At 40.7% G+C, this 63,617-nt stretch overlaps 3 protein-coding genes across 3 annotated transcripts; 1 reads left to right on the forward strand and 2 right to left on the reverse strand.

Moving 5' to 3' along the window:
* Nucleotides 1-8,989: 8,989 nt before the first annotated feature.
* On the reverse strand, nt 8,990-35,564 carry ngfra (nerve growth factor receptor a (TNFR superfamily, member 16)). The gene is made up of 6 exons (XM_026326147.1): nt 35,194-35,564; nt 32,448-32,610; nt 25,691-26,053; nt 18,685-18,925; nt 17,570-17,790; nt 8,990-12,607 (listed from the first exon to the last, which is right to left on the reverse strand). The coding sequence occupies exons 1-6, from the start codon at nt 35,230-35,232 to the stop codon at nt 12,555-12,557; spliced, it is 1,080 nt and encodes a 359-aa protein (XP_026181932.1). The 5' UTR covers nt 35,233-35,564; the 3' UTR covers nt 8,990-12,554.
* A 14,044-nt stretch (nt 35,565-49,608) lies between these two features.
* LOC113141164 (GTPase IMAP family member 8) lies at nt 49,609-55,673 on the reverse strand. The gene is given in 5 exon segments (XM_074933682.1): nt 49,609-50,906; nt 51,726-52,364; nt 52,507-53,206; nt 54,272-54,951; nt 55,592-55,673. Coding segments are annotated over 5 exon segments (2,748 nt in total). The 5' UTR covers nt 55,617-55,673; the 3' UTR covers nt 49,609-50,202.
* Nucleotides 55,674-57,950: 2,277 nt separating this feature from the next.
* Nucleotides 57,951-59,694, forward strand: LOC113141033 (migration and invasion enhancer 1-like). The gene is made up of 4 exons (XM_026325213.1): nt 57,951-58,090; nt 58,318-58,415; nt 58,567-58,643; nt 58,742-59,694. Exons 1-4 carry the CDS (start codon nt 58,062-58,064, stop codon nt 58,823-58,825), a joined length of 288 nt encoding a protein of 95 aa, XP_026180998.1. The 5' UTR covers nt 57,951-58,061; the 3' UTR covers nt 58,826-59,694.
* Nucleotides 59,695-63,617: the final 3,923 nt, after the last annotated feature.

A 63,617-nucleotide genomic window follows, 5' to 3' on the forward strand; every position in this document is an offset into this window, starting at 1 on the left:
TTTTAACTTCAGGAGGTCTGAAGGGAAACAGAGACCTAGCAGAGCTGTTCAGGGATCCAGTGACGCTTTAGGAAAACACTGTGTAAAAATGGATGGGAACACTAACTTCTCCAGACAGATGTGTTGATAAGCCCTCAAAAGGAAATGCTTCAGTGTGACGCCGTGAGAGGCAAGAGAAAATGGGACAGATGGGACTGGGAAAACAAGAGCAAACACAAGAAGTAGGAGATTCAAAAACAGTTCTGCTGAGTTTTAGTAGCAGCTTGGTCATATTCTCTTTCAGACTATCCCTTCATCCGTCCCTCTAAATTAGCTGCTGTCAGACCCCCTTGCACTGTTGTGCTGATTGATGACCTCACCTGGGACTTAACATGACACACTTTATGTCAACTTTTCAGGCCACTGCGCTCACTCCCTGTATTGTCTTCTGTACTCACTACCTCAAAGTATTCATTATTTTTCCCGCCAAACACTGCTTATTGTTACCTGATCTCCCAAAATGTCAAACCTATTCCACTCAGCATGTGGTGAACAGACAAAGGCACTTTTTTTTTTTTTTTTTGGACAAGTAACAGGTTATAAATACTGTCAAATGCATGGCTCTATTACCAAGGAGGCCTGTGTTTGACTGGTTCATTGAGGGAAAGGCTGGGGCTGTACACTCCCGTTGCTATTCAGCACACCCACATCCTCGTGGTGTTGGTGAAGCTGCTCTGATTGATGACTGCACGTTTACTCCGGTGCTCTGGGCTTCATTTGCAGTACGTGGGTGTCCTCTGAGTGAAACCTCTCATTTCCTGCAAAGACTCAAGGGTGAGGAGCACTGTGGTGTTTTTACTTAAAAATTTCCACCAAGTCATGAGTCAGTTTTTATCTAACTGTATTATCCACTTTCTCTCTGTAATGGATCCTGCAGCCTCTCTTTGCTTTAATCACCACTTTATCTCATTAAGAAGAGTCAGCAATCAGGCATTGGTCAGCAGAGGATTTTAGAGGGAAAATAAAGCTTTTTTTTATGGCAATATATTGGCGTTCCAAGTGCGTTGAGAAATCCAGCATTGTTTCAGCATGGGTTTTCAGAACAATAAAATGGTCTGTGGTTGGTGTGTGGTTTTTCACAGGAGTAGTAATTACCCATTAGATGTGTCAGATCTATTAGATGCACTTCGAATGGTCAGCTAAAATGCATGCCTGGGATATTTGTTTTCTTAAAAGTCTGCTTGTAATGACAGGTAATAAGCTTTCATAGACCTGACCTGATGAGAAAATGTAGCAGTAACCCCAAATCACTTAACTGTCTTCACCACAACAGCCTACTCCTCAAGTAGTTGCTTATTACGCATTATACTTGCAATAGTATGTATGGCATATGTGTCCCTGTCAAAACAAAAAACAATTCAAATTCAAATTAATTATTCTATTCTATCTATTTTTTTGGATTTTTTTGGCTTTGGATTTTCATCCCTGTGTTTATTGTAGATGATTTAAATATTAGTGCATGAAACATTGTTCTAACACAAAAGAGAAAACATGACCAGAAATTGAGGTGACAGACAGTGACAGTTAATGAGACTTTCTATTTCTAATTCATTTAACTTGTCAGTTAAGATGTTCACTCACTCTTGCACTAGTTCATTATTATTCAACAGGTGCATATGATGATATGGTTTACAGACTTTCATGTCTATTTTCCCTAATGTCAGTGATACGTGCCTGCTGGATCTGGCTCTCTTACTGCCAGGCCACACAGCAGAAGCTGTTTCAGTCAGACAGCTGTGATAATCGGTGAAGTAACAAGCAGAAAGCAGGATTTCTGTCAACACAGTAAAAGTCACTAAACTACCTACTGTTTTGATATGTTCCTTACATGTCTGCATGGGTTTCTTCCAACAGGCCATAGACATGCAGAGGGGGTGAACTGGAAACACTAACTAGCTTGTGACAGAAAATATATTCATTATTATGTTAGATGGATAGATGAAGCTTGAGGATAGATCGATATGAAAAGAAAGATATGTCCAGAGTCAAGTGGGCACTGTGATTGGATATAAACCTGAGGGTCATGACAAGGAACCCTAGAGCTTATTGAAGCATCTCATGGCTTCACATTTCACTCTGTGGTTTCTTTACCATAAAACAGAAGACATAGAAAGGAAGCAGTTAGGAGTTAGCACTGGTGGGATGCTATAATTTCATTAACCAGTAGGCACAAGAGATTGAAGGAGGCGAGCTCAGTGTTCTTGATCTAAAATTACGTCAGGCTTATTAATTCCTTTGATTGTTCAATACTGTTTATTAATAGAAAGTTGGCCTTGGCAAATCTGTTGTTTTTTTTCCCCATTATTTGTCATTTTAAAATGCAAAGCCATTTATCCTTGGTTTTTCAGGTGTTAAAAATTGGCTGAGGGAGGCAAATTGCTGCCTTTATAAATTATAACTTCTCCCAAACAGAGCTTCTTCAGAGAGAAATGACTATAGATTCCTGCACCGTGAGAGTGCAGCCATTCTTTATTGTCTTAGTGTAATCTCTGCCCTAACACATGCAGGAGACAATGCTTTATCATAAAACGTATTTCCAGGTCCTGTCGCTGTGCTGAAGTGGTACACAGCAAGTTGTCTGCTTACTTTAAATACTGCTCAGTGCAGATGCAGCAAGATGAGCTGTGGGCACCCAGCATCTCAAGAACAGAGGAGAAAGCTCCTCGGCAGACCAGCTCCTCTCTGGCTGCCATCTATCTTTCCTATCTTTGAAAACATCCCCTGCTTGATCTTTCTTATCGTGAACTCTTGAATATTTACATTTCTGTATTCATCAGAAACACTCCAGTTGCTAATGTGCCCACACATCATCTTCACACACCTCTAGAGACTACACACAGGGAATCCTACCTTTCCTTTTTTTATGCATACAGTGGATATTTCAGTATTCAGGTGGCATAGAGCTCAAATCATCTGCAACTGCATCCTAAAGCACAAAAAAAAAAAATGCATCACTGATTGTATTGTTGTTGACAGAAATAGAGTCCATTACAAGGTGAGAATGGCAAAGTAATGAGAAAAACATGATCGCTACATTTGCTTCAGTTGAGAGTCAGGTTCTGTTTGTTCCCTAGTCAGTGTTTGTTTTGTTAAGACGACTCCTGAAAGCGATCAGCGTTTGAGTTCATGTAACTGATATCAACAATGTTCTGTAAAGGCGGGTTCAGTGTAACGATGTAAGATCACTTTACTTTGCCCCTTCTTCTACATATCATTGAAAATGTCAAAAGACTGGTGTGATGCTTCTGATCAGCCTCAGTGCCCCGAGGTAGTTTACTCGTCACCGGCATCAACCGTGCTGCAGAGTATGGTTAAGAAAAGCATCCGTACGCTGAGGAAAGGCTTAATTAGTCCATGCAAATGCTTAAACACATGTTTGTATGTGCATGTGTGTGATCTGTTTATCTGTTTGTCATACCAGGATGAAAAGCCAAGATGATTAGAAGTCATGCCTTGTTTTGTAAGCAAACAGTGGTGAAGGTATGCCTTACAGAAATTAACAGTCTGTGTTTTTACTAATCATTTCCATCTGCTTTTTGCTTTAAATAATTTCTTATATATCCACTGAGTTTCAGGAAAGCTACAGTTTAGAAAACAGTACTTCATGCAGAGAGTTTTCACCCCCAGTGACTGATTAACAGTTTCCTTTATAGGAAAATACAAAGACTGAGGCATATCTGTGACTCTGATCAAGATTTTGTAACTGTTAACACGCAGCAGCATTTCAGAGAGAGGGGCTACGAGCCTTGGGTCTTGGAGCAGGTTCACAATAGAACCCTTTCACTGGGGTGAAAAGAGTTAACTGTCAGAAAAATAAGACAAGAACATGCAGAAAAGCCTAATTTTGTGACATGTTACAGTAGAGGTTCTTTAAACGAAACATGAGGCTATTAAAATATAGACCAAACTAAAAGAAGACTGAGGAACAGGGTAGCTGAGCACTGCTAGCCATCATGTGCTTTGAGAGTTATAGGAATAGAGTCCAGCTGTGGAAATCAGAGCGATAACAGAATCAAACACCGTAAGCAGCGTGAGGCGTACTGGATCTAAAACCTCAAATCCACAAGTGATCCAGGTCTAAATGAAGAACCCAACTACTCCTGTTTTCTAATATGGCTGAAGCTGTAGGTACATAGAAGGTGTAGTTTATTAATTATTGAGAATATTTAATTACTGTGAATTCCTCCATGGACAATATTGTATATTTGTTCTTTTAGAAATAAATTATAAATAATACTTTAGATTCTGTACCAAAACATTTAATGCTTCCTTTATCTCAACTACCCCTAGTGGTCTGATTTATGTGCTGGGTTCACTACAACACATTTGTGGGAAATCACCAGTAATTTTCTTGAGTTCATTTTGAGTTCAAACAAAGTAGAACTCATGTGTGTGATTAGTCAGTAATGTATAAAGCAAAAATGTGGCTTCTGGTTGGTTTCAGTTCAAAAATGTTGCAGTAGCATTTGTGTTCAGGTCTCAGTTGTAGTCCACTGTGGAAATCTGTGCTGGCATGATTTTGCTTTCAACTGTATAATTGTTCACAGCCCCATTTCAGAAGAGGCCAAAAATAATAGTAGTAAGTAATAAAATAGATTCTCTCGTATGTAAATTTGTTAAATTTGTCATTCAAAGTGATTATTGTCAACCTTGTCGACTAAACGTTGTGTTTATAGTGTATGAATTTCCCATCGCGATGGCAAAGGTAATTAGCATCTGGACTATGTTCACAGTGTTTTCATTTGCAGGGAGTGCTACATTTTTGTACTTCACAAAAGTCATGTGGAGGTGATTGGCCTGGATGGAGAGCGTACAAATCCCATGACTGACTCAGAAGCTCGGGCATTTGTTAAGCAACAATTGCACTTTGACGAAGGTCTGACAAAGATGGAAGTTCCTCTAAAATGTCAGTGCATTTAGTTGGTGCCTAGTGCTTCAAGGACTCTGTGAACTTAAACCTAAACCTAACCGACCTTTAACCACTGTGGGCACAATTGTATGGATGATTTTTTTTACTGGTTATAAATGCCAGAGTTTAAAAAATGTGCATAAAAACATTTAGTGTCTTGCAGCAATTTGAGTTCTATTGGATCTTTCAGATTTCAGAATAGAGAGAAACAGAAATAGGTGCTGTATTGTGTGGATTGTGCTACATGAAGGATTTGAGAACTCTAAATGGATATGGCCATATGTTTTGACATGTCTCTTCTTTTTCTTTCTGCTCTGAGTTAACTTTGGAATCCATTGTAAATGCTGAATAAATCCAAGCTGACGAGGGCTGCTATCATTCGGAACAGCCTTTCAAGTCCACCGCCTGTCGCTATTTAATACCACAATATAAATTTTCATCGTGGTATTCCTTAAACATCCAACTTTATTTCATTTCCAATATTCTAACTGCATATTTCAAAATCATGTTATAATGTTTGTCTTATCTGAAGGCACATGGTGACAACTAGGAGGAGGGAGAAATAGTCACATCTCCTGAGACAGGAAGTACCAGGATTTATGGCAAATGTGGCTCTAGTTTTTAAAACATAAAACACTACATGTCGCACCTCTGACTCCGAGTTTTTCAGTACAACCAGAAAAATTTGGAGTGAAATAAAAAATACTGAAGCACTAACACACACAGAGATGTTTTGGACTGCATCTTCGGTCAGTTGGTTTACATCTGCACACAATGTGAGCTGATGTCCTGAAGGAGGATATTTTTGGAGAATGGCGTCTTTCCACACTGAGGAGGAAGGAACGAGGCTGTGAAGGTCTTTTAACAGGCTCCAAAAGTTTGAACTCTTGGTGATTATGTCAAAACACCTGAAAAAGAAATATGCAAGACACAGAGGAGTAAAACTATGTGCAAACACAAAGCTACAGAGCAAACTGGAAACATGGGCCATTTTCTACCAAGATCTCTTTATCATGTTATACAGTTTGTTTTTCTGCTTTATCTGTGTTTTCATACGAGTCTCTGCAGGGTGAGAAGTCAGTGTGGGAGAGCTGGCTGCAGGTCCAGATGCCAGCTCTGGATCATGTGTAGCGCACATGAGGAAGCCATCCGGCACAGCAGCAGTTAAATCAACCAGTCCACCCCCAGCCTCTCCCTTCTGCCTGTATTCCACTTACAATAAGAAGACCACTCTGTCCTAACTCAGGTTTATATAATAAAGTCAGAGGAATTGCAGAAGAACAAGAGTCAAAAAAGAGAAAAGTGAAACTGTAAAGGTGAAGAAATAGACTGGAGAGTGCTGGTGGCCAGCTGTAGGAGCCCCATCCTCTAACACATCGCTGTGGTGGATAACCAGCCCACTAAGTCAAACACACCCCTCCACAAAACCTCATCAGTCAGACTTGTTTTACTTTATCACGTTCCACTTGTTTCTCTGGGACTTCTGAGGAACATCGGCTGGAAACAAAGAGAAAAAGAAGACAGGGTGTTTTGTCTCTGTCTCGAAACACGACCCTCAAGGTATCACATAGTACCACATAGATCTTCAGCTCGGCACAAACGCATAAATCAAATTCATGTGTGTACAGAGCCTTGCTAGTACCTGCACCTTTGGTAAAGGTAAACTTCTAGTCAGCTTCACAGTATGAAGTTTATAAATGAAAGATTATCCACCAGGTAGAGGAATTCTTTATTTCCTAAATAAATGTATATTTCATTGCTGGCAGAGTTGGGCCTAAATTATTCCTGTTTGCTTACCCTTCTATTTTTAGATTCACAAAAAAAAAAAAAGAAAAAACATCAAATATGCCTCTGTTCGGCACTGATGCAGCAGCTTGGTGGATTTTCATGCACGGATCTGGTTTGCTTATTTCCTGCTCTGTTATGCAGTAACATGGACATAGCAGACTAATGAAACATTAGAGTGAGACTCTGGGATTCAGCGTGCCCACATCTATAACTTGACTGTCACCTCGTATCAAGGAAAAGATGGATTATTTTAGGTCAGGTGTTCTCACTTCAACCTCAGAGAAAGTAGGAACGTTGTTATAATGTATGCACCCTTCACTTTATGCCCAGAATAATTCATTGGCTTCAGTGTTGTAGAGAACATCGTTACACCACAAACAAGGCAGAATGTGTTAGATAAAATGTGTCATTTCAGTGGTAAAACAAACAAGAGAGTCTGTGTAATATTACATGTAGGTTATTTCTAGGCATTTATATATCTAGTGGAGAGTACTGGGTACATCTGTATACATTATTGCATCATAGACTAAAAATTATTTTTTAGAAAGGGATGGTTCTGAAGTAGTTTTGTTGGTAACTGGTGATCTGTAGGTCACATAACTGACCAATGGACCGGATCGAAAAAAACAACCCTGATGAGATGAGGTGTGAAAAGTATTGTCCGGACCCTAAATCCAACAGTTTTCTGACCCTAAAAGGGTTTTGCAGTGTTAGCAACATTATTATGCTTTCCCCTCTGTACAGTCAGAAAAGCTCAGGTAGATATAAACAGTGATTTTAAGCTTTTGAGAAACCAACATAGTAAATGATATAGATTTTTTAATCTGAGCTGATTTTGGCTGTGATGCTCTGTGAAGTCACTTTTCACAGCCATCATTCAAGCCTGTAGAAGGCCTTTAAAAAACAAGAGTTTTCGGGGGGAATAGTTCTTTAAAAACGGCCTTTTGTTTTTCGCAATAAATGCTGTCTTTGGGTCATAAAGTAATTGGTGCATTTTGCAAATTTGAGTGCAGTTGCTCATGAAATTTCACAACCCTTGTGATAATAGTTTGGCAAGAGACTGACTAAAGCCAATAATTTATTGATTTTAAAGTACTGATGAAAGTGTCTATAAACAAAGGAGTGCCAAAACAGCAGGGCAGGCATGAATCTTCTTAGAGCTGAGGGTGATTGTGTTTCTTTAGGAATCTGGTCACATATGAGTGATAATGGCATTGTTTCATCTCCCAGAGCACATTTTAATGTCTTTGCTTTTTGTGTAAGAGGCATGTGTTTCCTTTTATCTCTTTAAGACGTCTTTTTTCTGCCATTTCAGCTGACTCGCAGTCTTGATTAATTTTGACAGAGAAATCATAGTTTGATTAGTATCTCCACATAAGTACTCCCTGTTGTAGAAAATGAAATTCTGCAGTCTGTCACCCCGTCCCAGTCTGGTTAGTTGCATTCAGACCCTCCTATAGATAACTGTCAAGGAGGAAAAAAAGCTGCATTGAGGTATTACACACTGCTGATTTTGTTTTGCTTTCCCAGAAGCACGTGTCTACACAAAAAGTAAAAGTTGATGTACTGTTGTTAGAACTGTGGTGTTTTTCCCCGAAAAGTGCAGAAACTATGGAAATGTATGTATTTGGTGACTTTGCTCCAATTAGACATAAGTCTTCCACTTAAGTCTTCGACTTATGTTTCTGTGCAGGATTCATCTCTGACACATAGCAGGAAGAAAACCCCAGTGGACTCGAGAATGTCTCACTGGAGATAAGACTGCAGGGAATTACACTCAGGTCCAATGGAACTTCACATATGGTCCTGTTTTTGACTGTGGTTTGGCTGCATGTCCACCAAACCATACTTTCTGGTTTCAGCCTTTTATTTTCATTTGCTTGAGGTCATGCTTTTGAGTGCTTTTGACCCATGTTTGAGAGAATAAAAAAAAGGGGGAGGGGGACTTAAACTGTGTTCCTTAAGCGTAACATGTAACTTACTGTGGACGTTTCTTTTGAGGTCTATAGAGTCTACTCTCCTGGAATTCTAATACATTTAAAAATGTTTTTGGGAAATGGTATCAATCTTATGATCTAACTTTACTACCACAAAGGGAATAAGCATGTTTCCCAGAACTACTGTTTGAAGTCACTTATCAGATTCCCCAGTGCATGTGAACATAGCAACAGTCTGTGAGTTTAGCCGCAGAGACCAGCTGGACGCGTAATGCAGTGACATCTCAGTTTATTGTACTATAGATGTTCATTTTATTTGCACACATTTGTTTTTTGTACATTTTATAGTGTATTTTTGTATCTTGTAGCAACTCTAAGAAATTCACATTTACACAATGCATTTTAACATTAGTAGGTAAGTACAGGTGACATTCAACTTTGTCAGGAGGAGCTCCTGATCTGTGTGTAGTGAGATTGTAGTAATAATATCACAGAGAATCACAGTGAACCTCCCCATAGATTTCATGTGACATGTTCACAATTACCTGTCCCGTTTCCTGTGAAATGGAGGTACGGGTTGGAATTACCGTACACGCAAAACATCTGCACAATAGGGCCGATTTGTACTAATACCATTTAGAGTCTGAGGTGATGTACTGGATATGCTTTCATAATGCTTCATGTATAGCTTGTTGACTTATAGTACGAGGTCATTGGCAACATATTTGTCTTGTAATTCTCTCATTACCGGTGCCAGGTTTATACAGTTTGTTTGCGTCTCCAAGGTTCAACTATAGCTTTGACTTGTATTTACTAAAACCCTTCATTGGTTCTCAAAATATCAGAGAAAAAAACATAAAATAAGTGAAAAGATGCAAGAAAAAAAAAAAACAGAAAAAATAAAGACCTGACACTGTATACAGGCACTTGAACTATGGTACACTCTTTGAGTGCATTCATATTACGTCTAATAAGTGCTACAAAATAACATATCAGTTAGAAAAAAATACTGAGTCATAATATAAGTAAACACGATTGTGTGAAGACAAAAACAGTTTACAACAATAAAATGAGGGAAAACTCCAAACTTATCCTTGAAAGTGTCTTGCATATTTTTGTTATATTTTTCTGCAAGGGGGTAAGGGGTACATTGTTGTGTGTCTCATTTTCACAACCTGATGAAGAGAGAGAAGAAGCTGGTAGATCTGTGTGTTGCTCAGGGGCTGATTGGGCCCCAAGGGGAGATGAAGTCAGGGAGTTTCTCTTTAGATCAACACTCAGGTCACTCATACTGTAGCAGCGTCTGCTTTAATGCCACCGCCACAGCTAGGGTCCGGATGAATCATACCGGCTCTCTCAGTAGAAGAGTGAATCATACACTGTCGCTCTGCTTGCGTGGTCACATGTCCACACCACAAGCCCGCATCAACTGAGGAGCTGTGAGCCAAATGCAGTAGAGTTTTGTTTGTTTCCATTCATAACACCACAGCGATACCGAATGAATCACAAAGCACAAAGACCAGAAAGTTTAACTTTCTTGAGCTGTTTGTGACCATGTGAGTGACAAATGCAGCAGGAGTATGACTCACTTTCTTTGTCTTCCTTTCTCTGACTGACATTTCTTAATTATCTATTGCTCACTACACTCTACAGGCTCTGATCACGGGCAAACACATCCTATTTTTCAAAGCTTGTACAGTTATTTACATTCTTGCTGATGGTTAAATAAGAAGATTGATAGTATTAGTCCAGGGATTATGGAGGTTCTAGTTGTTACCTCTGGACCAGAGGTCCGCCACTTTCCTACTGTTTTCAGTCTTGATGTTATATTAACCTTCTGCTCTCCAGACTTTTCAGCAACAAAGCAAATAAGTGCATTTCCCATGGTATTAAGCTATTAAAATCTAGAGGTTTCTTAAACCGTGTTTCTACTATAATTATTAACCTATGTCTTTCTACTTATTTTTATTACATAACAGCTGTTTTATATCTGTACCTGTCTACCTACCTACTCTAACATACATCTATAGAATCATCTAGAGACTGTTTACAGAAATAATCCTCAGATCTCAAGACAATCACTAGTCACTACAAGAGGGACCCTGAGAAAGTACGTGCCCCTGTGTGAATGAACGCCAAAGCAGTGCAGTCGAGCTCAGCTACACAATACTTTTACAAGCTGTGTCAACTGCTTTTACACTGACTGCAAGCAGTGAGTGGGGGCAGCATGACCTGTTTGATAAAAGGTGCCCCTCAGTCTTAGAAGTGAGCTCGGACTAAGTGCTGTTATATCACCATAGTGATGGAGTAAATGTCAGTGGCCTCGGACTCGGATAAAGGATCTGTAATGTCACGTTGAAGCTTCAAAAAGGGGCTATGTGGCCCCTCTGTTGCCCGCAGCATTAATCTGAAAGAGAGGTGTCTGAGCTCAGTGGAGCAGAGGGTAAATTAAGCTGAAACCCTGAGGTAATTACTACCTGCCTGTCAGGATACCTGTCTAATGGGCCCCGTGTTGATGTGACAATGCATTAGTGCCTCAACACTGTTTATCAGGTTCTATAATGCAGACAGAGCTGTATGCAATGGGGAAATGGTGGAGATGGGGGTGATGGGAATGATAAAATCAGACTTTGTTTCTACTCGGTCAGTTATGACAGAGGGATTCCTTGTTACACTATTATTTTGTTTTTTAAATCGTCACTTTAGGGGGCAGCTCTCTATGCTGGCTCACTGATGATGTCATGACTCTTTTTTGGCAACTTTGCTTCGCCTGAGACATGTCAGCTCATCGCAGTGAGTCAGCAGAGCTCGACAGATCAGAGATGTCTCTCTCATGTTGCACATCCAGGCTCCACGAAGGAGCGAGGTGGCACCGTGCTGAATCAGCCATGAAACTCAAGCCACAGACTGAAAGTAATGCACCACAAATGGGAGACAAACATTTGGGTGTGTTACATTAGAAGCATGAAATTACTGAAACACAATCCCCGGAGGTGCTGCGAAGGAGTCACCAAAGGGATAGAGACTGTGGAGTGCAGGAAGAATCACCTCGCTGAGGAAAAACGGTTGACCGCTGAATGGGCTCCACGGAAACTAACCTTTCTTCCCAAACATCCATGGAGTCAGTGGCGTCGGTCGGTGCAGTCAATCTCAAATGACGAACCAAAAAAATTTTGCAAGTCAACATGCCATGAAGCACATTGGTTAAATGATAAAAGAACAAAAAACTTCCAAAGAAGCTGGAGTGACCCAGCTCCCCCACTGCTTTTTGCATCGCAGATGTCGGTGGGGGTCTAATAGAGTGAATCCTGGGGACAGATACAGGATTATCTGAGAGTGGGCCACCACAGAGAGAGATGTGAGGGGAAAAGGCTGCTGTGTGGTATGTCTGATGAGAAGAGAAGATAGATAATGGAGTACGTTGCTGCCTATTTACCTTTTAGGCACATATGTTTAATGGTTAGTGATCATGTAACTAGAGCGAACATGACTTAGGAAGGAGCAGAGGATAAACTGGCAGTGAGAATTATGTGGTTTGTCAATGATACTGGAATAATCAATTAAAAGAAGATGCACTGGCAGATGTGCGATTATGTACCTGCAGTGACATTGGTACAGAGGGTGGTTGATATTGCCATAGAGGTTTTTGTCCAGGCACACCGATTGATAGAGTTAGACTCTATATTCAGGGATAAGGAGTCACACTGTGGCCCAAAGTTGCTGGGAGTCTCATGCAAATCAAGTCTTTGCCTGTAGCCACTTCAAGATATGAGTCAGAGTTTTACATTCTCTGTGTGCCACCCCCTCCCCACTGCTGTTTGGTCCACAGTTCAGGTCCTCACGCTCCTCTCCCTGTCGTCAGCTCTGACATCTTCTCTTCCTCAGACTTCAGGCGTAGGCGAGTCAGGCTGGGGGCTGCCATCCACTCTCACCACTGCAGGAAGAAAGTAAAAAGAAATATGTTAGGCTCTGGCAGAAGACACACAGGTGATTTGTGGTGTTGTTTGAATCAGTGCTGGTTCATTTTTGAACAGGAACCTTTTTCTTCCTCACATGTATCATATTCTGTCTTGTACCGACGCAGTCTCCTTGTGTTTCCCACCGAGCAGTTCATCATTAGTAAGAGAGAGATCCTCTGATTGAGGCCACCTTGATTAGCTTCTTGTTCATTCATAAATGTTTTTCATTTCCCTCAAGACAAACATTATTTCCTCTCCACCAAAATACCCATATCTTGTAAATCCTAAATGGAAAACTCACATTTTACCCTGCAGGGGGCCCTGTGGTGTCACTCACTCAAAGAAACCTGTTAGAGTCATTAGCCTGATGAGGATGGAGGACAAATGCTCTCTTTTCCCACAAACCTCTTAACCTGTTGTCAATTGAAGGAAGCCATGGTAACACTTTGGGTATGCAGAGGCGTTACTGAGAGGACCCTGAATCCTCTCCTCTTCTGGTAGATGTTTTCTCGTCATTACTAATGCATCCCTTTGCCAGGGAAGTGGGTTTATTGTAAAGCTGCAGAAGAGGAGAATCCTTTTGCCGAACACGGGACCCTCCCTTAGTTCTCGTTGCTTTTACTCTTCCTACAAACCCGTGTTTTTCTACCTATTTTACTATGATAAGATACTGTTTGATACTGTTGTCAGCATCCGCCTCTCTGCTTCCTGTTTCTGTCCACCCTCATTCTGTCCAGTGACGGCCACAGCCCGTAGCACTCATCTCTCTTCCTTCCAGTTTAAACAAACACTCTACAGGAATCATCAATGACACAGAGCAGAGACATTAATGCTGGCCAGCACACAGCCATCTGTAACAGGCGTACGCACGGTGGCTCGTACCTGTACGTTTAGCTCAATACAGCTGTTTCTGATGTAGCATTAAAGCTCAGTTTGGAGTTTGATAAGAAAAGCCACATGGCTTATCTTGTGTTTTACTGTGGCCAAGCTCATGTGAAGAATACAAGCTGTTAGCTCGACCAGTCTATATCTAGTAATCCAACAAACCAAGAAACAAGATCTTTGATGTGCTCTTCATATATCAAGTAGGTTTTATTACACTTCAAAGTCTACATCTAGCCAAGTACAGATCAAATAATTGGAAGATTTCTTGTTCTGCTGCTTTAGGAGCAGACCCAGGAGAGGTGTTGGGCTGGGAAGCAATTTTGACATAGTGGCCAAACAGCCAAAACTCCCACATTGATCACGTAATGTACCCATGCCCAAAAAGCATTTTTCTCATACACAAAAATTTGAAATGAAGGGGGTTTAAGATAGGCAATACTTTTTCTGAGCAGCACAAACCCATGAAATATCAAAATTAGATCCATTCAATCCAGTGATATCTGAAGCTGTAACATTAAATTATTGTAGTTCTCCTAATAGTGTTCACTGAAAGGCAACAAGAAGTCAGCCAGCTCAGCTACAGGAAGTCTGTGGACAGTCTTATCTTAGCCAGCCCTTTGGTAATTTACAGCTGTCTCTGATTTTTGTAACATTTTGATATATAATTTCTTTTTGGAAGAGAAAATTATATATTATATATATAATGTAAACTTTCAGTTGCCTGAAGTTAGATATGTTTTTATTGGACTGCATATGCTGTCTGAGTGGGCTTAGGTGTCCTTACAAGATAGCAAACTCAATTAATAAAGAGAACTGGGAATGAACTGAGACAGTGCGGTCTACAATCATTTATTTTGATTTTCTTAATATAAATTACAAATTGGATAATGGGTCTGTCTTTTGACTGTATGTCTCTGTCGATCAGGTTTTTTCCCCAAAAAATCTCTGTGTGACCTAAATATAAAAAACTAAAATATCTGATTTCCCCTGGAATCTAGTTTACATCCTGTATTGTTTTCATGCTTCATCTTGGTCAAATCCTTACAGTCATGCGAATACTTCCACTCTTGGAAGTTAACCCTTTCCATTGTGGGATGGCAGCCAGTTATGATTCACTGAGTTATTCCCTATTACTGTAAATGCATTACTACTGAGATGTTCTGTCGGTGTTACTTATTTTGTGGGCTGCATGCCTGCTGCTGCACAATGTTCAAGTTTTAACAGTTTGTAGCCCTTTTTTGTTAACAAATCATCAAGATTTTTGCAGCGTCCCTGACACTTAAATTATTTTTGCCAGACACTGAGACTGACTCCACTTTGTACAGCCTGTGAGGTTAAAGATAGGGCAGGGATGCACAGTGGGGTGATGTGAGTGAAGTCTTGTTTAAATTTTAAACACATTCAATGTGCATGATTCAGAGGGGGAAGCAGGCAGCGAAAGAGGTGGTGGTGGTTGTGGTGGTGGTGGAGAAGGGGGGCAAGGGGGGTGCTGCAGAGATAGATGGGTCTTTTTAATGGAGATGAGCAGACAGAAATGAGGCCAAGCGCCCCCTCATGTAGGAGCACTCACCCCTCACCAGTGACTCCTGCACGGAATACCCTCTCTGAATGCTGTCAGTCAAAACAGCAGACACTTTCATTGCTCGATTTCTCTTTTTGAGGGCGTATTGGACTTGTCTTGACGGGTGGTGTTCCCCTTATTTTAGTCAGCAGTAAAATATGGTTCATGGAAACAGGAAACACCCGGTGATTATCATGGATGTGCTGTGCCAATGCTAACCCCTTTCGCATGTTGTAACTGACCCAGCTGGTTATGGAAGAACAGACAACCCCAAGCTTAATAGCATTTGCTGACTTTATAATGGCTTCCGACTCCACAGATGCTGCTGATGCCAATTAGCACAAGCTAAATACTGATGCTGGTTCAGATTTTGAAAGGCAATGAGATCAGGCCTGGACCTCGTCTCATAACACCTGCTAATGAGTCAGTTAAAGAGGTGACAGGGTTAACGGGGCAGTCATCTTCTTAGTGAACCAATTTCAAATTGGCCTTCTAAAAGAAATTCCTTCTATTCTCCGGCATGGAGCAGGCTCTGCATTTGTTGACTGGAAGAATGGAAAGAAGGACTCAAACAAAACAAAAAAGAAAATAAGCTTTTCCCAAGCCTCATTAGAATGTGACGGGTATCCTAGAGAAGACACAGTGGCATGAATTGTTCGAGGGAGGATCTGTCAGCTGTTTGTCTTTTTAGCACATTATTATCCCTGTGTACAAATTTTTTTTAGGCTTTACACAATTAGCCTAGAACGGAAAAAACAAATCCTGAGGGAGAGGGAGATAGAAAGAGAAGCATAAATAAATAACATGATCATGACTGAACTTGAAACTGCTTCAAGTAAAAAGCCTCTCAGTACTCCTATAGATTGAGTGAGAATACTGCTTTTATCTCCTTAATGTAAGTGCTATTTGAGTCTTGAAGGAAAGTAGACAGCTCTGTATTGTATAGAGGTCACATCCTGTTCCTGCATCACTTGCTTTTATTCTCCTTTGGGCTGTTTAAAGGTTATGCTCTTTCTCCACCTGCTCGGTGCAGATTCCCCACCATGCAGCTCGCCTTACTTGCTGCGTTCAGTGTTAAATCTATTGCACATACACCATAAATGCTCGCTATGCTCAGGATTTGCTTTATGAGTAGGACCCAGTGGGCTTGGGGCTGACACCCACAGACAGTGTAGGGAAGTTGGAAAGTACTGAGAGATTAATGCATCAACTCATTTTGGTCCTTTCATGACTTTTTTTTTTTCTTTTTTCTTATTTAAAATAAAGTCAGCTTGTATCCCAAAAATAGAAACATGTGGAGTACTTTAAAGAAGTATAATTGCAGAAACTTTTTAGTTTACTTAGGTCATCAGTGTTCATTTACAGATAACTATAAAAAGCCAAGCACTTCTATGTTTGTCTCTCTCAGAGCACTGCACAGAAAGAAGTAAATTAAGCACATGGTAAATTGCTTTATAATGGATCAGTAAAGTGCATAATGTTGACTGGTTTTATCCCTCCAAGGCAGACGTGAGCTGCTGAGTTCATCTTACAAAACCGCTTAGATTTTGTCTGGGTAGACATGTACCCAAAATACTTCATGACTCACTACAGACAAATATACAATGGAAGAGTGTTTAAGGTATGTAAAGATCAAACAGGTTATGTACCCTTTTTATACATACCTTGCAGATATGTACAGACTAAGATAGACAGTGTCTAACTTCTGTCAACACTGAATATTTTAGCCTTATAGTGGTGATATGGTCTATAATCTAATGTTCAGTACAAACCTTCTATTCATGTTACTGCACAGCCTCATAGTCAAAACACCAACATTCCTGTAGTCTAATACATCATGCATATGATTTGGCTTCACCTACCTACTCCTGGCAGCTAGGTGTTAGTCCTGCTGCTAGGTGATATATTGTTTTGATCTCAATCCCCAGACATTTGCCTCTGCTCTAAGGGAAAAAGTCTTGCACAATGCAGTGAAACCACTACAAGTCCTCGAAAGCTCAGCAGAGTATCTTGATGTAATTGATAATGACTTTCTTTGGCAGCTAAAGTATCACAGTGTGAAAGTGGAATGTGTTGGGTGAGTGAGTGCTTTATGTTAAGTTCAAGTTTCCATGATGAATAAAAAGTGGTGGACTAAAGCCAGTTGTTATAACTACATAGAAGCTTCTGGTCAGACAGAAGGTCTGTTTTAACAGGTCATAGATGCAAATACCTCGGCACGTCTTAGCATTTAGTTGGTGGACATTAGGGCTTAACATTGGGGTTGAAAATCTATTATAATGATTACAATCCTTCTTTCTATATTGTAATAGATCACAATATTGAAGTTGTACATAGTGATTTAAATGCAGTGAAATATACTAAGTATTATGCAACATGTTTAAAAAATGTTCCCAGTTTTCTTGGGATCGCTCATTCGAGCAACAAAATTTTGAAAAAAGATGACACAAATAGAATAATACAATAATACTGGAGTCAGCTTCAAACTCACCTATCTGATCCTGTGTGTGTGAGGGCTGAGCCTGGACTTCAGCCTGGGCCTGCTGCTGCTGCTGCTGTTGCTGCTGCTGGTGCTGCTGCTCCTGCAGACTCTGACTGTCCACTGAGATGCCACTGTCACTGTGCAGCTTCTCTCCCTCCGGCGTCACCATCTGATTGTTGGTAGCAGCACGGTTATTAGCTGCCTGCTTGTTCTGCTTGCAGCTATTCCACCTGTGGAGAAGTGGCATGTCAGAGGGTATGGCACTATTACTGTGAGATCCTACCCCACTTCTACATATTTGAGATTCACAGCAACATGATGCTGGTAGTACCTGTGATGGTAATACCAAAAATAACCACTGTTCTAAATTAGGTCAAGTCTACTTTCCTTGTAAGATATTAGTTATTGTTTTGTGAGAAGATCTTTTCTTATTCCTTATCCATAAAACCAAAAATACAAAACATATTTTGTTATTATTATGGCCTGAGTACACAACAGAACTGTTCCTGTGTTGCTTTTCTTTAGAACATGAATGACTCATGAATCTGTGATTTAAATATTCATGAGATATTGAGTGGTAAAGTACATTTAACACCCCTAAGTGTTATCTTATAAAATACTGGATGTTCAAGAAACTCACATAATTTGAAGTGTGTTTATGCATGCTGAAAAGTGTATGAAGAGTATTAGCCAAATGTGTGCGTGACTGCTGATAAATCTGGCACTCGAATTTCCCCTGGTCGGCACTTTTCAAACAATCAATGCCTCTAATGAGCTTGTTTACTTGCTTCAAATGTGTTTTAGCCCGGGCTTGTATCTGTCTGTCTGAGTGCTTGCATGTGTGCTAACGTGTTTGTGTGTGACCTCTGTAATGCATTAAGTTTTTGGGGTTTATTTAAAAATAGGTCAAAACCTTTTCAACCACACCAGGCCTGAATATTTCACCAGCCACCATGCTGCCATTTACTAGCCTGAGGCAACATCTGTCATTCTCACAGCCATCCACCAGACCCCCATCTCCTTCACTGTCCTAGATTATACTATGGCTGAGGTTCAAAACCCAATCGTGCTAATGTCTTTACCCACTGAGCAGGTTTGTATCACAGCCCTTTAATGCTACTGACCTTTTAAAAACAATATAAGCCACCAGGCCCACTACCACAGCAGCCAGGATGGAGCAGTAGATGGGGATGAGGTTTTCATTGAGACCATGGCCGAGGAAGCGAGGAGAACCAGCGCTAGATGTGGTTGTCTCTCCACCAGGTAGTGGGCCATCGGAGCCATCAGGGAGGAAATAATTGGTGAAGGAGGGTGGAGATTGACCCATATCGGAGGTGGGAGTGATATCTGTTGGGAGGTTAGGATCTGTATGGAAGAAAATGAGTCAAAGCTTTTATGAGAAAAGAAATACACCTTGATATGACAACAATGAAACAGTCTACACCCATTTTAGCAGATCCTTGAGGCTACATGTGTTCACAAAGCTGCATAGGGCTAAATGATAATGTCAGTACGCTAATATTCTCCCAGTAACCAGATGCTGATGTTTAGCACATGCAGTGTTTACCATGTTCATTAAAGTTTACCACAGTAGCTTGACAACATTTGCTAACTAGCACTAAAAACCACAAATGGCAACCTCAAAGAAAAAGTCAGAGGATTGGCAGAGTTATTAGGAAAAATGGGGGTTGTGTTGAGAACAGACACTGGCATCCCTAGAGCCATGGCACAAGCCTGAATAAAAAAAACAATCTTGTGAAGGAAGACACTTTCATATCTTTCTCATATCCAAGTTTGTTGGATTGTAGTTGCCAAGTCCCCAACCAGATGTCTGATAAACTGCACACATGCGGCAGCTGTTTCTGATAGACAGATGGACTAAGGCCAAGTTGATTGTGTGCAGAAAAAAATGTCGACAAAGGGAGCACATATCTGTCAAACACCAGGCCACTACACACCAGGCCCTGAACACCAGGTCTCTTCTTGCCATGTGCCCATCTCTGTGATCTCTGCATATTCCATGACATTAAGGCCAAATGGATCCATGTAGAACAAAGTCTGGGGCCTTAAAGAGGTCATCACATTGAATGTAGCTTTTGCTGAGGGCAGAAAATCAGGAAAGCTCTGTGCTACTGGATGGGTCTGGTTTCCATCATAGCTAAGTCTGGAAAGAAGAGTAATTTTCATAAATTGTCCAATTTCCGTTTTCTTTGTGAGCTCCATTAATGATTCAGTGTGGCTTCTCCTGAAAACACAGTTTACCCATCAAATCTCTCTTCCAGTTCTGTCATATTATGATTCTGTTTTAAGAAGTCCTGAAAGTAACACTGTGGTGATTCTGTCAGAAAGGCTCACAGAGCAGTCTGCAGACTGTTCTCTCCCTCAGGGTGTGATGGAGCAGACCGAGGAGAGGGATAGTCCGGCCAAAACCAAAACTCCTCTGAGCTCGGCAGCCTGGTGGGGACTGAGAATACGCAGGCTGGTTCAGAGATGAGCCTGTAATTCCCAGCAGAACCTCAGGCTGCTACTCATTAGCTTTGTATTGCTGCTCAAAGGAATAACCCTGTGGAGACCCCTGAGGCTTCCTTCAAGGCCAAAGCCTGAGATGTTCTGTCTCAAATACTTCAGGGGTCGTCCTACTTTACTTGTTCAGTTTTTAGGGGGTTAAATCCAGAGTAAGACAGATAAACCTATACAGTGATTATAATGAGTGGACCAGTTCACTAAGTGGTTGCCATTTATTGTAAGTTGATTCAGCATCCACTCTTAATTGCTGTTTCCTGCAAATTAGTCATTAGTTTCAGCTGAAAATTCCCACAACTTCTGTACATGTTAACACTATTCTTTCTATTTAGATTTATATTTAGCTATGCATATAGGTTTTTTCTTTTTGGATGTATCTGTGTGAGATTTCTGTTCCCATTCCAACTCACTGGAGGCAAATAGAATTTCATTTGTGGCACTCACAGCTTTGAAAAATGAAATTTTAATAATTGAACACCATCATGTGTTTCCAGAAACTATGTTCTGGTTACTGTGGATAATCCACAGACCTCACTGCCAACAGTTTCTATTTAAACTTCTTCAAACTGAAGAAATAGTCCCTATGACAACTGTGGGTTATAGTAATGGGGACATTGTTTTTTTGCAAAGACATTCTGTTGTTGAATTATTTAAATATCATTTTCCTTGCCAGTTCCTTTCACCTCCAGGCGCCTGGAGAATAAATGCCAGATATTTCGAAACCCAGATAAATAAATCCAGGTTTTCTAAAAACCTTAATCTATTTCAAAGGTGTCCTCTCCTACTCAACCTAAGTATGGCTGTCAGTATTATTAAATACTGGTATGAAACAGACAAGCAAATTATTTGCTATGACACAATGAATTAGTGTCATCATCATTTAACTGTCTTGTTGAACGGCTGGAATTCTTCCAAAAATGTCTTTGTTTTTTTAAATTAGGGGATTGACTGATTGTTGTGACTGGCAACAGACTGTGAGAACTAGGCTTTCAGTGGACCATCGTGGCCAAATGCTGTCCACACATATATTCTTCTTTTCACTGACATGGCAGATAGTCAAGTTTCTTCACATTGATTCGTTGCATAATTTACACACAGTTACTCCCTTTAATAGTCCGTTGGGACCTTGATGGGCAGCTTATGTGGACGTTTTTGAAAAACTTGTGTTTGTCGTTACTCCAGGTTGGTTTATCTGTGCGCATAGTGATGACGGGGCATTCCTGTCTCCCATGGGACGGGGATTGGTTTACTGAAATGCTAGAAAATATCTTTGACGGGCAGAAAATTACAGCACATGTGCATGCCATAGTTGGAAACAGAAGTGATGCAGCGGCCTATTTAAAGCAGTGTTATTGATTCAAATCTGTCAAAGGAGGGAGCATTCAGCAGGAGTGGAGCAGGAGTGTCTGTATTACATGTATTTCATGACCTTTCTCGGGATGTAGTCAGGTTTCCTCAGCTACGCCATACATCATTCGGCTAATGCAGGGCTGGCTAATGGCATTAGCAATGCAACAAGAGCTCGCAAATAGAATAAATTGTGAATGGAAGGTGCGAAAGTGAGTGAAAGTGTGTAGACGGGCGATCTTATTTACGGTTTGTCAAAGGAGTTGCAATCCTTGCAGCCTTGCTTCTTCAACACATCATCCTACTGTAAGTGTCGTTCTTTGGTGCAGTGAATGTTTTCTCCATGCAAACATATACATGCATCAGTCACACTTCAGAAATTGCTGTAAATTGTCTCTCTCATTCTGAGCCAAGATGACAGCTCTCCTGGGAGTCTGCTTCACATAGCTCTAACTCAACACAGAGAGCAGCTACAGTTAAAATACAGCATGCTACATCTTTATTGTAACTCCCCCTCTTTTTCTCCGGCCTGATGCAGAAAACATGGCTGGCTGTGGACCTAAGGATAAGTGCAGCGCTCCAGAGGCTGCATACCTCAGCTGGAGCAGAGTTAAGATGGCAGTGGAGCTCTAACAATTTCATTTTGGCTTCACTGGGTTTCAAACTCTCATGAAACAAAATAAATCTTGTCCAGGATTTTATGAGCATGGGGCTATGTGTGCAGGGAGATGTGTTTATTAGCAGGGTGTGGACGGGAGGGGGAGAAAAAAAAATTTAATTTTTATGAGCCATTGAGGTCTTTATGGTGAAGTTAACCCCAGGGTCTTGTGTGGATGTTGATGTCTTGGCTGCTGCCAGTTCAGGGTGGAGATGAGCAACTATCAGGCTCAGCACATGTACAATGACCCCTTTATCAACCGGCAAACACTCTCCCTCTGTCTCAGCTCAGCCTCTATCTCAATCTTCCTCTGTGTTTGTCGCCTGACATGCACACATCCATCTCACACACACACACACACACATACTGCAAATTATTCAAGAGAGCACTCTGTCTTCTGTTAGGGAGGGTTAATAGGGAGAGCAGGGGGTGCAGACAGAGAGGTAGAGTGTTAGGAGAGAGTGAGGAGGGGGTGCTGATGAACAGAGGAGCTGCTGTAAAGTGTTCTGATTAGCAGGAGTAATTATACTGCAGCGGTGAAGGCTCTGAATGCACGCTGGCCACCTTCCACTGCTCTGCTACCCCGGCCACTCAAGGGCCAGTGTGGGAAGAGATGAAGAGGAGGAGGAGAAAGAGCGATGAGCGGGTTATTAAAAAGAAGTCATCCTTTATGTGTTTTTCTAATCTTTCCATGTCTTAGTCTTGAGGACGAACACTCAAGACACTCAGCTCTTCACGTGTAATGCAAATTTGATTAGCAGGAGACTGAACAGCACCTTCTGGGGTTTACATGTGTGCACTGTCCGGTGTTTAATAAAAAATGCAGACGTTACAGGCCACTTGGCAGAGGAAAGCCTGGGCATGTGCCATGTTAGCCTGCTATCAGCCTTATTGATTTTGGATGTTCATTAAAAAGTGTTTGTGTGTCTGGAGAGGACTAAGCTTGTGAGTGTGTCTGTGCTTGTGTACTGCAGTCAACAGTTCATGCTCATAGAGGTCATTCAGCGAAACCTGAGCACATGCAGAAGAAATCCCAGGACTCGCATCGACCCCTCAGCATAAAATACCAGCACAGCACATATGCTGCAGCTCCCTGTCTGTTTCCATCTTTCTTTCTTTCTCTTTCTGTCTCTGTCATTATATCCTGTAATTGACACTCATGACAGCTGGATATGAACTGAGGATTTAGGGAATTGAAAATACCCCAATCATCTGCTTTATCCCATCGGGAAAAACTGAAAAAGACAGCAGGATATGAATTAACACGTATTTTCCCTGCATTAAAAATACATAGGATGAGAATAACAGCTTCATGTTTACTGCAGAAAATATATTTGTTTGTACAGTCATCACAGACCACCATGGAAGGACTGGAAACATCACCACATACATGTGACTGCAGCCATTACCCATAGGCCCAGTGGGTCTACATGACAGGGCTCTTCTTTCAACACAGATGTCCCACAAGGTTACTTATCATGCCATCTCCAGGCACTGCTGTCGCTGTTGCTACAGCACCATCGTTCAGGACAAGGCAGGTCAAAGGTGAAACCAGCTGCATGGGTGGGCGCCTATTGGGCAGCAAAAGGCTGTATTGTGCCCTTCATCAGATGTTTCTACAATAGATATTTCTGGTATTTTAGGGTACATACGGGTATTTAGTTGATGTGGACATGGGTTCCTCTACCCTTGCTAAGGAACACTGTAAGTCTTGTTTAGATGTGAATAGAATCTGAAGTCTGATGAAAAATAAATAAGGGAGAGTTTGTGAAACTCATTCCTAACTTCTCGCTGAATGTGAAATTGGTGAAATTTGGACCAGACTTGGGCCCATGTGAACATTTCATAAAGAAGTTTTTGATGCGTCATCTGGGAACCATGAATGTCTTTACACAATTTAATGCCTATCCATCCAGTGGTTACTGATATTTTTCACTGGTTATTAGAGTCATTAACTGACTGACATTGCATTCAGCTAAACAGCAGAAGTGTTGCCTCCTGTTTATCTGGAAAAACATCACTTCTGTACTTGTTTATGGTGAGAAGTGATGTCCCTGTTGTAAATCAGTCCCGCAGATTTCCTACTAAATTTAACCTGGTTGCAGACAATTTAAAAGGCGGTGCACACCCAAGGCAAGGCGCATTTTGATTGGTCTTGTTTATGATGAAAATGACTATGGTGATAATTTATTGATAATAAAAACTAAATGTAGTACCTCTGACAGTGTTTGGTACTCGTGGATGGAGAAGTGGTAAGTCATCATCTATGTTATTAGCCTTTCTTCCAGATGTTGACAGACTTTTCAGGTCCATTTACTTAGTTCTCATTACCTGCCAGTGTGTGAGGCCATGAAACGTGAGGTCAGTCTTCCATAGAGAAATATTGCGACTGAAGTCTAAATCCCAGCATTCATTTCAAGACCTGTCATTAAGATGTTCATTTAAAAATGATAATGCACACCAGAGATCAATAAAATGTCCTGCATTAGCAAGTGCTCCAGCTATTAAGAGCTTTCTCCAGAACATTTAATCACTCCACAATGGAAATGTCTCTTTGGTCACAGTTTGCATTAAAAAAAAAAACAACATAAAAGAGGAGCATTTCTCAAAAATAAAGCTGAACCACAAACCAAGTTCCATTGTTGGGAAAAGGCCTTTTTTTTTTTTTGTTTTTTTTTTTTGCCGTGGTTACTGAAGATGACCTACCTTGCTTTACAGTCTTCACTTACCTACTGTTGCTTCATAGAGTCACAGATTTTTATCAAGGGAACCAACAACAATGCCCCTAAGATATTTTGTGTCCCCCTTATGAAGCCGATTTCATGGTTTCTCTGACCTCAGATAATTTACTGCTAGTGGACACAAGATGTTTGACTCTATTCTGTGTATATTGCCTTCTGATTTGCTGGAGAGCTTGTTATTTGATATTTCTGTGTTGACACCACAGCAGCGTTTGACCTATTATTCTAAAGCTTTCATAATTCCCTGCCATTTGAAAATTTAACCAGCACCAACCTCTGACCTCGCCAGACTCTATCTGAACATCAAGAAGGCAGCATACTTTGTTGCTAGTTCAGGTCAGACCTCAGCTGTTAATTTCACTCAACCAAATTCCCAGGATGCAAAGCACAACTGGCTATGGGAGCTCTTAGGTCAAACTTGCAGAGTGCATCTTGAAGTTGGTTGGATCACGCAAAAACTTGAAGGTGGACAATAATCACCCACCACAAACTGTACATAGGGTGAACATGAATCAGAGAATGATCATCAGATTCTGTCCTGCACACCTACTCATTATTCCCTCACTTTTTCCTCAGTATATCTACAAGTTGTTTTCTACTTGCTCCTCACCAGAGTGTCCTTTGTGGTTTCCCAACCATTTTGTTCCCACCATACTTACCTGTTTTGTCTGTCTCTTACTGATCTGTTTTTTAGACCAGCAGTGTCCCACACTGTCCAATACTGTGCTATTTTTGTCCCACCAATAGTCTTAAGCCAAGATTTATTCAGTTCACTATCACATAGATCGTGGAAAGTGGCTGAGAAAGAGTGGCATTTTTGACTTACAGGTGTGAAAGCAACCTGATGTGTGGCAGACTTACTATGGCAGACAGTGTCACTGGTGGGTGTGCACGTAGCCAGCTCAAGCTCAGTTTCCTCATCACAGATGGTACAGGGGAGACAGGGTTCAAGGGAGCTTTCCCGGTCAGAGAAGGTATTATCCACACACTCCTCACACACTGTGTCGTGATTGTGTTCGCAGTGAGCGTACACGCCCTGTCCTACTGGGCACACGGTACAGGGTTCGCAGCGACCGGATATCATGTTGAAGAAGAAGTTGTAGTTGCAGACACAGATGGCATCGTTGGAGTCGGTGCAGGGCGTGTCCAGCCGCATCAAGCCGGTACACTGAGTGCACGGTCTGCACTGTTCTGTGTGACTGTAGTTCTCTGAGAAGGTCTCACCTGCAGGTGGGAGCACAAGACAAAGGAGATGAGACAGAAAAAGGAAGAGAGGGAAATGGGCGATGGGGCAAAGAGTGAAGGAGGTTAGAAGACATAGATAGCAGAGAATATGAAGAGATAACCAGGGGGATAAACATCGAGTCTAATGACATTAATCATGTTTACTGCACATTCATTAGAAGGGAGAACACATTGATCCGCTGGGCTCTTAGTGATTTGTGCTCCGGGACAAGAAAGGTGCTCTTGTTGGGGAGTGAGTCAAAAGCCTGCTACGCTCATTATGCTATCGATCCCAATGTGTTTGTGCAGTGCTGAGTAAACTGATTTAATCTCAGTCATACATACAGTGAATACATACAGGTTTATCCACACATACATCATGCACAGATGATTGAGACCTGTCTTTGTAAGTGATCAACTGTAAAATGTATCACTTCAGTGAAAAGTCAGTTTTCAAAGAGGGGAAATGCTGATTGTAAACTCACTGTAAACTGTGTAGCTTGCCAGTTGTTCAGACATTTGTTACTGTAACAAAGACACTGTCATTCCTGTAGAGAGCCACAGTGGTTTGTGTCGAAAGGTTTCCTACGCCATTGCAGGATTTGGACTGCTGGACTGGACAGATGTAGTTCTGAAAATTGGGCCTTAATAATGAATCCATGTAAAGATTCCCATTTTGAGGAACCACTCAATTGAATACTGATTTTTTTTTTTTTTTTAAACAGTGTGAAAGCAGAGGGCAGCAGATTTGTGGAGAATAGTGTTGAACAGAATGAGGCAAAAGCCATGCTAACTAATTACCTGCTGCTTTTCAATTACCTCAAACACTTCAGATGAACTCTCTAGGAACGTTTGCACCAGGAAAGTTCATCTGTGAAGTGATGACCTAACTGAGCTTATTCTTACCCAGAGAGTTCCTACGGGCACTAAGCAATCTATTAATATTGCATGTTTATATAGAATTATTTTCAGATATAATTGGATGCCTGCTGAATTATGCATTATATCGAGATGAGGAGGTGTGGGTGCGTGTTTAATGAGTGTGTTTTATTGCTTGAATGAGATGGTAAAGAGGCTGACAGGAAATGGGGGGGAAACTACTGCTCAGATTCACTACAGAGGCAGCGTCAATGTTTCCCAGATCCCATTTGACTTCTTTTGTGGCATGTCTAATATTATCAGCACTGCTGGAAGTTTAACATCTATCTATTCAGCATGAAACTCACAACAAACATATGCAACTCCACCTGTTTCACTCTTGTTCTTGTAAAGCAGTAAGCAAGTTGCTTAAAGTCTCTTACAGTGAAATAAAACAGAGACTGGGTGTAACTGTAAATACTGCCATGTAACTGTGGACGCGTGGGACTTATCTGCCTGTGCATGTGTCTTACTGTGCATGAAAACTGTTTAGTGGGTGTTGTGTTGAGCAACAGCATATTGTCAGTGTGAAAAGCCCCGCAGCAATGTCCCAGCACTTGCTTTTGCGTTGTAAGCAGCTCTGGCAAGTGAACACTGGCACAAACTGAAGCTCTAAACACCTTGTAAACAGCAGCTGAGAAGCCGGCGATGGCGGCTGTTACATTTCCCGGGCGGACCAAGCAGACCAGACGGAGGTAATGATATAGAGACGGGTATGGAGCTGGAAGAGGGATCAATCAGGTACAGCCTTTGCGTGTGGTCTGTTGCTCAAAGTGGAAACCGGGTCTAGAAAACTTGATTTAGTGATCAAAGTGTTGAGGAGCTGCTGATGTACAGCGAGAAGGGGAAGGGTCAGGTGAATCTAAGTGAGCTCAGTGTCCTCAGATAAGACACGTGTGCCTTCAGATCCTGTCTCATTTTTTCTGTTCTTATTCTATCGTCACCTCTTGCCCTTATTACTCTCTGAATGAACAATCCAGACCTGCACAAACAACACACCTCCGAGGTAACTGATGAGTTGAATTTGAGACATCAGAGCCTTTGTTTTCTTTGCAGTCAGGCTCAACCGGTAAATCTGCCCTCCTCATTCGTTTCAATTATCCCACAGGGCGCAGGCTTCGTTACTAATTTTAACTTGCATGCCTAAGACTCGTTGCAGTCCTTGTGTGTAAACATGTCTAAATGGGTCCATATGCACCAACAAGCACAGAAGAGCATGTGTGAATGTGGTTTGTGCATGTCTGATTTATATCAGCCATCTTGGGGCTAAAAGAAGAAAATAAAAAGCCCATCAAGAATCAGAGTGTCTTCTTAAAACTGCAAAATCATGATCTTCTTCTTCTAATTGTGAGCAATGACTGGTGCAGCTGAGAGTTTAGCATTTGCATGTTCAGCAGTAAAAATGGTCATTGGTAAAGGCAGATGAGGCTGCGTCCTGGAGGACACTGTACTTAAAATGTGCCACTGTCTGTGAAGACCCCCCCTCTGAAACACTGAAGTGTTTCAGTCCCATTAGTGTCATCAATAATGTAACTTCGTATGGCCTTGAAGCTACCTAATGATCTTTACAATCAGCAGTGTAATGAGCCTTTAGTGACGCTGGACATTTCTCCCACTCTGCAGTGTGTCAGAGTCATTATTTCAGCAGAAACACTATTTTTATCCTACGTGATTTTTTTTTTTTTTTTTTTTTTTTTTGCTGGCTGTGGATAAATTATCAGCATTTTGAACTCTGCATGATGCTTTTTCTATTTTCCAGTGTGTGATTATCACTGGAACTTATAAGTTCACTTAGTTTCCCTTCAGATTTGAAACATGTGTCTTAACATATTCCATGAGCTATTATTAGGACACCAAAGAAGGCAAGCTGTAATTTAGCAACCAGCATTTACAACTGCATCCTGTGCTACTCAGCTTCAGCTTTTTGGCCTTTTTAGGTTGACATGGAAGGGATAAGAGTTTTTTTGTGACAGCCACAGAGGAAAATCTTTATTTCTCCTTTTTTATGTGTCATGAGCCAAAGTTGTATGTGATTCTTGCTGATCTGTTTCAGACCTGACCAGACATGGCTGCGATTCTACTTTCCTACCTCCTTTAAATCCCCAGTGAGCTCTGGTCCAGCCGGCCAGCAGGGTGCTTCTTAAATGCTGCATTGACTCATAAGGTTCTCTCTTTGTTCTGTCAGCTCTTCGGACAGTTTGCAGGGCAAATTTTTTTCTGAATGGTTCATTTAGTGAAGCAGGTCTGGTTGTCTTGTCTCCCATGACAGTAGAGAAAAGTGGAGGAGACTGATAAATATTTCAGCACTGCTGATGCTGGCACTCATCCCAAGCTGGGATCGGGAGGTCGCGAAGGAGGAGGCGTGGGTTACACTGACAGGATGTAGAGAATTAATGGGGGGGGATTCATGGTAAATAACTATTCACTCATATTTACCATGAAACAGGAAATGGATGTGTTGAATTTTACTCTTTAATTATTCATTTCTGCACTTTAGAAAATGTTTCTGTAGCTCTAGTTTTTCATGTACGACCAGTGTTTCAGCACCTAACAGACTTATTTTAGCATGTGTGCTCCTGTGGGACTGGGTACATTAAGACTTTATGTGCTGAAACAAAAACAATATTGAAACCAATGAAAATGCACTTGCACTGGAAATTGAGTGCAACCTCCAGGGTATTTGAGCTTAATTGTTGAGTGTTTATCAGCAGTGAATACCGTTCCTGTACTGCACGGCAAGGTAATTGTCACTGTTAGAGACACAATAGGCTTTTCAATATACTTTAATTAGCTGGATCAAATGAGTAAAGATGCATTGATGTAACAGTATGCATGATGAATGAGCAGATCGTGGCCTTTGGTGCCTGGCTTTCTAATACCATTTTATCCACTAATACAGACGATGAGTCATAGCAACAGAAGAGGGAGTTGGGGGCTGCTGGCTGGAAAAGAGAGTACAGGATGAAAAGAGGAGACACGATAAGAGTTGGTGGGATTCGCTGGTGTGGAGGGGTAGGGGATATGGTCCTGAGCGCCTGTCCTAATTATAGGAAAATGTGGGCTGCAGTTTGCCATCTATGCATCTGCCATACTTTAGAAATATGACGTGCAAGACAAATTCCTTTTGACGTCAAAGCAAAGATAAAGCCCAGACTCTCTTGAAGCTCCGACGTGTTTCTCTAGAGACACCAGGCACCTCCACTCAACTGTTTTTCGTTTCCAGTCTATCATATGCAGAGACTGATGACTATTAATTACTCTGCTCACTCTCCATCTACTGGTGGAACTGGGTTGTTACAGCATCGATGCAATGGAGGTCCACATTGTTCCTCTTTACTTTGCAGAGACTCGTTTTTGTCAATTTCACGCCTCTACCTTTTCTAATAACGACTTTGTTTGGCAGAGCTGGCTGATGTGAAATTGACTTGCAGTACTTTGTACCTTTCTGTTTTTCTATCCTGTGGCACTGTCGTGCACCAGTAGAGAACTGGCTCCCTGCCCCTATAACCACCAACACTGCTCTCGGGGGCCTCGAGGCGAAGAATAAAAACTTCAAAGGGATAATATCGGCCAGACTTGAGATTCCCAATAAAACACAGAGCTTAGCATCTGTTGCACGAAGAAGTTCACAAGTTCAGTGATAATAGTCACAGCATTAATTCCCCATAATGAAATCCATTTATTACTGTGTCCTGTTTTGCACTAGAAGATTTTTAGGTTTGAAAGATTTTTCCAAGTTTCGATTAATGTCCAACAGAGAACACTGGATTTGTCTCATCCCACATCTTCAGCTCTTCCTGAACTGTCCACTGATGGTTGTGACCTATACTTTGACAGTAACTTTGACAAAGCTACAGGCCAACATCCTAAAGGGCATTAAGAGCTGCCATGCAGAAAGACCCCTGCATCGAGAAAACATTTGTTTGTACCATTGGCTCTTCTTCTTCTCCATGATGTTGCTGTGGTTGGCACCACTCCCAGCTCTGGTCTGTAGAGTGAGTGCTAATGGTTCACAGCCTGAGCAAAGTTGTAAGTGAACACATTTGGACCCACTTACAAGCATCAAATATATGAATTCCTGCCTTATTTCTCAGAACACTTGATAAAGGCAAAGCAGACACATCATACAAATAAGCAAATTGAACAAGAGCAGTTTGTTTTGGCTTTGCAGGACTTTTGTCTGGAGTTCAAGCCTCCATCACAAGCACAGAATATGAATGTGGGGGTAAAAATAAAATGATCTAAGTGCAGAAACTTTGCATTCATCTAGTATGTGTTTATGCAACACAAGTAAGGGCATACAGTTTTGCAGCTGTGCAGCAGTTTACATATGTATAAATATGATTTTGATCATTTTAAGATTAAATCTGCTCTTTTCATGTTTGACACATCAGGAAATGGTGTTTCTGCAAAGTCAGGTTTTAGTATTTTGATGTTGAAGGTACTTTTCCAAAGTATAAATAGGATAGTTCACCCAGATCACTGAAATGCAAAACATATTTTGGCCTCATTGTGAACAGATTTCATTGGAACCATATTGTACCAAAGATGAAAATTGTTTACAGTGAGCTCTGTAGACATTGTGGAAAGATTTGTTGCTGTTGAGGTTTTTTAAATGTAATATTTGACCACTTTGAACATCATGAATGGTGGCAGCACAAACTTCAGGAGCAGTTATCCCAAAACCTCAGATAAAGACAGTATGTTTTGACACCACTGTCTAATAAAAAGTTCTGAAAGAAAAACAAACTGTAGAAAAACAAGTTAATTCTTAAAGCAAATCAACTTATTTCTAAAACGATGCTGAAATAATGTTACATAAATTTTCCAAGCTAAAATAAGTTATTTTGCCAAGAGGGACATCTTTGCTCCAGAGAAATCCAGAATTCCATTGTGAAAATATAAATTTATATCTAAGTTGTAAATTATAGATTTATTAATAGTTAATAAGAAACATGCTGTAATGATAATAGAGGTCAGTCATAAGCCAATAAATAAAAACAACAGGAAAAAAATCTCTTTTGCTGGTGTTTGTTTTGTTCTTATTGGTATAAATTAGTTTCTCACCTTCTAATAGACCATCAAGTCTCTATTTATAAATAACAATAATTGATTAGTAAAGGATTGGTACACTATTGAATTAAGTCTGTCTTCATAAATGTTTCTAATAAGTAGACTGTGATCCATACACTTCACAAGCCAAAGGGATTTTATTACTACCTGCCAACTCAAAAGTTGTTTATACTGATGGCTAATATCTTATTTATAATGTATTAGCACATGATTTATAACCAGTTGTCAAACCATTTGTTAGAACTTATGACTCATGTGCAAATGGTTCCTGATTAGAAAGTTTACCATTGTTTTTTTTTTCTTTCAGTGATCAGTATTTTTATTAGTTGACTGTTGACTCGTTATGACCTCAGTTTAAAAACTTCACTGCATAGATGAAAGAAATCTTGAAATCTTTACTCACTGTCCAGACACTGTGCACACACTGTCTGAGTGGCACCACACTCCTTCAACACTCCCTCTCCAGGTGGGCACTCCTTACAGCATTCTCCACTCCTGGTGTACTCGCCGGAGTCACAGGTGAGCAGCACCGCCCGCTCTGTCTTAGACCCAGACACCGACGCCACCTGGACCACAGGGAGCACCACAGTGAATCAGAGCGGCTCATGCATACATACACATACACACACACACACACACACACACACACACACAGAGAGAGCAAACTTTCACACGTGTACAAACACACTGGGCCACTGTGACTTAAACATACACAGCAAAACAAATTGATGAAAATTACTGCCAGGTGTCCAACATGTTCCTCAGACCCAACCACTATCATGATTCATCACAAATCATGTCGTCTCCACCTATATTAGACACACTTTGAACAAACTAAACTGCCCTAAAAGCTTCCCTGAAGCCACATCACCTCTAATAGTGAACTTGTGACACGTTCTGGCCGTGACAGTAACCATAAAATCATGTGTGCACGACATTATTCACATGCCTTCCCTAATTACTGTCTAAAGGTGAGAGGAGCTGGGAACGTCCACCCCTGCTTCCGATCACCACTGGCACACGCACAGAAACACACACATTCTTCTATACTTGTGAGGGCTTTATGTTGGAATAATGAATTCCCTAAAGACCTCACTCATAACTTTAATCACAGCAGCAGCATGTTTAAATCCACCCCAGAGTCCCTAAACACTAAAAAACCTAAAACTCTAAGTTAACCAAATGGCCAGAATCTCCCCACTTTACCAAAAATGCCCCAAATTTTTTTTTGTTCCTAGATGTATGTTTATTCCCAGACGATTAATCAAAATACAAAAATACACTTTTTTCAGCAATGCAAACATTCATTTGATTATTTATTTTTTGTTTGTTTGTTTTTTCTTTGCTTTTGACTACAAGACAAGTTTTGCTGCTGACCTGATTGCAGCAGGCAGCCACTCTACTATAAATACACATGCATTTGCTGTATTTCTATGCCCTAATGACACAGAAGTATTTCCCTATATGATTTCATTTCCATTTTTGCATGCACCATTTACTCTTCTTCCGCATGTTGCCGAATCTGTCTAATCTACTCCAGTTACCACTGCTCTCTCCTTCTCTTGCAGCATTTTCTCACTGTCCTCACTGATACAGTACACATGCCACACAGCTCTACTGGCAAGGGAACTGAGGCATGTTTCACTGGTGTGTAACAAGTCTGGTACAACCATGGTAAAAGGAATTCATATCCAGACATTTTAGAACAAAGGAAATCACAACACTGAATCATTTTCATGCCCTGTGGCTTTCATTATGCAACAAACAAAAGCTCATTTCCACTTAACTCACATTTGCTGAGACATCAATTGAATCTTTTTTTGCCTTTCTCTCTCTCTCCTTCGTCCCTCCCCTCCCTGCCGTCTCTGCTTTCATTCAGAAACACATGTCCTGAGCAGCCAGCAGCTCGCTCTCATTCTCACTCTTCTTTTGCTCAATATTTCCCCCTTTCTGTCATTCCACTTTTTGCTCTCAGTGTGCTCTTCTCCTTACTGGACAACCTGTTATCTCAACATTACTGCACAAACCCGAGGTTTTACGTGAGTAAATAATCAAGGTTGAGTCATATGCACCATTCTCTGTAAAAATGAAGTCTGGATGCAGCCCCAAAACCTCAAAAGTGTTCCCTCATGTATGTACATGGGTAAGGAATCATGTCCCTGACTGCTGCGCCAACTCCCTTTCCTGTGACATCTCTCTGGAATATCACTCAGCCTGAACGCAGAATAATGGCAAATTCAGTGGGAAATTCCTTCACCAGCAGCAGGAACATGCGCAAAAACGTAGAGTAACCCAGCTGTGATGTGCTTGGTTTCTCCTCTCTCCAATTTCACGGTCAATTTGAAAGTTTATTTCGAAATTTAATTCTGCCAAAGTGCCCACGACTGTCGCCACCCTTTTAACCAGCTGTCATAACAGTGTCCCTGCGCATCCAGGGCTGTTCACATAATGACTGAGCTGCACAGCCCAATTAGACCAGCTGCTGTGGACATACCAGTGCGCTGGGAGGATTTGCCCTCTGCTCTGCACTTTATCTCCATAATGAACTTTTTCCACATTATCAATGGAAATGGGCTTAATTTACAGTTTGTATTGGGTAAGAATGAGTCAATTTACTATATAAACTGCAGCATCTTTAGCTCTTCTTATTGGAACACCCAAAAATTCAAAGTCGAAATTAATTACTTTTACTCATTAATGCTATTAAAGACAGCCCAGTGTGACGCAGAAATCTCAATTTTCCAGAAACTAATCCCAGCTTTAACTTTTTCTTCCTGGATGGAAACCAAGAGGGAGGTGTGTGAGTGTGGCTGCCTGTAGGAGCATGTGCATGCACGGAGCTGCAGGGGATATAACATAACCTGAGCATATAATATCACATGCAAATCACTTGCTGTGTAGCTACGTGCATATCTAGCAATAACAAAAAAAAAAACAATACATTAGTCCTTTAATATAAGCAGAAAAAAATTCACAGTTATCATTTAGAAGATTAGAGGTGACACGTAAAAGTCCAGAGGTCCAGGAAAACTAACTATTATAAAGTGCATATGGTCCCAAAATGTATTTATAGCCAGTATTTACATTATAGTAGTGCTGGGACAGTGTAACAGCAAATGCACAGTAGTTCCAGCACAGACAGGACTTACCAGAGCGCAGAAAATCACCAGCGATAAGGAAGAAGTCATCCTGCGTCGCCTGCTGGACTCACATAAAACAAATGTTGTGCAGAGAAAAGCAGCGCTATGTGAAGGAGGAGAGCCGCTCAGCAGGAGTGCTCATCTTAATCCCGCCGCCACCGATTTGATTTTTGATTTTGATTTTTTTATATTATTATTATTTCAATTCAACGAGTCTGCACCATCACGCGTCTGTTCGGGACCTGGGGACTGGAGTCAGATGCGACTGTCGGTGTACCACCCCCCCTCAACACCACCACAGCTGTACACACTCTCTCTCCAGCACACGCACAGAAGAAGAAGAGGAGGAGGAGGAGGAGACCGTCCTGTCCAGAGTGCTGCTAAGCTGCAAGTGCACTGCGGAGGAGGCAGGAGAGGAGAGGAGAGGAGAGGAGAGGGGGCCACTTTATTACCCCTGACACTCCTGCGGTAACAATATACAACCTGCTCCCCTCTCTCTCTCTCTCTCTCTCTCTCTCTCTCACACTCTCTCTCTCTCTCTCTCTCTCTCTCTCTGATTCACCTGATCGCTAAAGTGGCATAAAAATGATTTACATTTACTTTACATTTAGTATAAACAGTCAACATTAATTTCTGACAGTTTCAGCAGTAGTAGACCCTCCTGCCAGTCTCTCCGGTATTATGTAGTACTATGAGGCCAAAAGTATGTAGACACACCTGCAGTATGTGCAGCTCATGTTTATCTACTATTTCTTTTCATTTCTTAAAATCTTCAATATTTATATAGCCTATCCATTTTCATATTGCAGTCTTGCTCTTTTCATAATGCCTTTTATGTCTTATGAAAAACCGTAGTGGCAGTAGTCTGGGAAGAACCTGACATTACTCACCATGTGTGAACTTAACTGACCTGCTCAGAGCTGTGACCTCAACCCCATCCAGCCAAATCTCATCACTCAGCGTCAGCGGCCAACATCCCTAATGCTCTCATGGCTGCTGCCAGCATCCAAAATGTGGAGAAAAGCCTGAAATCCGTCTGAGAGGCTGTTACAGCCACAGATTACTGCCTATGATTCTCTAGTGAGATGTTGAATAGGGACATGTGGTTGTAGTATTGGGTGTCCACATATATTTGGCCATAAAGCGGGTGTCTATACATCATATATTCTCATTTTTTTATTATTTATGACACTGTACTAACGCTGTGTGCGACTGCAGTTTGTGGCATTGTTATGCTGGTTTGCATTATCCTGAAGTGTGTTTCTAATATATTTGCTTTTCCACATTTGTAAATGAGCAGGCACAATATTAAAAACACCTTTTCATATGCAGTCCAAAATAAGACCACCACAAAGCCCCGCAGCACCAAAACCTGCCCTGGGAATTAGGTCAAAGCACAAATAACTAAATAAATCTAAGGAGTTTCTATTATTATGTGTCACTATGTCTCGTATCTGATGAACCAGCTGCACGGAATCTACATTCAAATGAACTTTAGGACTTTATGTTTGTGGAAAAACAAATAGTTTTAATCTGCTGCTTAGCTGATTAGTAAGCAGCCCGAACATAGTTCCCTGATACAACTCACATTACATGGAACAGCAAAGTAAAACATGCACCACAAGAGGGCGACTCAGCAGACCTCAGATCAGCAGCAGCTTATCCTCAGATTTAGGTGATGATCTCGGGGTTTTCTGTGTGTTTTTATTGAAGACACTATCGCACATGTATAGTATTTTTTCAGCACTGTTGTTGAACAGATGGGCATAGTTTGAGGTACATTTTGGAAACCTGCTGGATATTTTGAGGTTTGAATCATATGAATCCATTAAGCAACCATTAACCTGCCTGCTGCATTACAGATTTCCTTTTTTCTTTTTTTTCTTTTTTTTTTAGTCAAGATGATGCTAAATTTGGTGAGACCACTTCAAAACCACTAATGCTCGTTTAAGCATTGTAATTGTGTTTGGTGCTCATTGGGGTACTTAGCCTTTACACTTAAGGAAAATCAGTGTTGATGGATATTGATCCAAGACAGTGTGGCGATGAAGCAGCTATAGATACCAAAAAAAAAAAAAAAAAAAATGGGCCTACTTCAAATTTTTCCTCCTCCTATAATCCCCCTGACCCTGTTACTTCTCCACACTGATCTTCGGCACAGAGGACATGGAGACTGATACCCCTGAAGCAGCAGTAGTCGACACAGGGTGATTTAGTTACGCTGTTCAGATCCGAATACTCTCCAGTATTGATCTTCGGACACATCAATTTTCCCACTTCTTACATTCTCCTTTGAGATAACCCCTGCAGCACCTCTGACTAACCTGTATTCTGACAGCACCCTTCTCCATCAATACACCTTTCACTCATATTGTATTCACATGTCAAGTCCTTTAAACCAGGTATTTACTTTTCATAATAACTATGGTCTGAGGCATGCAAGTGGTCACAGTGTGCTTTGAAGCTCTAATCAGTCTGTCATAAGTCTCCTACTAATTAATAACATCACCCGTGTTGTTTTTACTGTCAGATTCTAACAGTGTGTGTAACAGAGATGTACGACAACACCAGGAAACGTATCTATTGGACAGCCAGAAATAGAAACACGTCCTCTGAATGTGACGTGAATGTCAGCAGCGTTATGGATACGAGCCGACACCGTTTTTGGTTTAGGATACATGTGTTTTTCTCTGGACATATCATATTTCCAGTCATATGATTGGTCAGTAACAGGAAACGCCATGTCAGTTTGCAAGGTCAGTAATAAAGTACAGTCTTCATGAACTCGATCGCACTGCCCTCCGACCCAGTGAGACTCTTTGTCAAAAAAATAATTAGTTAAGATAAAAGTAAGCAATTGTAATGTTAATGACTATAGATTAATGTTAAAGCCATCACACATACATCACAACCTCTCCAGTGCCAGATACATAGTCGGATTTTGTTTTTCACAAACAGTCAGCTGTTGAAGCGCCTGTAGACTGTATCTCCTGACCTGTCTGTGGTTATTCAGGCAGAGACTCATGCGCACTACAGCATCCTGGATTTAAAATTTAAACAAGGATGGAGGTCAAAGTAATGACTTTCAGCGTTAAGGCTCTTTGAAGATGTTCATGTTGGATGAACAGCGTGGGCACTGACACCCTGCACATTCCCACTAATTTATGAGCACAATTCACAGATTGTTCTCCGGGTTTAAGTGGAAACAACCTCGAATTAAAGTTGAAAGTCAGGTATTTGAACACGGTCCTTGTTCAAACTGGAGGATTTCTTCTCTGTAATGCATGCAGTGTATAAAAACCAGATGTTGTCCTGTTTAGACACAGATAGGTCTAGTGAAGACAACAGGTTTCTGCTGCTGTTAAAAACAGCGTGACCCTGGTATGATGTTATATAAAAGCAGTGATTTCTTATCTTAATGCTGTTGAGGTGACAGAGTGGGGCTGAAATAAGAGTTGGATAGGTACAGTATAACGTTATGGCCCAGCATGTGTTGAGAGAAGTGCTGGGGGAAGCATATTAAGTTGAGAGCGTGGACACCACATGTTTTGAACAGACTGCCAAGCCAAGGATAGGACATCACCTGCGACTGGTTACACATCTAAAAACAAGAATTATAGTTCCCGTTCAAAACAGTGGAGGAGACGCATTCACCTTCCTCAAATCGTTTGCAAATATAAACCAGAAAAAAGCGCATGCTGAAAGCTGGAGCAGAGCCAAAGCTGTAGGGGAACATACACTTTTCTCCTGGCAGTCTTTACGCTGTCATATTCATGACTGGGATTTCTTTCTCCTTGGTTAACTTTAACTCTTAAAGATTGTACCTGTCCTGAATATTACGCTCAAGTGTCACAGGTTCAAAGAGAAGAATAAAAATGGATTTTTGAGAAGATGATCTCATCAGAGTCATTTAACTGGCCCTGTCACAGCACTATTACAGAAACCAGAGAGCTTTTGTTACAGAAATCATCCCATAAATCATGTATAGCTTATTTATGTAAAACAGATACTGTAATTTCCAGCTGTGCATACTCAACTGAATATCCCTGCTTTGTTTTTGACCCAAGACTTTCTCAATCACTGGTTGTCATTTTTTGGCAAATAGGTTGATGGTAGTGGCTTCTCTGCAATAAATAAAACATTTCCTGCTAATATATTTAGAAAAATTAATTCCACCAGCATTCGCACAAAGATTGCGGGATGATTTTAAATGTTCTATCACACATGACACATCTTTTTTACTCGCTCTTTTCACTCAGAGCAATGCTAAGTGAATTAGCTTGGCATAAATTAACTCCCCTGCTAATTACAGTGGGTGAGTGATTAAAGACTTCCACTGTGTTTGGATCCACTGATGAGGATGAACTCTAATTTATCCTTCTGCTGCTTTCGTAAAGACGGTGCGTTTGTGAGCGAAGCTGTCCTTCCCAGGGTAATGTGCTTCAGTGATTTGTGTTTACTGTGTGTTTTTACAAAACCAGATTTTTGTGGGATTTCAAGAGCAATTTATTGGAAACACAGCTCTGCACAAAATCAAAGCAGAGTCCAAATTCAAGACTTTTCCTCATGTATTTTCCCTTTATCTGTCGTGCTCTGACGGTGAAAGCACTGTTTTCAGATGTCTTCTCCAAATGTACATTCCATTGTGAAAGACAGCTGACCTGCAGCCAGCAGCTCACAAGCTGGAGGCAGACATCAGAAAGCTGAAGGAGAGTGAACAGCACAGCAGTTTACAATATACACCAGACAAAAACCTGAGTAATTTCCAACAAACTAATATGGAATAAATTAGGGGCTAAATGCAAATTAACAAAAATCTCCAAATAGCTCCTGGTTAAGTTTGAGTTAAAGGCTGCAGTGTTATGCAGTAGCACATACTAACTGCCTTTGAGAACAGACCACAAAATACTCTGCAGTGAATAAGTAATGATTAGTTTTGAATCAGCCTCAGTAGAAGTGCACTATATATATATATGGATTGCTTTTTCTAGCCATGCTAGCACCATAGCTCTGGGAATGGTTGGTTTACCACTTTGGTCCAGACTGAAATATCTATAACTATTAAATGCAGTGTCATGAAATTGCGGCACAAACATTCATGGTCTCCAGAGGATAAATCCTACTGAAGGTGGTGACTGTATTTTCCTTCAGCATTGTCATGAGACTGGTGCTGTTGGATTGACTGCCATAAAATTTGATATTTCCCTGAGAATAAATAGTGAAAACCTTGGATTTTCCCTAACCTTTCATCTGGGCTCTATATTGGGCATGGTTTATGATACCTACAGAATCAATGGCATCCCATCAACCTTTGCAGAACCTCAGCTGTTACTTTGTAAATGTTAGCATGCTAAAATGTTAAGCTGAACATGCTAAAGTCAACATTTTAATCTAATCTAAAGAGAACCAATAGTTTCCCAAATCTGCCACTTTTTCCACGAGGCAGTCCTACAATCTGTTTGTCTGAGAAACAAGATACAGACACTTCTGCCAGAGCACAATAAAAAAGTCGTCTTTGCTGATTGTTTGAAATGAGGTGGGACGTCATGAAGCTGTCTTCACTTTCAATGAATTGCAAGATCAAGCCTGGCAAAAATTAGTGAAACATTCTCTGCTGATTTTATTGTAAAGACCAGCCAGTTATTAAGTGCAATCAGCACAGCAGGAGTCATTCTGACAGTGACTCTCAGTGACAAAAAATGCTGTGCAAACCATTCCACCTGGCCCAGTTTGTCCTAAAAGGAAACTGTGACCCGGTGAACTGTAATACACCAGCTGAGGATGTAATCACACAAGTCAAAAAAATGAGATCTAATGCCGAGTTGGCAAAGGTCTTCCTGGAACATGCGCCACATAGGAAAAGCCACTTCATCCACTGAGGAGGACACCACTGATCCTTTAAAGGCCCATCAGATCCTCCGTCACCATTTTTTATCCCACTGCTGGACTTCCACTCATCACAGATGGCAGAGAGTTACAGAAGACAAAGAAGCGATCAATGCCCTCAGCTCCTTGCTTCCAGACCATATGAAAACACTCAATGACTCTTCAGAATAGAAGCTTAAACAGCTGTACCCTCAAAATGTACACCACACATCCTTTGTGTGTCATGTGGTTGCAGACATAAATGGGACAGTGAAGCTGCTGTACCAAGGAATGCACTGAATAATGAAGAAGAATAGTCCTGACCATGCTCACCATAATCAGAAATCATATATGAATCTGATCTAAGACCATACAGATCTGGCCCAGATCTGACATGAAAAAATCCAATATTGTTTGTTCACACTTGCAAAAAAAATCTAATTTGCATCATTTGGAGGAAAAAATATCATCTTTAGGACACTACAGCAAGTAATGTGAACATATCCACACACTCCTGTGCTTTCTGATCTTGTCACTCCCAGCTGCCCTGCAGTAACCTCAGTCTGGCTCACTGTTCCTGGTCTAATTGGCCACATCCACCTGCTCATCTGTCCCCTACACCCTCATTAAGTCACTCGGTGTTTACACTGGCCCAGACTCACTCTTTTCCTGCCAGATTGGCTGTCTTGTTGTTTCTGCTGTATCGGTCTAGTGTCCGCCTGTTTTTTGTTATCTTTATGTATTATGGACATTGCCCTTTAGATCGCCCTTTTTTAACTGTGTTCCTCTAAATCCTGTTTGCATAATGATATTAGCAATTCTCTCACAGTATACCCCCAAAAAACTCAGCTAAGGCATGTGTTTAATTTACAAATAGAAATCTGTGTGTCTAAACAAATAATATACCAAAACAATAATGAACCATTTAACTTAAGTAAACATGGCAAATTCATATTAGTCGTATATAAAAGATATTTTCATTTTCCAAATCCAACATATGCCTTGGTTGGGTTTATAGAGTACTGATGTACATAAGAACAGCCTCACTGAGCCACCCTGGGTCTTCTTGTCTTATGTCATACGTTCCTACTAACAAGCATGAAACACCTCCTGGCCCATGGCATATGTGACTGTTATACCGTGGGTTATTACCATGGCTCATTTTCATACTTGAATCTGTTAAATTGTTGTTTTAGTTCTGGGCAAGTTCAATAAAAACCTGGTTTTGATGATCTAAAACATATAGCTCTGTGTATCTTTGTTAAAATGTTTTATTGCAAGTTATTTTTCCAATCAGAACAAAACTACAAGCCAGAGTGACAAGTTTATTTGCTCCCACAGAAGTGCATGCCAGGTCTCTAGAGGTTATAATTTTATCTACGCATAAAATAAGAGTGCTTTGGAGCAAAAAGCACATTTTGCATCCAATTTTCTGCAGGTGTAATGTATTGTTTGCTTTAGGGAGCTCAAGTGTCTCCAGAGAACTGATGTGCAATGAGGTTACAACTTCAGAAACAGTGTTTTAGACTCTAATCAATGGTAATAAATACTGTTAGATATGCACGTTCCGTTCTTTAGGTAAGACCACTGAGTTAGAGCAATTGAGTGACTGGCCCCTATAATAACTGTAATAGCTAATAATTAATTTTCCGTAGACAATAATTTATTCTGCAGTTAGTTACAGCACAAGCACCCCTATTAGAGTGATGTTTATGAACCCGAGCCACATGTACTTGATCGTTTCATGTGGGTGGATTCTAAGAGAGCCTGAGACAGAGGTCCAGTAAAGCATATACGTCGGTGCCATGTTGCTTCTGAGATGGCACAGTGTGTTTACAGTGACCCAACACACACAGCCACTAAACACCAGTCCTGACAAAACCATACAGAGACGTTCAGGGGATGATATCGCTGAGCACTGTGCATCGCTACATTCCTGGACAGTCGTAAAACCGAGACTTCTGTGCTCTTCCTGTTACCTGCTCCACATGGGTGGTGGTCGCAGCATCTTCACCTCCTAGATCCCCTGCTGTCACCGTGTGGGGAGGCAGCAGCACGAAGGGAGAAGGCTGTTAAAACACGTGACCCTTCAGAAAAGATGACCCAGATGTACATGGAAGCCAGAAGCTGAAATATGCAGGAGACAGGTTGTATTTACACAGGTGATGCTCAGAAACACGTACAGAAGTGGTGCACTCACAGCAAAACATGTCCATCTTAACAGATCACTTCATATCATGTTCTTGGTACATGTGGAAAAGAGAATATCGTCCAGATGTTCTCTCTGCGGCTTTAGAAAGTAGAAAGACTAAAAATCAATGTGCAGACAATTATATCAGTGCCTGAAAAATTGCATTTGATTCAGGTGAATACGTGATACAAATGAACTAACACTGGGGACAACTGAAATAACCACATCTCACTGGGCAGAGACTTCAGACTTAAAGAATCAGCAGTGATGTCTGACCATGCAGAAAATCTGGATTTAGAGTAATGTTCTAAGGTTAGAGAACAGAGACTCCAATAAAAGAGGTGTCAGAAAGTGGGGAAACATTAGACATCAGGGTCTGTGTGTTTTGTTTCCCCCCAGAGCCTGTTCCAGAAAGAAAACCTGCTGTGGTTTGGGCACCACAGAATTTTTGTTTTTATTCGCATGTATTGGGTCAATTTGAGCAGATCAAACCTATTAATAATTTTCTCATTTGTATTGGGCTGATTTTTCCTTAAAGTTCGTTCTGTTTTAACGTATTTACTTTTGATTGTGTTTATTTTCTTTCCTTTTACGTATCAAATTGTCATATATTATTATCTGGTATTTTGAATGATTGACTTTTTTCCTCTTGAAAATGAAACTAGATAAAAATGAGAGTTTCATTTTTTCCTGTAAGTAATAACACAGATCTGTGGAGAGAAGAGAAGCACCGCCTGAGATAAAAACATGTATGATCCACTCTAATTGAGATGTAGTTCTCAGCCTCTTTCTTACCTGCTTTTCTCAGTCCTCTTCACGGTGACGCTTCAGCTAACCACTATAATCAGCCAAATGGATGATGCTTCACTTGAGGTGATGGTGATGTAATATTGATGGCGCTGCGTGATGTCAAAGCCTGTTATCTGTCAAGAAATTATCCCTTGCTCTTCAAGAGCTCAGTAGATAAATGTGCTGTCTCCTTGGCGTCAATCATTAAAGCTATTGTTATGATGCACGAGTTGTGATTCAAACATATTCAGATTTGAGAGTTGCAATTATATTCTGGCAGTTTGCACAAATAGAAGCAAGAGAACATCTGCATAATATCCCTGCAGGCAGAGACATTTACATTTCACTTGCCTTGGATCAAAGGAGCTTAATGTCTGTGACTGTGGCAGGACATTGTTGTTTTCAACCTGCTTTGACCTGTATAAGCGTCCTGGAATCGTCAAGGCATAAAAGCTGTTTGACTTTTTGAGCACCTGGAAGGAGGAAAACATCATATGGAAGTAGAAACGAGAGAAATGAAAAAGAGCCCGGGAGAAAAATCACAATAAATTAAAAGAGGTGTTAAGAGCAGAGAAAAGGAGAAAGGAGATTGTGATAAAAAATAAAAAAAAAAGTGAGCTGCTTGACCGTGAGGAACCGAGGATGAGTATTGATAGCTGACAGAAAGAGGAGTAATATAATTAGCTGGTTGGATGGTATTGACTAGTAGCATAGATAATCTGATCCTCTTCCTCTACCTTCCTCCATGCATCCTTTACTTCCAGAACGTGGGCTTCCTGAGCTCTGGACTTTCACAAACACATCAATACTGTTAAAGAATATTAGCAATTGAAGGCTTTAATTCAGATGCTTAATCACCTTTTGCACATGTGATTCTACAGTAAGTGTGCATGTCAGCATTTCTATGTCCTGATTATTGCCAGGTGAAACAACATTTTAGGTTGATAGATGCATTTCTGTGCCTCTGCATGTGTTTGTTAGGTGTGAGGTCGGGTTAAATTTCTGTCCCATCATGCTTTTCACCTCACTGGCAGTGATCAAAAGCCGTAACCTTATGTGGGCCGGTCACATTCACTCAACCGGTGTTCATGGCTGGCTATTAATGTTCCGGAAATCCTCAACGCAGAGGCAAACCTTTTTAGTGTGTGTACATGTGTGTGTCTGCTAGTATGTCCTTTTATTTTTCAGCTTTAAACATCAAATGTGTATTAGTTCACTTTCTTTACTGTTCTACTTTGTCCTTTTTCTCATCTTTCAGCAAGGTGCCATCACATAGCACCCTTTACACAGCCTGCATCCCAATAATCTCTTTACATCTCTTTGTGTTGTTTGTCATTCAGGCCACAGAGCTTCTCCAGTCAACCATAATCGACCAGTGGCTGCATGCAATTAAAGTCAGTCATCCAAATACAATGTTAATGTTAATGTTAGGCTAAATTCATGGATCCTATTATATAGAATAACTTTTATTAGGATGTTAATGAGAAATAGTCTCTATCTTTCAAAAGATACTACAGTTCTTCATGAGAGCGTGGCTGAAGGTGAAATCGGCTTCAGGGTCAAACCACAAACCCAGTAAGCCCACACTGATTTACAGGGGGCTCTTCTCTCATCCCCCTCCGTAATAGCTGTTGTAATAGCCTCTTGTGAAACAGATGGCGTCTGAATTTTTCACATACAATTCTGTTGATTTTTCCTCTTTTCTGGTCTCCCATCGTGAGGTTAATGATTTAACGAGTGAGACCTTTCAAAAAAACAGACACATATTCAACGTGAAGCTGGAATCTGGTCCACTGGTGTGCAGTTATTTCCCTTAATTGTTTCCTGAACTTTGCCCTTGAGGTTTTCCCTGACCCGGCATATCCTGATGGGGTGCAGTGACGGACTTGGATTTGGGAAGATGGAAGAGGGGTGTGTGTGTGTGTGTGTTTCTGTGTGTGTGTGTGCCTGTGCGTGGGTAGTTGTTCTGGTTCAAGCCAGGTGGCAGCAAAGCCAAATGTACCTCATTTACCTCTGACACACACTCCTCCATCACCTCCAAACTTGAAGCCTGGACTATTCCTGAACCATTCCAGTGAAATTGTTCCCACAGGCTAAATGTGATGTTGTAATGGAGTCTTAACTAAGCAAGAAGCTCGTACATTAATGCCTGGTGTTTCCTTGATTGATATTGTTAGTGCCAGAGCTGAAAACTTGAACTTCAGTCAAACCTGTGTCACAAAAATAAGGACCTATTGTGGACTTGACTGCTCTTACATTTAGACCTGAATCATGAAGACTTGACTTGATCCACATTCATCCACTCTTAAAGATAAGGTAGCCCAGACATCATTCTCCCCAGTTCTGCTTCCCATCTCCTCCTGGAGTAATCCCAAAAAGGTGTGAAGCTTTAAAGCGAAAAATTTTAGGTTTCTTTTGTTCAGGTAAAACTCTGAAAAAGGGCAAAGAAAATAAAACAGAAGAAGTTACACATCTTGCGTCATTAGTCCTTTGACCCAAAGTTTGACAAGAATTACACACACATACTTAACATTTATTTTCTTTTTACATTCAAAATATTTTGAGGCTTTACAGTCCTGACACCACTTTTAACACATATGTTTTACATATATGGTTGTTCTGAGTTGATGATTAAAAAGCAGAACCAATGACCTGTCCAAATGTTCCAATTTAACACACACTCTAAGGCGAGAGAGAAGGCGAAGACGCAATGAATCAGGAACTCCATTGATGTTACATATCAAAATGTTTATGGGTCTTGCAGAGTACTATCGCTTATGTGAAACAAATGTTTCATAAAACGTTTTGTGGCTCTAGAAGCCTGTCAACCTGCCTCGTGTGATGTTAAATGGTTGGGTCTGAGGACTAATACGTTGAAAATTAAAAAATATTTCTTTTTATTTGAGGGTGTGGATTTAGGAGGAAGAGAGTTCACCAGACATCTTTACTCACTTCACTCACTGTGGCTAGTGGTTTGAGGCTACATTAACTGCTAATTGCTAACTGTTGGCGTTGGTGCAGTTGCATCGTGGGTAATGTACGCAGCAGGTCTTGTGGAAAAAGAATCTATAGATTAAAAAAGATGACATTTCTGATTCCAAGAGGGATTTTGATCCATTTTCTAACGGTTCACCATGAGGCTCATAATGTTGTTAGAATGCAGTGCTAAATTAATGAAGTGCCTATTAAAGAGCTGTTTTTAAAGCAAGTACAGATTTTACCCAGATTTTACAGATTTGCACTAAAAACAGCTCTAGATGGAAATTGTTGTTGGTATTACTGTGAAATTGACACAACCGGAGCCTAAATATCTTAAATGCAGGGTCTCAGTACCCACATCCCTTCTGGCATAAACAAAACCTTCCTGTGTTGTTTATCACAATTTTGACCTAAATTAAGTTTCAGCCTCGGCGATGAGAACTACACTTCCCAGCGATGCAGCCATGGCCTGGTCTGACACAGCTGTTTCTGTACTGTACTTGTATCTATATCACTCTGGGGTCATGATGTAGACTTTCTTTATGGGCTATAACGCGTAGAAAAGTTCAGGCCTCCTGCAGAGGTACATTGGTCGACACTGTACCGTGTCCCAGACATCACCCCCAGGGGGAGGTCATTGTATCAGACCATGAAGGGAAGTGGAGGTTGGATGATTCTTTACACCAAATCTAAATCATTCCTCTCGTCTCCTTCTCCATCCCTGTTCTCAGCCTCTGCCCATTTCTCTTCCTGACTTTCTTTTTTCCACCTGGAAAACTAGAAGGCATTGAAACGTGATACAGGCCGGTGGGTTGGAGGGGGTCATGCCAGTTGCTACACTGCCCTGCTAATGGAGATGGATGTGGGCTCAGAATTGTCTCCTAAACAGCCTCGACAACAGAGAGGAGGGGGGAGGGGGGCGAGATCCATTTCTCCTGCGCTTCCTCCTGGGCTGCAGGAGACTCCTTTAACAAGAGGGGAGGGCTGAGCACTCACGACTTGATTTGAGAGAAAGAGGGGAGACCGGGGGATGAAGAACTGCAGGGAGAATGAGATGGCAGAGAGAAAAGACGTGGGGAGAGATAGGAAAGAGAGAATGAGCTTTGGAGAAAGAGAGCGGCAGGAGAATAGCGTGGAGGAATGACATGTTGACAACAGAGGAAGATAGATGATAAGACAGCAGGGAGAGGGAATTGAAGGAGTAATGATATTCAGAGAGGTATAATCCAAAGAGAGATGAAGACTGACAGAGATAAATAAACTATTACAAATCATATACAAATCATTCCTTTGCCTTTATGCCTTCAGTAAGTCCAGCCTAGACATGTCTTTAACAGCTGAGATCTTTCTCAGCTTCTATCACAGTTACCACAACATTTTGGGAGGTTTTGAGCTGAACACTGGTTGTCAGACTAAAACATCGTCATGAACAAATAGAGGCAGGAATAAGAGGAGAAATATGGTTGAAAATGAACTACAAGGTACCTGTGTGTTTTCCACAATCTGGTGCAATAATTTCTCTTTAGAAGCCAAAGACTTTGACTTAAAAAGTCGAACTTTGCATTGATATGTAGTCTGTTTTTATTTTAGCGATCGCTAACGTCCTATATTTTCCATTTTCCAAAAGAGTAAAACATCACAATACAGACTCATTTTATTCAGTTCTGTGGCATCACCTTTACATTATATCTGGTTATTGAGGTTTAAAATTTTCAAGCGGTTATTTCTCACTGCCACACGGAGCCACCGGTGTGCATAGTTGCTTAATGCAGATTTAATAAAAGGGATGGAAATACAATGGTCCTGCTTGTGAGGAATGAATCAGACATGAGTAGAAAATAGAAAATTGATGCTATCAGATTGCAGATATTGCACTGTTTCCTATACACACACATCCAGAACGGAAAGTATGATCAAGTCTACATCAAACTCTTGCCACCTGCCTCCTGATGCAAACATACATTTTCATTAGGGGGATTAAGAAAACAGCTTTGACAGCAAACGTCTTTCACAGCGTTTACTCTGTCCCCAACCTGTTACCCTCTCTATGCTGCTGCAGTAGGGGTAGACTTTCAATGGAAGTGGCACAGATTGTCTGTTTTCTCTACAAAGAAAATGGGATGCTGAATCGATTTCTTGTTCTTAATAATTGTCAGTTTCCTGGAGGTGAGAGTGTTTGGCTGTGAAGTCGAAGAAAGACGTGTGGACAGGGAGAGTCCACATGCTGCAGAAAATGTGAGTTATCAGAGAAACAAATATTCATATTTCTTCCATACATTGTTATATACTGTTTTATTCTTCTTACTTTCTATCTCTATCTTGCTTTACTTTCTTTTATTTCCTTTTTTTTTGCTTCTTGTTTGTTTTTCATGCAGATAAAGAAACTGTTTTTCCAGCTTTCTATAGAAGAAGAACTATGACCTCACCCCCATCTATCACCTTTGGGATGGACTGGTATGTCAACTGTGAGCCAGGCCCCACTGTGTGTGTATGTATATATATATATATATATATATATATATATATATATATATATATATCTGTTCATATAATTTCCTTTTAATTGCTGTTAAAACTGTGCCAAGGATGTTGTTCTGCTGGATTCCATTAGGACGACGTGTGTTTCTAATATCTCTGCTTCTCCACATATGAAAATGAGATGAACAAAATATCAGAAAGAACTTTTCCATATAATTGAAAACAAGACCACCACAAAAGTATGTCCTTAAAGCTGAGAATTGGCTAAAAGCTTAACTAAAGAAGTCTCAGCTGAAAAGTATAAAACAACCAAAGATTTTTCATACATGGGTGTCATGTTTACGTAGCCTCATTGAGCAGATTGGGAAGAAGAGAACATGTAAAGTCAGTTTCCATTTTTAGTGCTATGTGGTGAGTAAACCATCAAAAGCAATCTGTTTAATTATATCAAGATTTATAAGAAAAATAAATGTAGTCTGCTGGATCAGTAGACGCATGGATATGAAAATATACATGACCTGTTCTTATACAAGGGCTCCCCCTTGTGGAGAAATATAACAACACATAACTGCAGCCCAGTCAGTCTAAGAGCTGATGAGCTGATAAGAGCTGATCTTACTTCTTCACATAATCAAAAATACATATTAATTCATTTTGACAGGACATATAATAACATAATCTAGCTTTGATTCTTGATCTTGCTGTATTAACATGTATTAACATGTATTATTAGGATCCTGTTTACTTTTGTCTCTGAGTTCTCGTATGGCCTTCCAGCTGTGCTCCAGACCGTCCCTCAGCTCTGCCAGATCTGATCTGATCCCCTCAAGGAGCTCCAGCTTTGAGAGTTTCTTGTCAATAGATGAGATCACTTCCTCGTCTCCAGCCTTTCCAACAGTGCACCGGTCTGTGGTGAAACAGTTGGATTCAGCCATCTGAAATGACCCCGTGGTTTGTTCCCACACCATCCCAAAGTATGAATCTATGAAGGCTTCCAGTTCCTCCAGGCTGCTGTTACCCCACTTGTCAATCAGCCCCTGCAGATCTCCAGACTCAATGAGTTTCCTGCAATGCAGATTGGTATTTTCCTCCACAATCCTCCCATCCTGTCTTTCAGGTAAAGTTAAAAGCACTGTGGGATGTCTGGGTGAGCACAGATTCACTTGACTTTTACCACTCAATCTCACACTAGTGTGAGGATCATCTCTAGGGAACCAGATGGGCAGATTAATTGTTGTAGGCCACTTTGGTCCTTTACCATGGAGCACAGAGGCTAAGCAGAACATGAAGCCATCCAGGAAGGTGAGTCTTGTCTGTCCACCTGCTCCTCCTGCTGGTAGTGCAACTGTCTGAGTAGCATCATCTGGGCCCTCTGAGCAGTTTAGTGATGGACAAGAAGTGAAAGTGGCTGATTCAATAACTGTAAAGGAAATAAAAACGTTAATGATTTTATGTGGTCATGATGTGGTCAATTTTCATCCTGGCATTTAACAACTGTAACCCTTCCTAACATTTCTTTCAGCATAGTTCTCGTCTACAGCTACCTCATCATGTACACCCTAACTGTTAACTAGATCAAATAAATCATAAATTATGTAAATACTCTACTGATGTATAGGCAGACAGAAATGCCATTATATTAGTAAATATTCAAAATGTTGCATTTTATGTGTTTTTGACAGTTTTTAAAATCTGTTCTAGTATTTGTTGTATTTTAATAACAGGTATTTTCTTATTTATTTACTGTCACATTTACCTGTACTATCTACTACTGTCCACCTCTACCGTCGTTTATTTGTTTTACTGTAAAATATCATTGGCAAAACTATGCAAAATTAAATTTGAGGGAGAGATGCCAGAAATTATTTAATATATGTTAGTTGTTTGTGTGATTGGAAAATATTGGCTGGTATAACATTTTATAGCAGATTTTAGTTTTTGGTGTTTCAAGCTGAAATAGGAAAAATCGAATCTTATGTGGACATCTGTGTGCAGCAGGGGTGTATTCGAAATCACTTCCTCATTCATCACTCACCACTCTCTATACAATGTACTGTAGACAGCTTTTTTTTTTTTTTTTTTTCAAGAGTGAGCAGTAAAGTGAGACTTTGGGCACTAGCTAATCATTCTCATCCCCATCAGGAAGTATGGTTATCCAGTAATATATGACACAGCTCAAAAAGATGTCTGCATTAGAACAATTGTTGGGGAAAGAAACATTTGATTGAGGTTGACTTACAGTCATGTGACAGCTGATGTCTGCAGTTCACAAGCTCCTTGAAGTCCTGCTGCTGTTCTCGTGCTGAAGAAATCCTTTTACATAAGTGATCACCCCTGTGGAGGACGGCCAGCCTCTCCTCAACCAGCATCTCCTCCACCAGTTCCAATAGCTCAGTAACCTGAGCTCCATCCCCCCAGTGTTTATTGTCCAGGACATGATATCTGTGTCCACACTTCTCCACGAGCCTCTGCAGCAGCTCTCCTTCACTCTCAATGCGCTGCTCGATGCTCGTGTTTCCCAGCCAATCACCATGGCTGAACAGGACGACAGCTTTGCTCCACAGCTGTCCTCCTCCTGCCTCCAGCTGTTCCTCTATGCCTTCCCAGTGGCTGTCTCTGAATGAAGAGCTCACGTTGACAACCAGGAGGACTACATTGGTTGGCATCAGGAGGTCAGAGGTCACAGAGAAGCAGCCTGGTGTATCCAGTACAGTAACGGTCTTGCTGCTGATTTTACCTTGTGTTTCAGTGCAGGAAGTGGTTTGGGTGTCTGTGTTGAAGCACTGTCTGCCTAGGATGGTGTTTCCACATGAGCTTTTGCCTGTTTTCTTGCCACCAACAAGCATTATTCTCATCTCTGGCAGAGGATTGAGCTTCTCTGTTAGAAAGGAGATAATCAAATCTGTTAGAAACACGGGATCCAAAAATGATTAAAAAAAAACAACAGCTAAGTTAATTTTTGTTATATTAGCAAAACAAGCAGCTGCATTCTTAATCATTTTTAGACTTATCTAACTCACCCAGCTGAGACCTCGCCATCTGCCTTTGTTTCTCTCTCTTTATCCGTCTCTCTTTGGCTCTCTCTTTCTCTTTTCTCATCTTCCTCTCCAGCTGTTTCATCACTTCCTTTTCAATTTCATATTGCCAGCCACTGTTGCAACCAGCCAACATTACTTCAATCTTCTCAATCAACTCTCTGACTTGAAATCCATCTCCTTTAGTTTTATTGTTCAGAACGTGGTACCTGTTGCCACACCTTTCAACAAGCCACTGCAGAGGCTCTCCCTCACCCTCGATATAGTGCTCAGTGGTGGTGCCTCCCAGCCAGTCCCCGAAACTGAACAACACAATCACACGATTCCAGATGTGGTCGCTGATCAGCTGGAGATGTTCCTGTGCTGCTCTCCTGTAAGTCTCATTGAAGGCTCTGTCCGCACGGATCACCAGCAGGAAGACATGAGGCCCAGGGGGACAGAGGGACAAGCTAAATACCATCTCCCTCCGGTCAAACACGGAGCTCTCATTGCAGAAGTAGTTCATCCACCAGCCTGGTGTGTCCACTACAGTCACCTCCCTCTCAAACACCACTCCTTTACTAACCTGGCACTGTGCTGTTCTCGTGAGTGGCTGGTTCATCTCTCGACTCAAGATTGTGTTGATTGCCGATGTCTTCCCTGAGCCCTTTGCTCCCACCAACACAATCCTCATAGTGGTAATGGGCTGCAGCTTTTCTGATTGAACACAAGTGGAAGTACAAAGCAAAGAGAAAAATTCTTCAGCAATGTAGTTTTTCTTCAAACATCCATACAAGAAGCATATCTGTTCTTTCAGTACGAACCGACCAGCAGCAGCCTGCAACCTCAGCTCAGCATAAAGACTGGGAACAGGGGGAAACAACTAGATGGTTCTCTCAAACTGAAACAAGTGTGGAACTGAGTTTATGAGTGCAAGACTATTTTTGACCATGTGCAGAGACATACTGGAGTCTCCAGTAGTTGTCTCACAACCTCGCACTAAAGAAAAAACAGTTTGTTATCACAGAGCCAGGCTCGCTGTTTCTCCATTCCTAGTCTCTTTATGCTAAGCTAAGCTAACTGCCTATCAGCTGAGGCTTCATATAAACTCTACAGCCATGATGATGAGAATAGTATCAAACTTTTCATCTAACACTGAGTAAGAAAACAAATATACATATCAAATTTGCTTGAAAAATTATTTTTTTAGACTTTACAACATTTAATTGATTTGTTGTTTTGTATAGTTAAGTCCTGTCAAACATTGAAATATGCAAATTTAAATATTGTTGAAACATACATTATGTTACTAATATGTTCATCACATTTCATAAGTGGTTTTAAAGAATCAGTCTGGTAATATTCTATATTTTAATTATTGTCAACAAACCCCATGAAAAGACTAAAACCAACAATATACTGAAAGTATCCAAAGCCTGGTATGTTATTCGTGTGTGCCATAGAGCTCCACTGTTGGCAAAAAATAATAACACTGGATGATCTGTTCCTTCATTACAATAAACTGTAGTTTATTTGACTAAATCACAATTACACAGTCCTGCTGCCAGAAACACTTATGTCTGATAAAACTGAGATGGAATAAATGTAAAAACTGGAATATAACACCTGACACTTAAACTTTGTAAACTAAAAATCTAAGCTATAATACCCCTCAGTAGAGCCTCAGTAGAAAAAACTGATTGTTTACCAAAGCAATATATTCTCTTTAATTGCAAAATGATGTTTAATGAATTGAAAAATTACCACTGACTCACCTTGCATGACAGATCTGTGTTTTTATTCTCCTTAACCTCTTCTGAACTCTCTCCTCCACTCTTCTCTCCTGTGCAATCACCTGTAAAATATTTTCCTGCATTTCAAACACTCTTTTTCCATTTTCTTTGACAAGTTTCCGTATATTCTCCAGTAACTCTGTAACACCAGTATCTTCACTCAAGTTAATACTGTGACACCTCTGACTACACCGTTCAGTGAGCCAGCGCAAGGCCTGTCCACCATTTTGCTCTTCTGCCACTGTGTGATCACACCTATCAGCTGAGGTGAGGACAACCATGCAGTGACTCCACACCCTTTCACCCAGCAAGCCCACATGCTCCTCTACAGCCCGCCGACGCTTCTCTGAAAAGGCTGAGCTCGCCTTGATTGCGATCAGAAATACGTGTGGGCCTGGTGAGCAGTGAGAGACGCTGCTCAAGATTTCCCTCTTCACCAGCTGAGTTGTCTCCTGAGCGCTGAAGTCGCACCACCAGCCAGGAGTGTCCACCACTGTGAGCCACTGTCCTGCCACCAATCCCAGCCTCCGGGTGCAGGATGTCCTTTCTTTGACGACAAACTCCTCCTTGCCCAAGAGTAAGTTTCCCACAGAGCTTTTTCCAGAGTTTCTGCCACCAAGCAGGATGATCATTAAGTGTGGCATACACCAGCCATCACCTAATATAAAAAAGAAGTAATCACACAGAAAGAAAAGAGGGAAACAAGGGTTAAAAGGGTTTATATTTTCTGATTTAATTTCTTTTATAGTAGTAAATTAAAGGGCTTTGAAAATAAAAGCACAAATTTATGTGTAATTATATGTCTGTCTTATCACTAAAAATGTGCTGGGTTATCAATAACAAAACTTAAGCTACAACAAAAAATATTTACTGGTACCAGCTCCCACTGTGTGAATGTTTGCTGATTTTCTTTTACAGTAATGAGTTCTAGAGTAATAAGTACTGGTAAGAGCTAAGTAATTTTGGGCTGTAATCCTGCAATTCAAATTTGTCAGCTCTGTCTCTGAGAAATGATTATGGATATTTATTACTACTTCGTGACATGAATTAATCAAAGAATTGAAAAATAAAGTAGCACTGTAATTGACATATACTGATCATTATTAGTTGCCTCCCTAAAATATATATTACACAAAAATGTGCACAGATATGATTCTTTTGTCTGATAATTAAGATAAATTGTATCTTTTTTTAAAATCTAAACCATATCACACTTTAAAAAAAATTTTAATAATTACATAAAAGCAGAATCATGGATATAATAAAGTTATTAGAGGATATCAGAAATTGAAGCTTACACGCTGATAGATCACTGGTTGCCATATCCCATTCTGTACCATCTACAAGCTGAGAGACATCGAAACCGTGCTCACTGTTGAAAGAGCAATATCAGAAGTGAGTGTTTTATACTTTTATGAGTTTGAAGGTTGCAATGAATAACCACACCTCGGAGGAGCAGGTTGACAATCCACTGTGAAGTAAAACACGGTGTGTCTGCAGCATTTATCATTTACCAAACCCAACTAGGCAGTAGAGTTCATGTTGTATGTTTTCTAACACTGAGTGACTTTTAATTATCAAGTGAATTTCCAACATGAGAATGTGAATTTGGAAATAAATAAGTACAAAAGAAAATAATCCAAGTAAATATGAGAAAAACTAAAAAGGATCATTGAGTTTTTTAGTATCTATGTACATGCATTCAATAAAATCAGGAGCCAGTCCTCAATGAATCCAAATTATCTTAATATCATAGGCATTTCATCAACAATTTTGACATCTACAGTAATGCAATAGCCTTTTATGTGATGGGCTGAGCCAAGCATTGTCTTATTTTGTCTTAAATTGACTCAGTCCAATACTTTTTGCATAAAATCTGCATTGTTTTTAAATTTGATGGCGAGGATATGTTTTATTCACTACTAGTCTTAGAATAAACAGATGAATCTCATCCCTGGGGTGAAGTCTAATGAAGTTATAATTCATTTTCTAAAGATTTTGTGTAATTGTTTCAGTATGGTAGAATCCTCTGTTCACCAGATTGAGCTAAAGCACTCCAGACACAAAATTATAGGCTTTGGTAAAAAGCTCTGTATCTGATGATATTCCATAATATTTTGCTAGATACATGCTTCTGTTAAACTCTGGGATCTCAGGGGAAGTTTTTACTGAACCCTCTCCCCTGACCTGCTGATATATGTGCACAGTGTATTTTATCCTGTCACCTCTAAATCCCCATTAGGACAAATAACAGGCATCTTCATTATTGGCTGAGAGACAAGAAATCAACCAGTACTCTGGCAGTAAAGTAAAATAACCAGGCTTTAAGTTTTGTTTGTCATTTTGGTAATCTGATTTTAAAAGAACTTATTTGTTTAGGGATTAGCACCATGCAAATATGATGTAAATAAAAATACTAATTACGGTGGCCTTCAAGAGCAAACGCGCTGCAACGGCCAAAACACTTGCAAAAGAGAAACGCTGCAACAATGAAAACACCTGCAAGAAAGAAAACACACCAGAAGTGAACCAGGCTAATAGGGGGACCCTGAACTGAGGGTGGAACATCTGAAGGTACGTTTTCCATTTATTATTTTTTAAACACTTAGCCGTCATCTTTTATAATTCTGTACTTTTATAATGTTGTAAAAGTTGACGGTCAAGTGTTTAAAAAGAAATAAATGGAAAATGTACCTTTTTTATGTCGCCTCTGTATAAGTTAGCCAAACTTTGTTCATCAGCCAACTCAGTTCGGGGTCCCCCTATCGGCCTGGCGCACTTCCTTGTGTTTTCTCTTTAGCAGGTGTTTTCGTTGTTGCAGTGTTTCTCTCTTGCAGGTGTTTTGGCCCTTGTCGGCCACCGTACCTAATAGCCTTAGAAGCACGTTTTGACACAGGCTCCTCTTCACAAACAGGGTCACAATAGACCCACATGCAAATGTACTTACAAATCGGAACTGAAATTATGCAAATCAGTTGGAATGCAGTTTCCCATGTTTACCTGCAGGTAATTCCGCCATGATGAGAGTGGATAACAAAAACAAAACAAACAATATTCCAATCAAATAAAACACAATATAACTGACAGAAAGAATTCTGCTTTAGTACTAACAGTACTTTTATTGATACTTTAAGTGGATTTTGCTTTTACTTGTAAGAGTAGCTTCACCATGTACTACTGATACCTTTAGGTAATTAAAGCACCTCCCACCTTTAGAGGCCTGTGACCTGTAAATTAATCCTATCAGTTGTGACTGTGTTTAGTTAGAATGAGACATTAAAGGCTTCCTGTGATGCCTTTCAAAATAATATATTTATGGCCACTATTCTTTGAAATACCAAAGTCAAAATATAAATGCAATATAAGTGAATTCTAATGTGTTTGGGTAAATAAGATCATACCATTTTTTGCAGGACCTCTTTTTGTCTCTGAAAATATTTTATTACTCTACCTGTATGTTCGCTGCTAATGAACCTGGCACAGATCAGACCCCTGTTGATGGAAACTAAACATCTTAATGTCTGAAGTGCCTAAACCCTTTGCACAGGGCTTTATGTGGATGCATAGTTGTGTGTGCACGCATGTTTACCGTAAAACACTATGCCACACTTATTTTACTTTAGATGTGACTAATTTCCGCCGACGGGTGTCGATAAGGTTCAACTCCGCCCTGCTCCTTTGCTTCTTTGCTTCCGCTTTAAACGAGCAGCAGAAGCAGCAGAGCAAACTGAGCTTTGAGGCGGTGACATCGGCAGAGGAAGAGCCACTATGGGGGTGAAAATTAAAGTCGAATATTGGTGAATATGGCTTTTATATGTTTTTACTTTTTATTCCTCAGCTCACCTGCTTCTGCGCCTTAGACGCGGGTTCAGTGTAAAACGGTGATTGTTGTAGATTAGCAGCATTAGCTCCGAGCTAAACTAACTTGAAGTGACTCTCAGCACAGTTAGCACCAAGGCTAATGTTTACAACCTCGGTCTGTTTTGCTTTTCGTTTAAAATAAAACGTGTATTTTCCCCTCTAGCGGCGGATGAGGTTACGCACCCCGCTATCAGGAGCTAGCCCGAGTTATCAAGGGTGAGTTTCCCGATGCGGATGTATCCGGCTTCGTGGGGAGAACAGGTAAATATAACTGAGCAAAGACGTTTTATTTATTTATTTTTTTACATGACCTGATTGTTAGTTAGTCATCTAGTTTTCATGTGGGTCTACACATTACTCATGTGACAAAGCGATGTGCTGATGTTATCTTGTTTCGGGTTTTGCGGGTTAGGAAGCTTTGAGATCGTAATCAACGAGCAGCTGGTCTTCTCCAAGCTCGAGACTGGTGGCTTCCCGTACGAGGATGATGTACGTAACGTGCAGGCTTCAATACGCAAACTGAGCACAAAATCTAAATCACAGCCATAACAATTTGTGATTTATGCTTTTCTTGCTTCCGGACACAGATCATGAACGCAGTCCAGAGCGCATGCGACGGGAAACCTGTGCATAAGATCACCAAAAGCCGCGCACCCTGCGTCATCATGTAAACCCCTCTCCGATCTGCTTTAACAACATCAGCAGCAACAGCAGCAGTCAGTATGGTACCATGCCCAGCAGAGATGTACTCTGACCAATCGCTACTTCCCCCCGAAAGCAGATCGTCAAACTCTCATCTGCTGTCTGACTCCTCTCTCTGTTCTCATAGTGGTGCTCCAGGCTGTTAATGATTACTGTGGCCTAAAACAAATGGCCATGGTATGATGAATATCTTCCTGGAATTCCCTCCTTATAAGAACAGAGACATGGAGAAGATGCAGAAAGGTTGGAGTTAGAGTTGGAGGGAGCTCTCTGTTTTATTTTTATACCTTCATTTCCTGGCATTCTCATAACTACCTAGTTGTTTTTCTTTGTTTATTCATCTTAGATGCAAAGACCAACTTTCAGTGAATGCAATGCAATACATGATACTTGCACTTCTTTTTTTTTTTTTTAAGCATGAGTTTTTCTGCCTGTGTAGCCTTCCATGGTGAATAATTGATTACTGAAGCCTTTTTCTAACTATTTAAGATACTGTTTACTGTAGGTTGTGGAAAGTGAGGCAATGTTATAAAACCTATGGTGGGATGAATGCTTACGCTGACAATATTCTTCTGTCTTAATCCATATGAAATTGGAGTAGGTCTGTTTTAATTGATTAGTCGTAGTGGTAAATTGCATGCCGAGCTCTGTCAGGCTCATCCGTAGATTAAACTGGTCAAGTACTAGAGCGATCATCAATGGTGTTTTTGAAAACCACCGCCCACTGGTTTGTCAGCTCACTCTAACTAGATGTCTGCTCATTTTCCAAAAATCATCTTGCATTGTTTACTCAGGTGTCCAAACTGTAGACTTTAAATAAAGGTGGAAGGTTGTTTAAGTCCTGTTTGTCACTTTTTTCCATCCTGGTGTCCTCCCTCATTTTCGACAGACTGTACAGATCGTGTGCATGATTACTACATAGTTGCTTCCACTGAGTTAAGCAAGAATCTGGTGTAACTGCTCTATCTTTAGCCTTCATACAACACATACCTTTTTTGTAACAATGGACAGGGTTGTTGTGTGCAGCCTTAACACAGAGCTGCTCCCTTGGGTGGCAGCTGCGGATGGTTGCCGAGATGAGTCTCTTGGTATTGTCTGCCAGCAGCGGTTAATTACTGTTGGGCTGGGTTTTCTTTCTGTTTATAGTAGCGGACTGTGACGACAGTAGCTCAGGGTAAAGAGCACTAAACATAAACAGCGCAGGTTACTTTATGCACACACACGCCCGACATTTTAAATAAAAATTAGTCAATTTAATTGCCACTTATAGAGTTATGTATCTCGCTTGAAGAACTTTTTTGCAAACAGAAATAAACAGGAGTTGCAGGCCTTGCTGCCCAAATAGTCATGACACCTTTATCATGATGAACACAGCAAAAATCAAGCCGTTCATAGACGGGCAGTGTTTTTTCACATTGTTTACACTAAGGGGCGCCAAATTCAATTGACTGCTTGTCTTCAGTATTTGGCCTTGGGTATATCCTAACTCAAAGAGACAGCAGTGTCACACTGTGGTCAAATGCAGAGCAAGTTCAAGTGTATGCACTGACTTGAAAACCCCCCACAAGTCTTCTTTTCTCTTGTTCCGCTATGCATTGATTTTTATGCAGTAGCATGGAGTTGCACTTTTGACTTTAGTTTTGCCTTTGGAATCAGCAGAATACTCTCAGCTAAGAACATGCTTAAGGATACTCATAAAGATATGTCTTTATTTCCAGAAGCCAATCAAAAGGAAGTTGAAATATGGTATGGTATTTGTTAATGGATGGTACTGTGTCTTGTGCATGTTTAATGTTAAACACTGGGACTGCAGTGCATTCAGAAAAATTCAGACCCCTTCACTTTTTTTCCAGTTTTGTTATGTTGCAGCCTGATACTTTAAACTCATTTTGTCCAATTAACCTACACTCAGTCGCACATAATGACAAAGTGGAAACATAATATTAGGAATGTTTGTAAGTTCATTAAAGATATCACATTTACATAAGTATTCAGACTCAGTACTTAGTTGAAGCACCTTTGGCAGCAATTACAGCCTCAAGTCTTTATGGATGTGATGCAACAAGCTTTGCACACCTGGATTGGGGGATTTTCTGCCATTCCTCTTTGCAAATCCTCTTCAGCCTGGTCAGGTTGGATGGGGACTGTGGGTGGACGGATATTTTCAGGTCTCTCCAGTGGTCTTTGACAGGGCTCTGGCTGGGCCACTCCAGGACATTCCTGTGTTGTCTTGGCTGTGTGCTTAGAGTTGGTGTCATGTTGGAAGGTGAACCTTCGGCCCAGTCTGTGGTCCTGAGCGTTGGGGAGCAGGTTTTCATTGAGGATATCTCTGATCTTTGATCCATTCAGTTTTCCTTCAACCCTGACCAGTCTCCCAGTCCCTGCTGTTGTAAAACACCCCCACAGCCTGATGCTGCCACCACCATGCTTCACTGTTGAGCTGGTACTGGGCAGCTGATGAGAGGTGCCTGGTTTCCCCCAGAGGTAACATTCAGAATTGAGGCCAAACAGTTCAATTTTGGTTTCATCAGACCAGAGAATCTTGTTACTCACAGTCTGAGAGTCCTTCAAGTGCTTTTTTGCAAACTGCTGTCATGTTTTGCACTGAGAAGAGGCTTACATCTATCTGCTGTGCCATAAAGCCCAGACCAGTAGAGGCTGCAGACAGTGATGGTTGTCCTTCTGGAGCTTTGTCACATATCCACACAGGATCTGTGGAATTCAGTCAGAGTGACCATCAGGTTCTTGGTCACCTCTCTTACTAAGGCCCTTCTCCCACGATTGCTCAGTTTATCCGGGCAACATGCATTGCCAGCATGAGGTCTTCTATAGAGAGGTGTGTGCCTTTCCAAATAATGTTCAATCAACATAATTTAAGGAGGCTCCAATCAAGGTGTAGAAATGTCTCAGCAATGAGCAAGAGAAATGGGAGGCACCTGATCTAATTTTCACATGTTGCTGCAAAGGGTCTGAATACTTATGTAAATGTGATATCAGTTTTTCCTTTTTCATACATTTGCAGACACTCCTAAAATTCTGTTTTCACTTTGTCATTATGTGGCACTGAGTGTAGATTAATGAGAAGTTAAACAATTGTAGTATCAGGCTGCAACATAACGAAATGGAAAGAAGTGAAGGGGGTCTGAATACTTTCTGAGTCCACTGTAGGTGGGTCTTTGGTCCTGGCTCTGGCTCTCGGTGATAACTCAGCGGAGCGTGCTTGTTCTAACGCTGATAGAGCCCATCTGTGCCGCCTTAGTTAGCCGTTCAATAAGAGTTTTGAAAATGACCAATGCCTGAAGAAAATACTTAAGCCAGAGCTTCCACATACACACATGTATTTATACTATGAGCAATTGATCTTCATGTAACTAATTACAGACTAACAGAGTCAATATTTATGGAAACATGATTTTATATTCATAATTAATTTAGATCAATTTGTAGCAATCTATTCCCACCCAAATGAGACACATTCATTCTTTTTTGATCTGATGCCCTAACACACGTAAATTTTCACTGACTGGTAGTTTTACTTTTAGTGGCCATGTCATTTTGGTGGTTTGTCATTGGCTGAGTGACATTTAAAGCTCCTCAGAATCATCAGAAACAGCTAGCTCACAACAAGATGTTTCACTAAACTAAGCTCTACATCTCATATTTTTCCTTATCCATTCATTGTTGCAGTTTCTTTCAAAGTAGTAAAGAAATCCATATTACACTCCGTCCACATGTCTGTTGTTTCATATACAGTTGTTTTATTAAACCCTTCTAAACTTGGTTGTTATGAGGTACACTCTGGTGATTATTTACTTTGCATATTCTTCAGGTCTTGCACTGTGTAAAGCAAGATTTGGGACTCTCTTTGTATTTTAATATATTTACAATTTCTTACATTAAAATTCCAAAAGTACTATGTTAAGAGTGAAGATTATGAACACGTGTGTTTGGACTAAAAGGCTATATGAAGACTGGGAGTGTCTGTGCACTGTATGTTGAGACACATGGACATAGCAGATAGCTTCCACGGCTGGTGATAACAGTCCTGTGCCACAGTGTCTTCAGCTGGGCCCCACTGTCCCTTACTGTGTCTGCATGTATGTTCTCTGTTGTACTATTACAGCAGGACTGCAGCACTTCAATATGTGCACCATGAGTTGGATTTGTTGTGTTATATCATAATCGACAGAACAAATCAATTTTAATTTGCCCAGTACTTCGGTTTGGAACCAAAAAGTCCTAATTGCAAATCTAAAATGCCTAATATTCACAGCAGCCTATTTGCTAATTAGCAAATATTAACATGCTAAAATGCTAATCTCCCTGGCCTGGTCCTCTTTGGAAGGCCTTCTGAATTTAACATCAGTGTCTGTGTTTCTTGTCTCTTTAATAATTATTAAGGTGGGCTTTACTACACTCTTATGAAAAGATGTTCGTTTCTATAGAAAATCACTAAATATAACTCCTTGTCATGGATCCAGTGTGTGATTTTTCCATTCTGTTGATGTTGTTGCTGTCACGCTTTGATGTTCCCACTTCCATCAGTCTACACTGCATCTCCATGTCAGTATCTGACATCAGAATGGGCTGGACCACCAGCATTCAGCTCCACTCAGCTGCGGAAGATGCCTCACCCTATTGCTAAGATGTCACCTACAAACCAAGTGAGCTGTAATGAAGAATGTTTTATGTGTTAATCTTCTTCCTTAGGATAATCAAGAGGAGCAACCCTTCCTATCATAAGGGAATCCCCAGTACGTA

The sequence above is a fragment of the Mastacembelus armatus genome, chromosome 8, assembly GCF_900324485.2.
Source record: "Mastacembelus armatus chromosome 8, fMasArm1.2, whole genome shotgun sequence".
NCBI lineage: Eukaryota > Metazoa > Chordata > Actinopteri > Synbranchiformes > Mastacembelidae > Mastacembelus > Mastacembelus armatus.

Excerpts from the sequence above, each read along its gene's own strand:
- ngfra (XM_026326147.1), bottom strand. The coding sequence starts at position 35,232 with ATGACTTCTTCCTTATCGCTGGTGATTTTCTGCGCTCTG. Across the intron at positions 26,054-32,447 it reads GTGTGCACAGTGTCTGGACA|GTGAGACCTTCTCAGAGAAC; the intron begins GTGAGTAAAGAT and ends TCCCACCTGCAG. Across the intron at positions 12,608-17,569 it reads ACACACACAGGATCAGATAG|TGGTGAGAGTGGATGGCAGC; the intron begins GTGAGTTTGAAG and ends TTCTTCCTGCAG.